The sequence below is a fragment of the Monodelphis domestica genome, chromosome 2, assembly GCF_027887165.1.
Source record: "Monodelphis domestica isolate mMonDom1 chromosome 2, mMonDom1.pri, whole genome shotgun sequence".
NCBI classification, from domain to species: domain Eukaryota; kingdom Metazoa; phylum Chordata; class Mammalia; order Didelphimorphia; family Didelphidae; genus Monodelphis; species Monodelphis domestica.
The window spans coordinates 243,677,124-243,749,212 of NC_077228.1; the positions used below are offsets into that span (position 1 = coordinate 243,677,124).

At 36.6% G+C, this 72,089-nt stretch overlaps 2 protein-coding genes across 2 annotated transcripts; one reads left to right on the forward strand and one right to left on the reverse strand.

Annotated features, from left to right (window-relative positions):
* Positions 1 to 34,137: 34,137 nt before the first annotated feature.
* LOC130457275 (uncharacterized) lies at positions 34,138 to 57,750 on the reverse strand. The gene is made up of 2 exons (XM_056817449.1): positions 53,813 to 57,750; positions 34,138 to 36,647 (listed from the first exon to the last, which is right to left on the reverse strand). Exon 2 carries the CDS (start codon positions 35,248 to 35,250, stop codon positions 34,327 to 34,329), a length of 924 nt encoding a protein of 307 aa, XP_056673427.1. The 5' UTR covers positions 35,251 to 36,647; positions 53,813 to 57,750; the 3' UTR covers positions 34,138 to 34,326.
* A 49-nt stretch (positions 57,751 to 57,799) lies between these two features.
* On the forward strand, positions 57,800 to 59,420 carry LOC100619637 (kelch-like protein 15). The gene has a single exon (XM_056817450.1). The coding sequence runs from the start codon at positions 58,104 to 58,106 to the stop codon at positions 58,848 to 58,850; it is 747 nt and encodes a 248-aa protein (XP_056673428.1). The 5' UTR covers positions 57,800 to 58,103; the 3' UTR covers positions 58,851 to 59,420.
* Positions 59,421 to 72,089: the final 12,669 nt, after the last annotated feature.

Consider the following 72,089-nt stretch of genomic DNA (forward strand, 5'->3'; position numbering starts at 1 on the left):
GCTCTTTGCTCATTACCTGTGCAGAAGCTGTCTATTGTAATTTCTTTCTTCTTTTTCTGTTGTTTGCTTGCATTTACCCCTTCTTTGCTCCCCGAATTTGTCTGTGCTCTTGCTCCTCTCATTTTTTTTTTTGGTTTTGGGGCTGTCAGTCTCCCCTCTTGGAGCTTTGTTCAATCTCTTGGTACAGTCTCTAGGGGAGGAATGTTAGCTTCCCTGTCCTCTGGAGGCTTTTGATTGGATTAAGTTCAATTGGGTTGGGCTGTATATGCTCTGAGGTCGAAGACTCCTGGAAGGCTGGGCCGCCCAGGCTCTCTCCAGTTCTCTCCAGCTGCTTCTCCACTGTCCATAAGGTTCCCCAGTCAACAAACATTCTTTTAAAGCCCTGTGGTCATAATTCCAAAATGTCTTACAGAGTGATTAGATAACTTCAGAACTCCACCGGCAATGCATTAGTATCCCAATTTTGCCACACCCCTCCAACATTTATTATTTTGGTTTGCTGTCAAGTTGGCCAATCTACTAGGTGTAAAGTGATACCACAGAATTGTTTTGATTTGCCTTTCTCTAATCAGGAGTATTTTCCAGTATTTTTTACACTTTACTCCCTGCCATGAGCTCTTCAGTTCAAGGGCACTGGCCTGAATGTTCCATGAATGGTTCTCTCTAATTCTCAGTTCATGATTATTTTCTCTGGTTATTCCCATGCCTGGAGTGTTGCCTCCCCCAATTCTGCCTACTGAAGCTCCAAATAAAATCCTATATTTTAGTGGAGACTCTTCCCACCCCCTCTTAATTCTAGTGCATTTATTCCATTAATTATTTCCTATTTATCCTACATAGAGCTTGCTTTGAACATATTTGTTTGCATGTTGTCTTCCAATAGGATTGTAATGAGGGCAATAACTGCTCTTTTGCCTTTTTTTGTATATCTAATATGTATTACTATGCCTGGGGCAAAGATGATGATTTATTGGAGTCTCCATTGAGCATTTCTCACCAATATTCTAGGTATAATTGAACTATGAAACTAATTAACTAGTACTTACTAGCTGTGTGACTATGGATAACTCTCTAGGTCTCATTTACCTTTAATGACAGTGCACTATATTAGAAATATTACTAAACTCAGAGGCAGAAGGTTTGGATTTGCATCCTGGCTCTGCCACTGACTAATTTTATGACAATGAAAAAATCATATCACTTCTCTGGATCTTAATTTCTTTAATTAGAAAATGGAGGAGAAAGGTGGATTATGTGATTTCTTATTTGCTACCAGCTCTAAAATTATGTATTTTAGGATTCTGACTTTTTGAACAAAGTAATAATAATAATAAAAATTTATTGATTACTCCTCTATGCTAAGCTTTATGAATAAATATTATAAGACTACATAATCCACTTTCTAATTTTGGTGCAATGCCACCATCTGATGAGGAGAAGGGGAAAATACTTATTTAATCATGAATTATTGATGGAGTATCAGGGATAGATGCTTGGAATAATGGATAGAGATTTCAGCCTTGGAACCAGAAAGATCTTGGTTCAAGTCCCACCTATGATATACCCTGGCAGTGTGATATTGGTAAGACATAAATTCTTGGACATTTGATTTTCTTCATATAAGAGATGGAAGTGAACAAGATAATAATAATAAACCAAAACCCTTACCTTCTATTTTCAAACTGACACTAAATTGCCACAGGCAAGGCCCAGCCTCACTCACAACTCCAGGGGTTCCTGACATTCAAAAAAATAACAAATGAAAGACAGCTATATATCTACGGCCATGGGAATGCTTTGCATCTGATAGCTACTCCGCCATCCCTAGGCTTGATATTTATTTTTATACCCATTTTCTTGGCACACAGATACATTACCTAACACACATGTCTAAATGGAAATAATTGGAAAAGTGATACATTAACTTTTAACAAATCACTCGATTAACAGTCTACATTCTTGTATTATGATGACTAATTCTTGACAGAACAAAGGCTTCACACAAGATAAATTATTTCATCATAGGTGGCTTAATTTTCTCACTAACCTGTGAGGAGTTTTGAGCTTACAAACAATCAAGGAAATTTACTTATTATTTTTAATAAAATAGAATAATCAGAATTTCTTAAAAGACAATTCAATAATCATATCATTGAGGTTGAGGGGTACTAGGAACACAGCTCAGATTTATATTAGACTGGTCATTTTTCAGGGTTTACTAGGGATTTTCTGAGTTACTGGTTTGTAAAATCGAGTCACTGAGGCATATTGAAGCTTAGTGTACCTTTAGTGTACTTTTACGTCTTATATGGACCTTTATAATTGATTTGTGTGCTGGCTTCATGAGAATAATTTTCTGTGAGTTGGAAAGTTCTGGGCTTGGCTTGTAGCTATGGTTTTTATGGGAATTATGTACCTAAGTAAAAGTTAAGCCATGGTAGTTTGAGGGTCTGATCTTTTGCTGATGTTTTGGGGGATTAGAGTACAGGTATTTTGCTCTTGCATTATTCCTTCTGAGACTAGGGGGAATGATAATCATGTCAATTCCATAGGTAAGGGACATTGATGAGAGAGATCATGCAAGAGGGACTGAGTGGGCAATCACATCTTGCCAAGGACCACTCTGTGGCCTCCTTTAGCTACCACACATGACTCTGTCAAGGCATTGTGGCCTGATGGCTCCCAGCACTAAATATTAGTTCAAATATGAAGACATAAGAATTGTAACAACTAGGTAATTAGAATTCAGTGATTTGCCCAGAGTCATACAGCTAGGGAGTATCTGACACCAAATTTGAACCTAGGTCCTCCAGACTCTAGACATGATTCTCTATCCTCTAGCTGCTAAAACTAGATACTTTTTAAGGTCTTCTTCCATTATAATAATCTGCAAGCTAATCCAATTCCTACATGTGACTTTAGGAATGTCAGTGATATGGTTTATCTAGATTTTACTTAGCTTTTAGCAAAGCACTTGGAAAAGTCTTTCATAGTATTCTTATAGATGGAGAGATATAGATGAGTTGACTATACAATTTAGAGAATTCATAACTGATTGAATGATCCTGAAAATAATAATTATTAATGTAATGATGTCATTTCAGTATAAGATCAATTGGAGAATGCCCTAAAGGCTTCAACCTTATAATAATTAATTTTAAAATTATTATTTAACAAAAAATTATCAAATTTTTAGTTGAAACAAAGCTGAGTTGGGTAGCTAACAATACATATAACAATCAAGATTCAAAAATATTTTGACAGGGTAGAACATTGGGTCAAATTTAATGAGAGTAAATGTAATACAAATGTAAATTTTAATTTTGTTTTTTAGAAAAATGAGAATTATAGGTACAAGATACAAGACATATGGCAGTTTGTCTGAAAATTATGCCATGTTTTACTGGACAGCAAGATCCATATGAATCCTCAATGTGATGCAGCAGGTTGAATGATAATTAAATCTTGAAATTAGAGATACTGCTTCCAGATGAAAGGAAGAGATTGTTTAACTGCTCTTTTTCTCAAGTCAGACCATATCCAGAGTATTGAGCTTAGTTTTGAGGGCTATGTTTTTAAAAGGATATTGATAAGCTTTGAAGAGATAACATAAGCAAAGTGATGCTTGAATGGTGGTTTGGCACAAAGCATATCCAGATGAAGGAGATCAGAATAGTGAAGAGACTGGAATTTATGACAAAAAAAGGATAACTTGAAGGAACTAGTGATGATTAACCAGAAGAAGAGAGAACTTCTCTTTGGAAGACATATCTTGGACTAACAATGGAAGTTACCAAGAGGCAAAATAGAATTAGCAAAGTCACATACATACAAAGCTTGGTCACAGCACATTATATAATCCAGTCTGGAATAGGCCATTTTTTTAAAGCAGGTACTAAGAAGCCATGCTTGTTTCTAGTGAACAATGGCAAAACCTGGATGCTCCCTACTTCAACCTACTCCACCTCCTCTTGTTTACAAAATGCACCTTGTTTTCAACTTGAAGGACTTTTGGATGTTCTTTGGATGATACTAGGAAAAATTTGCTAACATTTAGAGCCAGAAAAGTTTGCTTTGGGAGGTTGTGTTTTTTTTCTTCCTGTAGATTTTTCAGGAAAAGTTAGAAGACGAGTTGGATATCTTACAGAGGGAAGTCCTTTTTCAAATATAGATTAGACTAGATGACCTTGGAGGTTCATTTCAACTGTAAGTTCTTACTTTGTACATCTGGATTAATCATTCCTATTGTTTTCTGAACTGGAAATGACAAGCCATGTATTTCACTAACTGAAGCACATTGAATAGAAAATAAAACCACTCTCCCTGGAGCCATTTCTGACACTAATGTATGCATGTTTATCAATGCCTTCACATTCCACTAGACAGCTGTGTCTAGAAGGATGTTTCTAAAACTGTTTCCAAAGGGAGTGGCAGGAAGTTGTACTTGTGTTTCCAGATGGCTTTGTCTGGTAAACTACTTTGCAAAGACTGATCAATTGGGATTGAATGAGATTAGGTGTGAGGTTAGGGAAATTCAGTTCTAGAGCATTTGTGATTTTTTGCCATATGCCAGAGATGCAATTTTTGACAATTTCTGGATATGAGTCTTTCACATCTCAGATGGTATATGGACTATGAATTTAATCATTTAGTCAGCAAACATTTCCTGAGTATCTCTCTATTAACAGGGTGATGAACAAGGTGTAATGGGGGATACAAAGATAAATAAAACATGACTGAAAAACTATAATCATAGAATGAAGTTGGAAAGGACCTCATCAGCTTCATCTATGTTTACAAAAGGAATTACTCACAGTACCATACCTAACAAAGGGTCATTCAGTTTTTGCTTGAAGCCTTCTAAGGAGAAGTAACTTACCATCACTTAAAACAAGACATTACATTTTTGCAAAGCTCTAATTGTTAGAAAGTTCCCCCTGCATTGAGCCTAGTTCCTTTCTTACAACTTCTACCCTCATTCCATCCTCTGAAGCCACACAGAAAAAGTCTAGTGTCTTTCACATAATAGCTCTTAAAATACTAGACATCTATCATGACTCTTCATTGTCCTCTGATCACTTTCTTTAATTGATGCTCAAATAACATAGAGTAAAGGACCTTTATCATCCTGGTTATCCTTCTCTGTGTGAATTTTAGATTTACTCCACTCTGCTTAGCAACCAGGAATGTATACACCCCCACTTATAGAGTAAGTGTGGGGGAGCAAGGTCTATAACCTATTTGTGCTAGCAAGTGATGAATCAGAAACAACTGACTGACCCCCCTGGGCTGTCCAAAAGCCAAGTTTAAGCCACCATTGGTACATGTAAGACACAGGAAGTGACATAAAGAACTGCCTTTATATTTCATGTCACTTCCTGTGAGAGGGACTTGGTGATGGAATTTGACTATAGAGGAGCTTCAGGGTGAGACCACAGACTGCTTCCCTTAGACTGTCACATTGTGAAGTGCAAGGCTTACTCCCCTTTCCTTGGCTTCTGGAGTTACTAGCCTCTGGAGAGACCTCTTGGCTGAGGCCTCTGAACTCCTGCTGGGTTCAGACCAGGCTGGGCGGCTATCCTTCCCTTTTTCCCATCTTTCTATCTTCCTTAATATCTTCATTCTATTGTAAATAAACCACCATAAAATTCCATTCTGACTTGGGTATTTCATTGGGATTTAGAATTTTAAATCCCTGGCAACCAACTAAAATATATTCAGTCCAACCATAAGTTTTACCCCTAACAATCTGTCTAATCCATGAAGGTTGTGACGACTACCCTCAATGTCCCTGAAAATTTCTTTTCTCTTTCTCTCTTTACTACTTCCTCTTAAGCCTACAATTTAAAACAGCTGCTAGATCAGGTGAGTATAAAACATTTTTTTCTTTTCTCCTTAAATTGAATTGAACACAGCCATTTTTAACCTTAAGTGGCAGGACCCTGAGGTGTTAGCTGGGGAAGCTGTTTCCAAATCTCCCTTGCTATAGGGAACAAACAACTCAATTAGCTGACCCTCACTGACAATACTAGCTCCACCAGAGTAAAGGTAGTGAGTTTTTTTTTTAATTTAAGTGGGCTTTGCTCAAAGAAGGAAACACATGGTTCCGTGGTTTTAGCCTGAAGGGGAAGGAGAGGCCCCTCCCAAACTTAAAATAATTTTAGCCTCAGGCAAAAGGCTTTGTTTTCTGCCTGCCCTTCCACCTAGAAGGGTTAATTGGATTAAAGGCTTTTAAAAGGGACTATATCCTTACCTTTTATTTTCACACCCTGATTTTAACCCATAGCCAGTAGCACCATCTACTTACTAAAACCAGAATTATAAATAATTATATATGTACATATATACACATATACACATATAATAGATAAGTAAATAAAAATGAATGCTTCATTATATGATTTTTTTCTGGATTTTGAACAATTAGGAACCCCAAAGATTTCAGAATGTCTCCCATTCCTTATGTTCTTAGGTAATTTTATTTTTCTATTCCTAAATATTCCTAAATAAAAATTCCTAAATGCTACCATGTGAAAATTTAAAGCTGAAATGCAGGCAGACTTGCAAAGCCAATTGGATAATTTTAAATACTTGGTCAAATGGCAAATACTGACCCCACCCAAAACATGCCTGACTTTTACAAGCCTGTTCCTGAATCTCTAAATGAAGAAAATCCTTCCCACAAAATAGAGATGGAAGACTCCTCTCCTATAGCTCAGCTGCAGAACTGCTTCTCTCCTTGTCTGCAACTCTTGGATGACCTTACTTCCCAAGATCCTTCTCCTGAAATTCCAGCTTCTCTTGTTCCTTCTTCCAACCCCAAACCAGTTTCAGTTCCAAGAAAATCTTGTCCTTCTAACAAAACCATCTCTAGCCAAACTGTCTCACCCTTACCCAATTCAACTAGAGGCCTTTTTCCCCTAAGAGAAGTACCTGAAATAGGATGCAGTGGGGATGTTGTGACTCTAAGGCACCATATACTGTTTACTCCCCAAGATTTAAATGAATTCACACGAAATGTTCCCACATATGAACAAGATCCCTTTATGGTAATGGAAAAAACAGCAGACATTTTTTTTCAGTATAATCCTCCTTACAAAGACATTGAAAATCTACTCCAGGCTTTTTTAATGGAACATGAGAAAAATAAAATAATTTCTCATGTGAATAAAGTCTGGGGGCACAATGCAGCACATTGGCCATTGCAAAATCCCGAATGGGACTATAACAACTCTGAAGATCATCTACAGCTATATTGTTGTAGGGAGGCCATTTTAACTGCTATGAGAGAGTGCTCTGAAAGCACTGATAAATGGACGGAATTTGCTGTTTATGTTTAAAAAGGAAACAAAGAAAAAGAGGAAGAAACTAATGATTTCATGGAGACAATTAGGAAAGAATTGAAATATTTAAGAGATAAGATTGATAAACAGGAAAAAGGGCATGATACTCAACTAATGGCACTTGCCTCTCTCCAAGAATCTAACTATCAATCTGCCAATAACCTGCCAATTCTGTGAGAAGAAGGGCAACAAAATGATGGAGTGTAGAGATTTATTCAAGGCAATCAGAAATAACATGCAGTTTAATAACAACTACAGAAGTAATAACTATAGAAATGACTAAAACAATGATCATAGAAATCAGAACTTTAGGCATGAAAATTCTAGAAATAGAAATTGGGAAAATGATAACTCAAACCAACTGACTCCACAACAGTATATCTTAAGTGGAGTTCCTCCAAAAAAATACTCAAGGTGCTAATGCCCCTTGGGGGGAGCCCAAGGAACTTCCCAAATATTATGAAGGTGTCTGGGGGTGGGTGGGGCTGGGGCAGAGGAATCAGAGGATACAACCTTTGATTTTCCAGTCCCTGATCTCTTATTACCCATTGTCCCTATCCACTGTCCCCCCGAACTGATGAGCCCCATGTTAGCTTAAAGGTAGTGTGAATTTCAAAACTATTCCACCCTAATCAGACCATTCTTTAGAAGATCTGATTTAGCTATTTCCTCCTCAATAACAATAGTGATACTTGGAATAACAGAATCAGGTCTTGGAAACTACATTTCTCCTCCCTTCTGAGTTTAACAAGATTGGGAAGGTCTGCATTAAACTCAAGATTTAATTATCTGAGAAAATGGCCTTCAACAGACATGTGCAAAAAAAAAAACAAAACCACAGACCTCTGTGCTGTCCTAAGTCAAGCTTGAGCCACCATTCAAGGTAAAGAGCCGCCTCTGGAGTTCTCATGACTTCCTGTGAAGAGGGCTAGAGTTTAGTTCGATCCTGGAGCTTGAGCTTGGAGGAGTCCTGCAGATAGCTTTCCTTCAGACCAGTCAGGTGAGTGATAAGAACTGACCCCTTTCTCTGCCTTGGCTTTCCAAGGCCTTAATGCCCACTTTGGCTCAGCCTGAGCCAGAGTGGTTCTGAGATAAACTCCTTTCCTCCTCTCCCTCTTTCCTTCTCTCCCTCTCTCTCTCCCTCTAATATTTTCTTCCTACTGTTGTAATTAAATCACCATAAAAATTTGGCAGCTGCTTGGGGTATTTTATTATTTAGGATTTCCCTTGGTGACCATTTAAATTTAGATTTTGTCAGTCTCAACCATAATATTCACCCTTTGCAGTTGGTAACACCTATTATGATTGTCTTTTGGACACTGGGACTTCCAGGTCTGTATTAAAGAGTACACCTGATTTTTATTGCAATTCCATTGGCTCAGAAAATGTAATGGGGGTGTTGGGGATACTCCAAAGAGATAAAAAGCTTTCCCCTAGGATCGTGTCTATAGGACCCCTAGAAGTACAACATTCTTTCCTCTTGATGCCTGACTCCCCTTTAAATTTGCAGGGGAGAGACCTTTTATGCAAACTTAGAGCCATAATAACTTGGTCTCCAGATGGTTCCTTATCATTGGAAGAACCTGAGGAATCTTTAAATTACTCCCTGTACTTCTTTCAGAAAGCCAGGAAGTGAAAGAGCCTCCCACCTTTGCAATACCTGCACATATACCAGAGTCTCTTTGGGCCACATCTTCTGATGTAGGCTTACTTAAATTAGTTGTTTCTGTACAGATTAAAACTAAATCTAACCCTCCTCCTTTCATTCCTCAGTACCCTCTCTTAAAGGAGGCAATTGAGGACATTACCCTGGCAATAAACTCATTACTGGATCAGGGCATCATAAATCCCCGTAAATCTGAATACTTTACACCTATCCTGCCCATTAACAAACCAAAATTGGGGCCCAATGGCAAGCACCTCTATAGATTCGTACAGGATTTGAGAGCTGTGAACAGTCACATTATAAAGAGACACTACATAGTTTCCAACATAAATACAATTATTTCTTCTATTCCTAGCACAGTGACATACTTTACAGTAGTGGACTTGTATTCAGCCTTCTTTTCCAAACACAGACATGAGGATTCCATGCATATCTTTGCTTTCACTTGGAAGGGCTCTCAGTATACATGCGTTCATTTGCCCCAGGGGTTACATTATATGTAAAAGCAAATTTTTAACATTTCAAATATAAATTTTGATTTCCAAATTCTCTCCCTCATTTCTTCCCTTCCTCTGTCTCTGAGACATTAATTTCATATATCGCAATCTCATACAGATTTTACATGTGCAATCACGTGAAATATTTTTCCATATTAGTCATTTTGTGGATGAAAATTCAAATCTAAAAATGAAGGAAAAAAGTGAAATAGTGTATGTTTTTGTCTGCATTCAGACTCAGTTGTTTCTCTAGGGAGGATGGCATTTTTTATCATGTTACCTTTGGGAATGTGTTGGATCATATTTTCTGAGAATAGTCTTTCATAGTTATTTATCACATATCTTGCTTTAAAGAATTTATTTGATGCACAGAAAATTTTGTCCTAACATGTTATAATGACTTTGTTTTTTAGGTATATTTCTTCTATGCATCACAATTTTGGGTTTTGTTTTTTTACCCAATATGTCAATTTTTTTCATTTTATTCAAATTATTTATTCTACTCATATTTCATTTTGAGTGTAAGGTTTATATTTTTCTCCATCTGTCTCTCATGTTTTGCTTTTTTTCTGAATCAGAATTTCATTGATTTTCTTTTTCTTTGAAGACAATGTTTTGCATCTTCAGTTATTTTTGCTTAATCTGCTCAAAAGCAACCCTTTTTCTATGCATTCTTTTTCTTCACCTTCACTCCCTCCCATTTATTGCCAATTTTCCTAGTTCTGGAGTTTTACTTTTTAAATCTCAGATAATAGTTTATTAAAAGCCTCCTTCCTCTATTCCTCTTCATGTTTGTTTATCAGCTTTAAAATTTTTTCTATACCTTTTTTTTCTAAAAAATAAATAATTTTCTTCTCTTAATCTTCATTAATTCTCTTTTCTATCTCTCTTTTCTAGACTTTTTCTCTCTGATTCATAGACCTTAAATTTTATTTATTCTTTCTTGAGCCTCTGTATTCCTCAAAGCTTATGAATTGTGTATTTCTAGTTCCTTCTAAATAATTTCTTTTATTGTCTTGTAGATTGCCATTGCCTTCTTTTTTCTATCATGCTTTATTGGGTATTAGTCTCTGAAATAAAGAGAGGGGATGGAAATATTACCATTTTAGTGGAAATTTTCCTGTATCCCTAATTGTATGGTCCATTTCCACTTTCCCATTCTGTCAATAACATACTCCATGATAATTTTCTTTCCCTTTTCTGAAGAAATATCCTAAGTGTGCTCATTTTATCTTTCTAGATATCATTTGCTACCAGGAATTATATTTCATCTTTTCCTGTGGCATGATGCTGTTCATGCAGACTCATTACTCTCTCAGAGGTGGTGACCTATAAACATGAAATACTTGCTGATTACATCCATTATAATTTCCTCATATCTCTTTATAATACATATTTCTACCCCCATGGGAGACAATATCAATGGAATATTATTCCAATAATAAGTTGAAAATATTTTTTCCCCTTCCTGTTTCATTTCCTCTCTTTTTTACCCATTCTCTATTAGGCCCTATTCTTCCTGAAAGATTATCAGAGTTATTTTTCATTTATTGTTTACTCATTCAAATTAATATTTGATTAGGATTTATCATACATTGCCCTTTACCTTTTACCTCTCCTCTTCTCATTTTGTATACTCTTTCATTCTGTAATTTAATATAACACTCTTACATTCTGTAATTTAATATAACTCACACAAACAAGAATTGCCTATTTGTGGGGTATTGTGAGATTTATTTACTCCATGGGGTTTCAGTCCTGTTTCCTTGCCATCGTTTTCATTTTGCTAAGTCAAGACATTCATTAACCATATATTAACCATTGATTATGTTATAAAATTGTGCTAATTGCTGAGAATACAAAGAAAGGTATGACAGTCTCTACTTTCAATGGGAGATCTAATATAGGAGACAACATGTAAACAAACTATAATCCAAAAAAAGTGTATTCATGATAATTTAGGGAAAAAAAAACACTAGACTTCTTGCAGAAAATGATATTTTGGCTGGACTGGAAAACCAGGGAAGCTAGGAAGAAAAGAAGATGAGAGAGAGCATTTTCGGCAAGGAGGGCAACTCATGAATATGAATCAGAAGATGGAACTGTCTTATGAGAGAAACAGTAAGTAGGTCAATGTTATTTGTTGGGAGTGTATGGTATAAAAAGATTAGAGACCGGCTAGGTTATATAATGGCTTCAAACATTAAGCAGAGGATTTTACATTTGGTCCTAGAGGTGATAGTAAGCTACTGTCATTTATTAGGTGCAGGGGTGGGGAGGGTGATATAATCAGATATGCACTTGCCAGCTGATTGGAATGGGGAGAGACATATAGCTAGCGGGCAGCAGACTATTAGATTAGACCAGGAATGAATGGCCTGTACCGGAGAGGTAGCAGAATCAGAGAAGAGAAGGGGGCATATATGTGAAATGTAAAATCAACAGGCCTTGACAGAAAATTGGATATTGTTTGACAGAATGAGGATTTAAGAATAACATCAAGGTTTTAAGCCTATGCATGATGATACCCATGACAATAATAGGGGAATAAGGAAGATGGTAGGGTTTTAGTTGAAAGATTAATTCAGATTTCTACATTATGTTTAAGATGTCTATAGGACAAACAGATAGAGATGTCTAATAAGTAATTGGAGATGTGAGATTGGAGGACAGCAAAATAGACAGAGAGACACTGAAGATCAGTGAGCACGTAGGGATAATCAAGGGGAAAATACACTGGAGGAGGTGAGATGGAATGGGATAATTTGTATACTATTGGAAGTAAATTTATTAATGATCTTTGTTTTTATTTTATTAATTAATTAAATCACTCAAATTAAATAATTAATAATAACTATATGCAATAGCAAGTTACTAATTATTTAATTAAAACAATAATATAATATGCTAAATAATTAAATATTTAATTAATTGCAATCATTAAATTAGATTAATTAATTAAATTATTTTTATTTTACTTTTATAACCACAGATTTACTTTCTAGCTTTTTAAAAAATTGCTTTTCTTGACATCTATATTTTTAATCTTTCTTGTGTTTCTATTATCTCAAGTGTTTTCTAAGTAAATTATCTTTCTCATGCCTGCTTTTTATAAATGGAAATATTATGAATGATTCTTTTATTGAAATGTCTATCTTTCTCCATTGATGATTAGCCTTAGGTTTGCAGGACATATCATCAAAGGTTGAATCTTGAGTTCCTTTGCTTTTCAGAATATGTTATTTCATTCTCTTCTCTACTTAGATTGGTACAGGATAGCCTTGTGTTCATCAAATTTCTTTTCTTTTTATGCTTGAAGGTCTTTTGCTTTTTGAAAATTTTTTGTGTGATTTGAATAGTTAAATGTAAAAACTATGTATTTTGAGATTTGTTGCATATGGTTTCTGAAGGGAAATGTGGATATTTTTTGGTTTGTACTTTGTCATTTCTTGAGAAGTTCAAGGACATTTTCTTGTATTATTTCTCATATTATAGTGCTCAGGGTTTTTTTTTTTTTACTTTCCTGCTCTTCTGGGATACCTATGATCTTTAATATATATATATATATATATATATATATACACACATCCTATATTTTAAACTAATATACTTATTTTTAAAGTAGCAATCCATAAAAACAATTTAAACTGGCTAAGAAACAGAGTAGTAGATCAATGGAATAATTTAGGCACTCAATATGTAGTAATAAATGACAAACCAAGGACCCAAGCTTTTACAAGAAAAATTCCTATCTGACAATAATTGCTAGAAAACTGCATAGACAAACATCTCACGTTATATACCAATACAAAGCCAAAATGGATACATGATTTAGAAATAAAGGGTTAACCCAGTGGAGTTACTTGTCAGCTCCAGGAGGGGGAAGGGCAGAGGGGTGGGAAAGAACATGAATCATGTAACCATGGAAAAATATTCTAAATAAATAAACTTTAAAAAATAAGACAACAAAAGAAAAAGAAATAAAGGGTAAAACAATAAACAAATTAGAAGGGTATAGAATAGTTTACCTGTCAGATCTATAGGTAAGGAAAAAATTTATGTTCAAAGACATTAGAGAATATTACAAAATGTAAAATACATAACTTTGAATACATTAAATTTAAAAGGTTTTGCACAAACAAAATTAAATAATCAAGAAGTGAAATAAATGGGAATTCTACCTATCAGACTGGCTAATATGACAAAAAAGAAAAATTATAAATGTTGGAGGAGATGTGGAAAAGCTGAGAATACATTGTTGGTGAACTATTCTGAAGAACAATTTGGAATCATTACCGAAGGGCCATAAAATGTGCATATCCTTTGACCCAATAAAACCACAACTAGCTCTGTATCACAAAGAAATCAAAGATAGGGGAAAAGTCCCTATTTGTGCAAAAATATTAGTAGCCCTTTTTGTAGTAGCAAAGAAGTGGAAACTGAAGGAATGTCCATTTATTGGGAAGGGCAAAATAACTTGTGACATAAATGAATGTAATGGAATACTATTATACCATAAGAAATAATGAACAATATATCACAAAAGAATTTGGGATGACTTATATGAAATGATGCAAAGTGAAGTGAGCAGAACCAGGAAAACACTGACAAAGTAAAAGCAATGACATACAATGATCAGTCATGAATGATATAACTATTGTCAGTAACTTAACTATAGTCAGCAATCCAGGACAACTCCAAAGGACTCATGATGCTATAGAAGGAACTGACATAGTTAAGATGCAGATTGAAAGATACCATTTTTAGCTTTATTTCCTCCATTAATGTTTCTCTATTGTAATAAATATGTGTCTTGTTTTACAATATGATGAACATAGAAATGTTAAGGGGTAGGGGTAGGAGCAAGAAAGAGAACATAGATATCAAAATGTCAGAAAAAAATATTGAAAATTGTACAGACATGCAATCTAGAGAAAAAATGTAAAAGCTTATAAAAGTTTTAAAAAGAATGAATATGCTTTGCTCATATGGGTAACTCACATTATTTTGTTTTGACTCCCTGTTGGTTCTTTCACTCCTGTGTTCATTTTAAGATTGGTTGGAGAGAGTTCTCACAGTGATTTTGCATTCTTTGCTATTCTCCACCATCTTGGCTCCACCAATATGCATTCTTTTTGTAGTATTCTTTTTTGCTTCTCTCCTTCCATATGAGTCTTTATCTTTTGTTGTGGTCCTAGGACAAATTTCTATTCTTATTGCATTATGGTTTGTAAAGAATGTATTGATTATTTCTTACTTTTCATATTTGCTTGTAATATATTTGGGCCCTAGTACATCATTAACTTTTTATAAAATATGTCATAAAAAGAAATACATATTTTCTTTTACTGTTCCATTTAGAAGATGCCATAAATATTTAGCTCTAATTTCTCTAGAAATTTGTTGTTTCATATTTTTCTTTTTGCTTACCTTTTTATTAGTTTGCCAAAACATAAAGGGATATCAAACTCTCTAGTCACTACTGTATTGTTGTTTACATTTTCCTGAAGCTCAGATAATGTTTTCTTTATGAATCTGAACGTAAGATATATAGACAACATGTTCACTTATTATTGATATTAGTTTGTGGTTTATGGCTCCTTTCAGCATAATATAGTTTTTTTGATTGAATCTTTTAAAAAATGTTTCTTTTTGCTTTGAAACATGATGGCATCTCTTGCTTTTTTGATTCATTTAGTAAAATTTTTTTCCATTTCCTCAATTTTATTTTTTGCATGTCTGTTTTCCAAATGTATTTCTGTTAAGTAATATATCAGAGGGTTTTGTTTTCTTTTCTCACCTGTCATTTTTCCCCATTTTATTGGATTATTTAATCCATTCACATTAAAAATGATGAACTAGGTTTATATTTTCACCCATTTATTTCTAAAATTGAGGTTTTTCTCCCACTAGTTCAATTCCCTTTATCCCCATTATCCTCTTCTCTTTTACTCTTTCCATTTAGGATTTTCTGTATTAGTTCCTTTTCCTGATTGTATATAGTTATATATTTCTATGCCCTCGTTTGTCCTCTCAGTTAGTCAGGTAAATTTCATCTTCTTTTCTTCCCCTTCAGCTAGTCCCATCTATTTTTTAAAGTTTGTAAGAGAGAAGTTACAAAAGGAAAGAAAAAAAATCAGATCCAGCAATGCAAAGGAACAGCTCAAGTGGGGGAAGGGCAAGGAAGACTCAAGATTCCAGGAAGGAACAGATGAGCTGGGAGAATTAAAAAAAAAAAAACTGCCAACTTACTTCTGGTCAGCTCTCTCCTGGAGTGGACTGTCTGAGAGGAGGACCTCTGAGATGGAAGATCCCTCTGGACACTGACTACCTTCCAGTGAACCCCTAAATTGCTCTGGTTCTAGCTGAAGACAAAAGGAGACTGGAACTTCACAGAAAGCCATCTACAGAGATCTCTCTTTTCCCAAATTATCCTGAACTTCAACTCACAGCCAGATTAGTTTGGAAGGAAAGACAAACCCAACAAAACCATTGACCAAAAGGAGGGTCAGGCAGACAACCTGAACCCATCAGGATTTTTTGGGGGGAGGTTAGTTGTTAATCTGTAGAGATTTCTATCTCCCACTGTCCTCACCCAACACTCTCACTCTCCCTGTCCCGTGTGTTCTCAAGAATAAAATGTTATCATTTAGATCAGGTCTGCCTGCTTGCTGATATCAAAGAAGGAGTCTGAAGAGTTGGGGCAAATCATACTTTTCCCCAAAAGGGAGAATTAGTTCAAGACCAGGACTGAGGAGTAAACTAAGTCTCAAAGGGAAAAGTGACAGTAGGGATATTGGGAAGATCCAGAGGCAGGAAATTTACCTGCCTCTCAACAGCGGCTAAGATCAAGAAGGGAGGCAGGAGGTCATTTCTCTAAGAATTTCTCCTCCAGTTCTTAATCTCTATCTCCCAAACCCAATCTCTGAGAAGACATATACTGTCCCTCTGAAAGACAAATAGTACTATCTTGCCCAAGGGGAAGAGATGGGAGGATCAATCTTTTCCCTCTATCCATTTCTTCAGTTCTCTTACCCTCTCTCTCCAGTTCCTCAGTATGAGTGTGTGACCTCCTTCCCGTCATATATTACATATATTCATTTTTTGCACACCTTTCATATAAGAATTTCTTTCACTCTTTATTATCCATTTTCTTTCTGTTATTCTAGACTTACATTCTCTAATTCACCACATCTATAATCATCTGACATTTCTGTTTTCTCTGTATTCTGTATATAATCAAAGTATCTAAACTATTCATTATTTTAGGTTCTGTCCTCCAGGAACTTTTTGCTTACTTTATGAAATATCCACTTCCCATTGTGCCTTATTCTCAGAACAAAGAGAATTTTTGTTAAGTGTCAAGAGAGGACAGAAGCCCATGCTAAGGCACTATCCCAATCCCCACTGTTCTATACACTTTCTTATTGACCTTTTATTTTCTCTCCATGTTCTTGGAAGTCTCCTGCCTTAGTCTGTGCTTTCATATTCTGCCAGGTACCAGTTGCTCCAAGGGGCTCTAACTTCTTCCTAACAGAAGACTTTTCAGTTAACAGTACCCTAAGCTTCATTCATAGGAGCATTTATCAGTACAATATCCCTTCACCTTCAAAGAAACTCTCCTTCCTTTCTTCCCTTTTCAGTCTTTAATTCCTCCTCTATATCACCCACTTCCTTATAGACTTTAATTACTCAGAGATCAAAGACTACCTTCTCTTATTACTAGTCCTTGATCTGACCGTAGTGCATCACTCATAACTTTTTATCCCCTACTGTCCCCCTTCCTTTCATATTTTCCCATATTGTAACATAATCCCACCAAAGAAGCATTAACCTGTTGTAGACAGTATGTCCCCATCCATTTCTTCACTGGTGCCTCATCCAGATTACTTGCCTTCAGCACTCTCTCCTTGTGTGCATTTAGAAAGATTTCTTTTCTTTCAGTGTTTTAAATATTTTTATTGTTATCAATTTCATTAAATATTTCCTGGTGATGCTTTTAAATATTCATCTTTAAAAATATTTTGAGTTCCAAATTCTCTCCCTCCTGCAAGACTCTCCAATCCACTGAGAAGACAAGAAATATGATACTAATGTGTAGTTATGCAAAATAAATTTCTATATTAACCATGATGCAAAAAGAAAAAGAAAAACAGAGAAAATGGAGAAAAATATTTCTACCTTGTGAAAGCGAGGGGAGTTTGCGGATGTGAAGGGATGAATTGTGTTGGGCCAGTGTCAGAAGATTATCTTTGATTTGGGAAGACCAACAAAACCCAGTCAGGCAGACCCTGGTCTGAGACTATATACACAGACCACTCAGTGAAATGGCAAAGTAGGCTTATTTAAAGAGAATAGGGTAAAAGGGTAAAGGATAACCCTAAAGCTAAATTTCTAACTATTACCCCAAAAGATCTAAAGTCTCCTTAAGTTGACTCCTCAGAGTAGTTTCTCTACACTAATCCTCACCATTCTGACATAAAGAGAAACCCCAGTCCCTGCTCTACCTAAATCTACACTAACCCCCTTAGGTGGTATTAGAGGTAGTGGTCAAATGGCAGTTAGGCACGTCCCAAGGAAAGGTCCTGGATCCAAAAAAGCCCCAGACCTGATCTTATAGTCAGATAGGCAGATGTTCAGGATCAACAAGAGACAGCAAATAACAGCAAGGCAGCATGTAGGATGGGAAATCAAGATGGGAATCAAGATATGATCAGGATAGGATCAGACACTAAGAATAAGCAGCCACATTCCCAGATATCTCCAGAGAGAGAGAGACCACAAGACCCAACTATATCTTAGTAACAATTTAACCCTTCCTGCAGAATTCCAGATTCATTACTCTGCTGTCTCATGCCTCTGCTCTTTGCAAAACATAACTCATCTTTTCCTTATAACAATACAAGGAGTTCAGTAGAACTCTCTCTGGAACTGGATAGAATTTTTCATTATGATGAACTTTCAGGGCCAACATAGTGGAATAAAAGCCAAAAAACTTGAACTACTATGAGAATCTTTTCCAAGCAATCTTAAAATAATGCCTCAAGGACTTCCGGTCAAGATGGCAGCTTAGAGAAAGCTAAAGTTCAGATCTCTGGAAACCCTTCCCGACTGATCTCAAACTATAATCTTCTAAGGCGCCGAAATTCAAAACGATCAACAGAACAGACCCTGGGAATCCTCCTCCTGGACCTGGACCTGGATCAAAAGGTACGGCCCCCCTCAAAAGCCAGAACCCGAGATCACTCAGACATAAGGGGTAGGAGCTCAGAGTCCAAGGCTGAGAGTCCAACATGTAATGCCCAGTGGATTTACTCATTGGCTTTGGGGGGTGCGGGGGAGGAAAAGAAAATGATCTATGTCTTTAATGAATAATGCTTGGAAATGATCAAATAAAATATAAAAAAAAATAATGCCTCAAAATGAACTCTGGAGTGAAAGAACCAATAAGGAGATTCATTGAAACACATTTTTTTTTCAGAGAACTTGAAAGGTAAGCAGAAGAGGATTTGGTTCAATGAGATAATAGGGAAGCCCAACTTGCAGAAAGCTACACCAAGGGTTACCAGATCAAGGGAACAGAAAATCGTGCCACCTTACATTTATTATTCCAGGTTCTGAACCTGGGCCCTGAGATTCTGTCTAAGCCAACAGCAGTAAAAACCCTTAAAGTTTCAAGTTTCATCCCAAGTCTGCACTGAGGCCCCATGTATGAGCACAGGGCAGTCCACAATGTGCTTGGCTGGTAGGGACCAAGGGAGAGGCTCTTACCTCATTCCTGAGTCTAAAATGAGGCCCTAAGACCTAGCACAAGGCAGTCAGCAAGGCATCTGTCTAACACAAGTCCAAGAGGAGGCCCAGAGCCCTTGTTCAAACCTTCAGTAAAGACCTGAACCCCAGCACAAGGAAGTCCACAGCACACCCGGCCTGTGTAAAGCCAAGAGACCCAGAGACCCCACCTAAGATCAAAGTGAAGCCAGGACAAGGCAGTCCACAGTGTGCCTGACTTGATCAAGTTCAAAGTAACCAAAAACCCCTGCCTGGTCCTGAGGGTGAACTCTAAGCCCCAGCACAGTGTAGCTCAAACAGTTCTGAGCTCTGCAAGCCATTGGCAGTCTCAGGGCAATTCAATCAGCAATGGTAACTGGCTTTCAGAGCTCCAAGCTCATAAGCTATCATAACACTTTGGAAGAACTGAAAACTTGCAGAAACCCAGAAATAAAGCTAAGGTAGCTTTAACTAAGTTAAAACTGAAGTTTGAGAGTGCTTCTCTATCTTGAGAACAGAGCCCACCTTTAAAGTAAAAGTAAAGGTGAAGAAAAAGCCTGGGAAAATGAACAAACACACACACACACAAACCCAACAATCCAACACCTAACCTTAGAAAAATTTTATGGAGACAAAGAAGAGCAAGGCTCAGACACAGAAGGGGACAACAAAAGTAAAATTTCAAAGAAAAATATGAACTGGTTTAAAGCTCTGGAATAACTCAAAAGAATTTTAAAAAATCAATTGAGAGGCAGAGGAAAAATGGGGAAGGGAAATGAAAGCAGTAAAGGAAGAAAATAATAGCATAATTATGCTATTTTTATGCCAAAAGAAAAAGGATATTCAAAATTTTACAGAAGGAAATCATTCTTTAAAAATTATAATTGGGCAACTAGAAGCTAATGACTTCATAAGACATCAAGAAGCAATAAAGCAAAACAAAAAAAGAGGAAAACATGAAATATCTCATTGAAAAAACAACTCACCTGGAAAACAGATCCAGGAGAAACAATTTAAGAATTATTGGTCCACTTGAATCCATGTTAAAAACAAAAACAAAAAAATGTCTCAACATCATATTAAAAGAAATTATCAAAGAAAACTTCATTGACATTTTTTTAAATTTTGACATTTTTTTATTTGACCAATTTCAAACATTATTCCTTGGTTACAAAAATCATTTTCTATTCCCCCTTTCCTTCCCCCCATCCCTCCCATAGCCAACACATAATTCCACTGGGTATTGCATGTGTCCTTGATCAGAACCCATTTCCATGTTGTTGGTTTTTGCACTAGGATGTTCATTTAGAGTTTGTTTCCCCAATCGTATCCTCTTCAACCCATGCCATTAAGCAGTTGTTTTTCTTTGGTGTTTTTACACCCACAGTTTTTCCTCTGAATGTGGATAGTGATTTTTTCCCCTATATCCCTCCAGGTTGTTCAGGCTCACTGCATTATCACTAATGGAGGGGTCCATTACATTCGATTGTACCACAGTGTATCAGTCTCTGTGTACATTGTTCTCCTGGTTCTGCTCCTCTCGATCTGCATCACATCCTGGAGGTTGTTCAGGTTCCCATGGAATTTCTCCAGTTTATTATTCCTTTGAGCACAATAGTATCCCATCACCAACATATGCCACAATTTGTTTAGCCATTCCCCAATTGAAGGGCATCCCCTCATTTTCCAATTTTTTGCCACCACAAAGAGCGCAGCTATGAATATTCTTGTACATGTCTTTTCCCTTATTATCTCTTTGGGCTACAAACCCAGCAGTGCTATGGCTGGATCAAAGGGCAGACAGTCTTTTATCGCCCCTTGGGCATAGTTTCAAATTGCCTTCCAGAATGATTGGAACAATTCACAACTCCACCAGCAATGAATTAATGTCCCAACTTTGTCACATCCCCTCCAGCATTCATTACTTTCTATAGCTGTCAGGTTAACCAATCTGCTAGGTCTGAGGTGATACTTCAGAGTTGGTTTCATTTGTATCAATGTGATTATCAGAGATTTAGAACACTTTTTCATGTGATTATTAATAGTTTTGATTTCTTTAACTGAAAACTGTCTATTCATGTCCCTTGCCCATTTATCTATTGGAGAATGGCTTCATTTTTTTGTACAACTGGTTTAGCTCTTTATAAATTTGAATAATTAGACCTTTGTTAGAGGTTTTTGTTGTGAAGATTATTTCCCACTTGGTTGCTTCCCTTCTGATTCTGGCAAATTTGTTTTGTTTGTACAAAACCTTTTTAATTTGATGTAGTCAAGATTCTTTATTTTATATTTTGTGACTTTCTAAGTCTTCCTTGATTTTAAAATCTTTCCCTTCCCAAAGGTCTGACATGCATACTATTCTGTGTTCACCTAATTTACTTATAGTTTCCTTCTTTATGTCCAAGTCATTCACCAATTCTGAGTTTATCTTGGTGTAGGGTGTGAGGTGATGATCCAAGAACTAATCTCTCCCACACTGTCTTCCAATTTTTTTCCGAGAAGTTTTTGTTGAATAATGGATTTTTGTACCAAAAGCCGGGATCTTTGGGCTTGTCATAGACTTTTGCTGAGGTCACGTACTCCAAGTCTATTCCACTGATCCCCTTTTTGTCTCTTGGGAAGTACCAAATTGTTTTGATGACCACTGCTTTATAGTCTACTTTGAGATCTGGTACTTCAAGGCTACCTTCCTTTGTATATTTTTTTTCATTATATCCCTGGATATCCTTGATCTTTTGTTCTTCCAAATGAACTTTGTTAATTTTTTTTTATAATTCAGAAAAAAAGATTTTTGGAAATTCGATGGGTATGGTACTAAATAAATAGATAAGTTTGGGTAGGATGGTCATGTTTATTATGTTAGCTAGTCCTACCTATGAGCAGTTAAGGTTTTTCCAGTTGCTCAAGTCTAGTTTTAGTTGTGTGGAAAGTGTTTTGTAGTTGTGTTCATATAGTTCCTGTGTTTCTCTCGGCAGATAGATTCCTAAGTATTTTATATTGTCTAAGGTGATTTTGGGAATTTCTCTTTCTAATTCCTGCTGCTGAGATGTGTTAGAGATATGTAGAAATGCTGACAGCATATGTGGGTTTATTTTGAATCCTGCAACTTTGCTAAAGTTGCTCATTATTTTGACTAGCTTTATAGTTGATTCTCTAGGATTCTTTAAATTGACCATAATATCCTCAAAGAGTGACAGCTTGTTCTCCTCATTGCCTATTTATTTCCTTCTATTTCTTTTTCTTCTATAATTGCTACTGGTAGTGTTTCTAGTACGATGTTGAATAATAAAGGTGATAATGGGCATCCTTGTTTCACTCCTGATCTTATTGGGAATGCATCTAGTTTATCTCCATTACAGATGATGTTGGCTGATGGTTTTAGATAGATACTGTTTATTGTTTTTAGGAAAGACCCTTCTATTCCTATTCTTTCCAGTGTTTTCAATAGGAATGGGTGTTGCATTTTGTCAAACGCTTTTTCTGCGTCTATTGAGATAATCATGTGACTTTTGTCAGTTTGTTCGTTGATATGGTCAATTATGTCGATGGTTTTCCTGATATTGAACCAGCCTGCCATAACTGGTATAAATCCAACCTGATCATAGTGAATACCCCTCATGATCACATGCTGGAGTCTTTTTGCAAGTATCCTATTTAAGATTTTTGCATCTATGTTCATTAAGGAGATTGGTCTATAGTTTTCTTTCTCTGTTTTTGACCTGCCTGACTTTGGAATCAGCACAATATTTGTGCCATAAAAGGATTTTGGTAGAACCCCCTCTTTGCTTATTATGTCAAATTGTTTGTATAGTATTGGGCTTAGCTGTTCTTTGAATGTTTGATAGAATTCACTTGTGAATCCATGAGGTCCTGGGGATTTTTTCTTTGGGAGTTCTTTGATGGCCTGTTCAATTTCTTTTTCTATTATGGGATTATTTAAGAATTCTATTTCTTCTTCTGTTAATCTAGGCAATTTATATTTTTGTTAATATTATCCATATCACCTAGATTGGAATATTTATTGCCATATAATTGGGCAAAACAGTTTTTAATGATTGCCTTAATTTCCTCTTCATTGGAGGTGAGGTACCCGTTTCAGTCTATGATACTGTTAATTTGGTTTTCTTCTTTCCTTTTTTTTAATTACATTGACCAGTACTTTGTCTATTTTGTTTGTTTTTTCAAAACACCAGTTTCTAGTCTTATTTATTAGTTACATAGTTCTATCACTTTTGATTTTATTAATTTCTCCCTTAATTTTTAGGATCTCTAATTTGGTTTTCTTCTGGGGGTTTTCAATTTGTTCACTTTCAAGGTTTTTGATTTTCATATCCAATTTATTGATCTCTGCCTCCTTAATTTGTTAATACATGAACTCAAGGATATAAATTTCCCCCTGAGTAGTGCTTTGGCTACATCCCATAAAGTTTTAAAGGATGTCTCATCATTGTCATTTTCTTCAATGAAATTATTAATTGTTTCTATGATTTGTTCTCTAACCAATTTTGGAGAATCATATTATTTAATTTCCAATTAATTTTTGATTTGGCTCTCCATGTACCTTTACTGATCATTATTTTTATTGCCTTATGATCTGAGAAGGATGCATTTATTATTTCTCCTTTTCTGCATTTGTTTGCCATGTTTTTATGACCTAGTATATGGTCAATCTCTGTGAATGTACCATGTGCTGCTGAAAATAAGGTGTATTCCTTTTTGTCTCTATTTTTCTCCATATATATATTAACTCTAATTTTTCTAAGATTTTATTCACCTCTTTTACCTCTATCTTATTTATTTTTTAATTTGACTTATCTAAATTTGATAGTGGTAGGTTCAAGTCTCCCACTAGTATAGTTTTACTATCTATTTCCTCCTTCAATTCTACTAGGTTCTCCATTTGAAATTTGGGTGCTGTACCATTTGGTGCATACATGTTGATTAGTGATATTTCCTCATTGTCTATACTGCCTTTTATCAGGATATATTTACCTTCCCTATCCCTTTTAATCAGGTCTTTTTTTTTGGCTTTGTCAGATATCATGATTGCAACTCCTGCCTTCTTTCCATCAGTTGAGGTCCAATAGATCTTGCTCCAACTTTTAATTCTAACGTTTGGAGTATCAACCCACCTCAGATGTATTTCTTGTAAACAACATATTGTAGAATTTTGGATTCTAATCTCTTCTATTCATCTACATTTTATGGGTGAGTTTATCCCATTCACGTTCAAAGTTATGATTGTCACTTGTGAATTCCATAGCATTTTGATATCCTCTCCTAGTTCTGTCCTTTCTTCTTTTGATATAGCCTTTTAAACCAGTGGTTTACTTTTAATCAATTCCCCTAATCCCCTCCTTTGATACACTTCCCTTTCTGTTTCCTCCCTTATTGTTCCTTTCTTGCTTATTTTAAGGGTCTATTAATTCCCTCCCCCTTCTCCTTCCCTCCCTTTTTGTACTACCTCCCCCTGACCACCCTTAGTTTCCCCTTCTCCCTTACCCTGTAGGATAAGATAGACTTCAAGATCCCAATGGATCTAGATGCTCTTCCCTCTCAGAGCTGATTTCACTGAGAGTGAGGTTTAAGTATTACCTATTAGCACTCTCTCTCCTTCTTATAAGAGTATTCTTCCCCTCACCTTCCCATGTGTATCTTTGTGTGAAAAATATTATTCTATTTATTTTATTTCTTCAAGTATCTCTTGGTACTATCATCGATTCCACCCACCCTTTTCCTTTTTTTTTTGCATATCATCTTTTAGCCCTTAATGCCCCAATCTTTTCCTATGAGTGATTATCCTAACTACTATAATAATGAAAACAATCTTTAAGAGTTAAAAATAAAATTTTCCCCATATATTCTTATATATAATTTGATCTAATTGTATCCCTTAAAGAAGAGAGTTTGAATTAAAAAAAATTCTTTTCTCCTTTTCCCTCTCCTTCATATTTACCTTTTCATCTTTGTGTTTTTTTTATATCAAGCTTTCCACTTAGTTCTGATCTTTTCCTTACAAATACTTGGAAACCTTCTATTTTGTTGAATGCCCATACTTTACCCTGGAAGTATATCGTCAGTTTTGATGGATAGGTGATCCTTGGTTGAAGACCCAATTCTCTTGCCTTTATGAATATTGTATTCTAGGTCTTGCTGTCGTTTAGTGTGGAAGCTGCCAGATCTTGTGTGATCTTGATTGGTGCTCTTTGGTATCTGAATTGTCTCTTTTTGGCTTCTTGAAGACGTTTCTCCTTAGTTTGAAAGCTTTGGAATTTGGCAATTACATTCCTGGGAGTCATCTTTTGGGGATTTAGTGTAGAGAGTGTTCTATGCACTCTTTCAATGTCTATTTTGCCCCCTTGTTCAAGAACATCAGGGAAGTTGTCTTGGATGATTCCTTGTATTATGATGTCAAGATTTCTTTTTATTTCTGGCTTTTCAGGTAGACCAATGTTTCTCAAATTGCCTCTTCTTCCTCTATTTTCCTGATCTGTCACCTTGTCAGTGAGATATTTTATGTTTTCTTCTAATTTGTCAGTCTTTTGACTTTGCTTTATTAATTCTTGCTGTTTTGCAAGGTCATTTTCTTCCAGTTGCTTAATTCTGGTCTTTAAAGCCTGGTTTTCCTTTTCAGTTTGGTCTATCCTGCTTTTCCTGGCTTCCAGGTGTTTCTACAATTGTGAGTTCTTGTCCCTTAGACTGTTGTTTTCTCTTTGAATTATTTCCCACTTTTCTTGCCAGAAGGCTTCCATCTTTTTGATAAGATCCAATTTGAATTCTTCTAGAGCTTATGGACAATTTCCATTTTTTTGAAAAGTTTTGATTTTGTTTGAATATCTTCCTCTTTTTCCTCTGTAGCCTGGGTTTCCCCTCCATAAAAAATTTCCAGGGTCAATGCCTTCTTCCTGTTTTTCTTGGAGGGTGTTGTTGGCCCTTGGCACAATTAGCCATCCCTATTGTGATTTTTCCTTCCTTTTTTGGTCAGAAATCTGAGTGAGATGGGCAGATTCTCTGTTCATGGAGTTAAGGAGCAAGGTTTTTGCCTGAGGAAAACTCTTGAATCTCTGCAGCCTCCACTGTTCCTGAGAGCACCCATGGTCTGCATTCTCCAGTGCGCAGGGGTTTCCAGTGTAACTTCTCTCAGGGGTATGTCCCCAGCAGTCCTAGTCATCTCCCAAGGACCTAGAGGTACTCCTTGCTCACTCTAGAGGTGTCCTTCACTCACTTCCTGATTCTGGTGTGTGCTGGCTCTGACTCTGACTCCATAGGTACGGTGGGGGAGGGTAGATCAGCTCATGTTTGGGAGGGAGCTTTTTCACCCTCTCATAGTGTGGAAATGTTTAAATGCCACGTACCTTCAATGCTGAACCATACTGTTGAGTTCCTCCATTCTTCTAAAAATGATTTTTATGTTCTTTTGAGGTAGTCAATTTCATTGGGTGCTGGGGAGAGGAAGCGTCCCACGTCAGGAATGCCTCCATGCTTACTGGGAAGTCTTCATTGACATTTTTGAAGAATACAGAAAAATAGAAATTGAAAGAATCTACAGATTAGCTCCAGAAAAATATCCTTAAATGACAATAATCAGAAATATTATATATCTAATTCAAGAGCCCCCAAGGTATGGAGACAATATTGCAAACATTCAGAAAGAAACAGTTCAAACACCATGTTGTGATAGGATTACAGAGGACTTAACAGCCTCCACTTTAAAGAATTGGAAAACTTGGAATATGATATTGCAGAAGGCAAAAGTTAAAGGTTAACAACCCAGAATCTCTTACTCAGCAAATCTGAGTATATTTTTTTCAGGGGGAAAATGGTTATTTAATAAAATAGGAGATTTACAAACATTCATGATGAAAAGACCAGATGTAAAAAGAAATTGTTATGTCTAAACACAAGACCCAAGAGAAGCTGAAAAAAAAATAAATAAGAAAAAAGAGGGAAAATTTAAGGGATTCAGTAAGGTCAAGCTGTATACATTCCAAAATGGAAAGATACTATTTGTAATACTTTTTTTTCCCCCAGATTTAAACATTATTTCATTTGGTCATTTTCAAACATTATTCATTGGAAACAAAGATCATTTTCTTTTCCTTATCCCACTCCCACCAAACCTCCAATAGCTGACACACAATTCCACTGGGTATCACATGTCTCCTTAATCTGAACCCATTTCCATATTGTTGGTATTTGCATTAAAGTGTTCTTTTAGAGTCTCTCCTCAATCATATTCCCTCAACCCCTGTAGTCAAGCAGTTGCCTTTCCTCAGTGTTGTTACTCCCACAGTTTGTCCTTTGCTTGAGGATAGTGTTTTTTCTCATAGATCCTTGCAGATTGTTCAGGGACATTGCATTGCCACTAATGGAGAAGTCCATTACGTATAATTGTACCACTGTGTCTCAGTCTTGGTGTGCAATGTTCTCCTGGTTCTGCTCCTTTCACTCTGTATCACTTCCTGAAGGTCATTCCAGTCTCCATGGAATTGCTCCACTTTATTATTCCTTTTAGCACAATAGTATTCCATCACCAACATATGCCACAATTTCTTGAGCCATTCCCCAATTGAAGGGCAAACCCTCATTTTCCAGTTTTTTTTTTCCACCACAAAGAGTGTAGCTATGAATATTCTTGTGCAAGTCTTTTTCCTTATTATCTCTTTGGGGGTACAAACTCAGCAGTGCTATGGCTGGATGGAAGGGCAGACAGTCTTTTAGCGCCCTTTGGGCATAGTTCCAAATTGCCCTCCAGAATGGTTGGGTCAATTCACAACCCCACCAGCAATCAATTAGTGTCCCTACTTTGCCACATCCCCTCCAGCAATCATTACTTTCCATAGCTGTCATGTTAGCCAATCTGCTAGGTGGGAGGTGATACCTCAGAGTTGTTTTGATTTGCATCTCTCTGATTATAAGAGATATAGAATACTTTTTCATGTGCTTATTAATAGCTTTGATTTCTTTGGCTGAGAACTGTCTATTCATGTCCCTTGCCCATTTATCTATTGGAGAATGGCTTCATTTTTTTTGTACAACTGGTTTAGCTCTTTATAAATTTGAATAATTAGACCTTTGTCAGAGGTTTTTGTTATGAAGATTATTTCCCGATTGGTTGTTTCCCTTCTGATTATAGTTACATTGGTTTTGTTTGTACAAAACCTTTTTAATTTGATGTAGTCAAAATTATTTATTTTACATTTTGTGACTTTCTAAGTCTTGCTTGGTTTTAAAATCCTTCCCTTTCCAAAGGTCTGACATGTATACTATTCTGTGTTCACCTAATTTACTTATAGTTTCTTTCTTTATGTTCAAGTAATTCACCCATTCTGAGTTTTTCTTGGTGTAGGGTGTGAGGTATTGATCCAAACCTAACCTCTCCCACACCATCTTCTAGTCTTCTCAGCAGTTTTTATTAAATAGTGGGTTTTTGTCCCCAAAACTGGGGTCTTAGGGATTTTAATAGACTTTTGCTGAGGTCATTTACCCCAAGTCTATTCCACTGATACTCCTTTCTATCTCTTAGCCAGTACCAAATTGTTTCGATGACCACTGCTTTATAATATAGTTTGAGAGCTGAGACTACAAGGCCACGTTCCTTTGCATTTTTTTTTTATTATTTCTCTGGATATCCTGGATCTTTTGTTCTTCCAAATGAGCTTTGTTATGCTTTTTTCTAGTTCAGTAAAAAAGGTATTTGAAGTTCAATGGGTATGGCACTAAATAGGTAGATAAGTTTGGGTAGGAGCATCTTTTTTATTATATTGGCTCATCCTACCCATGAGAAGTTAATCATTTTCCAATTACTCAAATCTAATTTTAGTTGTGTGGAAAGTGTTTTGTAGTTATGTTCATATAGTTCCTGTGTTTGTCTCAGCAAATAGATTCCTAAGTATTTTATATTGTCTAAGGTGATTTTGAATGGAATTTCTCTAATTCCTGCTGCTGAGATGTGTTAGAGATATATAGAAATGCTGAAGACTTGTGTGGGTTTATTTTGTATCCTGCAACTTTGCTAAAATTGTGGATTATTTTGACTAGGTTTTTAGTTGATTCTCTCGATTTGTTAAGTAGATCATCATGTCATCTACAAAGAGTGATAGCTTGGTTGCCTCATTGGCAATTTTAATACCCTCTATTTCTTTTTCTTCTCTAATTGCTACTGGTAGTGTTTCTAGTACAATGTTGAATAATAAAGGTGATAAGGGGATTCCTTGTTTCAATCCTGATCATATTGAGAATGCATCTGGTTTATCTCTATTGCAGATGATGTTGGCTGATGGTTTTAGATACTCTTTATCATTTTTAGGAAAGGCCCTTTTTTTCCTTTTCTTTCTAGTGTTTTCAATAGGAATGGGTGTTGTATTTTGTTAAAGGCTTTTTCTGCATCTATCATGTGTAATCATGTGATTTTTGTTGGTTTGCTTGTTAATATGGTCAATTATGTGGATGGTTTTCCTGATACTGAACCATCCCTGCATTCTTGGTATAAATCCTACCTGATCAAAGTGAATAACCCTTGTGATGACTTGCTGAAGTTTTTTTCGCTAGTATCCTGTTTAAGAATTTTGCATCTAATTGTTTATTAAGGATATTGGTCTGTAGTTTTCATTCTGTTTTTGGCCTGCCTGGCTTTGGGATCAGTGCCATATTTGTGTTGTAGAATGAATTGTTGTAGAATGAATGTAGAACTGCCTCTTTGCTTATTATGTTAAATAGTTCATATAGTATTGGGATTATCTGTTCTTTGAATGTTTGATAGAATTCACTTGTGAATCCATGAGGCCCTGGGGATTTTTTCTTTGGGAGTTCTTTGATGGCCCGTTCAATTTCTTTTTGTGATATGGGATTGTTTAAGAATTCTATTTCTTCTTCTGTTAATCCTGGCAATTTATATTTTTGTTAATATTCATCCATATCACTTACATTGGCATATTTATTGCCATATAATTGGGCAAAACAGTTTTTAATGATTGCCTTAATTTCCTCTTCATTGGAGGTTAGTTCTCCCTTTCCATCCCTAATACTGTTGATTTGATTTTTCTTTCCTCTTTTTTATTAGATTGACCAGTATTTCATCTATTTTGTTTGTTTTTTCAAAATACCAGCTTCCAGTCTAATGTATTAGGTCAATAGTTTTTACAATTTTATTAATTTCTCCCTTAATTTTTAGGATCTCTAATTTGGTTTTCTTCTGGGAATTTTTAATTTGTTGGCTTTCAAGTTTTTTTATTTGCATGTCCAATTCATTGTTTTCTGTCCTCCGTAATTTGTTAATATATGAACTCAAGAATATAAATTTTACCCTGAGTACTGTTTTGGCTATATCCCATAGAGTTTGAAAGAATATGCCATCATTGTCATTTTATTCAATGAAATTATTGCTTCTATGATTTGTTCTCTGACTAATCAATTTTGAAGAATCATATTATTTAATTTCCAATTAGTTTTTGATTTAGCTCTCCTTGTACTCTTACTGATCATTATTTTTATTACCTTATGATCTGAAAAGGTTGCATTTATTATTTCTGCTTTTCTGTAGTTGTATGCCATGTCTTTATGACTTAGGATATGGTCAGTCTTAGTGCTGCTGAAAAGAAGGTATATTCCTTTTTGTCTCTATTTATTTTTCTCCATATATCTACTAATTCTAATTTTTCCAAGATTTCATTCATGTCTTTTACCTCTTTCTTATTTTTTGCTTTGATTTATCTAAATTTCATAGTGGTACGTTCAGGTCTCCCACTATTATGGTTTTACTATCTATTTTCTCCTTCAATTCTACTAGGTTCTCCATTAGACATTTGGGTACTATACCATTTGGTGCACACATGTTGATTAGTGATATTTCCTCATTATCTATACTCCCTTTTATCAGGATATATTTACCTTCCCTATCCCTTTTAATCAGGTCTATTTTTACTTTGGCTTTGTCAGATATCATGATTGCAACTTCTGCCTTCTTTCTGTCAGTTGAGACTAAATAGGTCTTGCTCCACCCTTTAATTCTGTCTTTGTGAGTATCTACTCACCTCATGTGTGTCTTTTGTAGACAACATATGGTAGGATTCTGGATTCTAATCCACTCTCCTATTTGTCTACATTTTATGGGTCAGTTCATCCCATTCATGTTCAATGTTATGATTGTCACTTGTGAATTCTCTAGCATTTTGATATCCTCTCCTAGTTCTGACCTTTCTTCTTGTGCTATGTTCTTTTAGTCCAGTAGTTTACTTTTAGTCAGGCCCCCTATTCCCTTCCCTTGATATGCTTCCCTTTCTTCCCCCTCCCTTTTTTCCCTTTCTTGTTGTTTAGGGTCTATTATGTACCCTCCTCCCTCTCCTTCTCTCCCATTTTTATTTTTTGAGTTCTCTCCTCCCTACCCCCTTAGTTTTCCCTTCTTCCTTACCCTATAGGATAAGATAGATTTTAAGATCCCAATGTGTCTAGATGTTCTTCCCTCTCAGAATTGATTTCACTGAGAGTAATATTCAAGTATCACCTATTAGCACTCTCTTCCTCTCCCTCTTATAAGAGTATTCTTCCCTTCCCCTTCTGATGTGTGTCTTTGTGTGACAAGATTATTCTATTTATTTTATTTCTTAAAGTATCTCTTAGTACCGTCGATCCCCCCTTACCTTTTTTTCTCCCTTATCATTTTGTATCCTTTAATGCCCCAATCTTTTCTTATGAATGATTCTTCTATTTACTATAATAATGAAAAATTTTTGAGAGTTACAAATAACATTTTCCCCATATATTAATACACACACACACACACACACACACACACACACACACACACACACACACATATATATATATATATATATATACATATATATATATATATATATATATATAGATCTAATTGTAGCCCTTAAGGAAGAGAATTTGAATAAAAAAACAAAAAAGAGAAAAAAAGAAGCATTTTTCTCCTTTTCCCTTTCTCACGTTCTCTTGATCTTTGTGTTTGGATGCCAAACTTTCCACTTAGTTCTGGTCTTTTCCTTACAAGTACTTGGAAATCTTCTATTTTTGTCGAATGCCCATACTTTTCCCTGGAAGTATATAGTCAGTTTTGATGGATAGGTGATTATTGGTTGAAGACCCAGTTCTCTTGCCTTTCTGAATATCATGTTCCAGGCCTTGCAGTCCTTCAGTGTGGAAGCTGCTAGGTTTTGTGTGATCCTGATTGGTGCTCCTTTGTATCTGAATTTTTTCTTTTTGGCTTTTTGCAGGATTCTCTACTTAGCTTGAAAGCTCTGGAATTTGGCAATTACCTTTCTGGGAGTTGGGGTTTTTTTTGGGGGGGTTATTGTTGCAGGTGTTCTATTAACTCTTTCAATGTTGATTTTGCCCTCTTGTTCAAGAATTTCAGGCCAGTTTTTATTGGATGATCTCTTGTAGTATGGTGTCAAGGTTCCTGTTTATTTCTGGCTTTTCAGGTAGACCAGTGATTCTTAAATTGTCTCTCCTTCCTCTGTTTTCCTGATTTGTCATCTTGTCAGTGAGATATTTTATGCTTTCTTCTATTGTATCAGTCTTTTGGCTTTGCTTTATTAATTCTTGCTGTTTTTCAAGATCATTGGTTTCCAGTTGCTCAATTCTGGGCCTTAAGGCCTAGTTTTCTGCTTTAATCTTTTGGCATTCAGCTGTAATTTTTTGGTTCTCAAGTATAATTTGTTGATTTTTTTTGAACCATTTCCCACTTCTCTTTCCAGAGGGCTTCCATTTTTCTGCTGATAAGCTCCATTTGTCCAGGGCTTATGGACAATTTTTTTTTTAATTTTAATTTTTGGTTTTGCCTTTGTTTGAGTTTTGTTCAGTATTTCCTCTGAATCCTGGGTTTTTCCTCCATAAAAATTTTCAAGGTTGACAGATTTCTTTCTTGATTTCCTGGAGGGATTTTGAGGCTCCTGAGCAGTTAGCCATTTTTTTTCTGGATGTTTTCAGTTCTCTCTTTAGTCAGAAATCAGAGTCTGCTGGGCAGGGTTTTTTGTGTATGGAGTTAATGAACAGGCTCTCAATTCTCTGCAATCCTTTGAGGCTTTTGTGCCTCCCTCCAGGGGGCGCTCAGTGTCTGTGCTCTTTTGCCTGCCTTGTGTTCTGGTTTAGCTGCTTTCAAGGGTGGTCCCCTGCAGTCCTAGTCAATTCCCGAGGACCCCAAATGCTCCCTGTTCATTCCAGAGGCACTCCTGGCTCACTCCCTGGCTCCAGTGGGCACGCTGGCTCTGAGCACCTGAGGTCTGCGCTCTCTCACATGTTGGGGTTTTTTGCCTAGCTGCCTCTGGGGGTTCCCTGCTGTGCTAGTCAGCTCCCAAGGTCGCAGATGTGCCCTCTCCTCACTTCAGAGGTGCCCCTTGCTCGTTCATCTTGGCATGTGCTGGCCCTGGCTCTGGCCCTGTAAGTGGGGATGGGGTGTGTGGATCCACTTGCATTTGGGTGGAATCCCTTTCACCCTCTTAGAGGCTAGTAAAGCCCCAATCCCATGCACCTTCACTGCTGTGCCCTGCTTTACAGCGCCTCCACTCCTCTGATAAAGATTCTTAAGGACTTTGGGGGTGATCCTTGTTGGTGTATGTTGGGGAGAGTGAGTAAGCCATGTTTAGTTGCCCACCATGCTTACATGGAAGTTGGTATTTGTAATTCTTAAATTTTTTAAAATCAGTATTACAGCAGTTCAAAGGAGTATATACAGACAGAGGGTGTGCAAATAAGTTGATTAAGATGACATGATATACAAAAAAAGTCAAGATGTGAAAAAGAGGATTTCACAGAGAAACAATGGAAGGGAGAGATGGAATGGGGTAAATTATTTCACCTAAAGAGGTGAGAGGAGGAAGGTAGGGTTTTGGTTGAAAGATTAGTTTTTATTTGGATATATGTTTAAGATGTTTTTAGTACAAACAGATGGAGATGTTTAATACACAATCAGAGAAGTGAGATTGGAAGACACCTAAATTAAGCTATTACAGTGAAGGGGAAGATAAGAGTGGTGATGTATAGTAATCTCTCGGTGATCGAGAATGACAATTTTCTTTGTGCAGTTTCATCTACGGTGTACCCTCATGTGGCTTTGGAGTCCAAAGGCTGAGGCACAGAGTTTGTGGCACATGGGGCATGGGACACCAGCTGTTACGGGAGGTGCGGTTGTGGCCTGGTGTTGGCGTTCATGCACAGAAGCAAGATGTCGATGTCGCTCATCTTCAAAGGTGATGGCGGCATGGTGAATGTGGGTTTGCCAGCTGCTTCTGTCAGAGGCAGCGAGTTCTAGTTGCTTTGGTGTAATGCCAGCCCACTTCAAGTTTGACTTTAGCTGATCCTTGAATCTTTTCTTTGGTCGGCCTTGTTTCCTGAGTCCAGCTGACAGTTCACCATAGAACACCTGTCTTGGTATTCGCTGTGGGTCCATGCAGATGACATGTCCAGACCATCGTAGCTGGGTTTTGAGGACCATGACTTCGATGCTGGTGGAGTTGGCTCTGTCGAGGACTTCCTGGTTAGTGATTCGGTCCTGCCATCGGATCCTCATGATTGACTGGAGGGAGTGTTGGTGGAATTGCTCCAGCTGTTTCATGTGCTTCCGGTACAGTGTCCATGTTTCACAACCATACAGGAGCGAGCTGAGGACCACTGCGTTATACACTTTGAGCTTCGTCGCAGTGCTTACACCTCTGTGTTGGAGGACTTTGGAGCGCAGCCACCCGAGTGCCTGGCTGGCATTTTGGATTCTGGCATTAATCTTGTGGTCTAGGGACCCGTCGTTGGCGATGGTGCTGCCCAGGTACTTGAAGGTGTTGACGTTAGAAAGCTGCATGCTGTCGATTGTAATGCACGGCTGGTTAGTTGACCTCCGTGGTGCAGGTTGGAACAGCACCTCTGTTTTGCTAAGGCTAATGGTCAGGCCAAACAGTTTTGTTGCAGTAGAGAACCTGTCCACAATGGTTTGGAGATGATTTTCTTGGTGGGCCATGAGAGCACAGTCATCTGCAAAGAGAGCTTCCAGGATGAATCTCTCTGTTGTCTTTGTTTTTGCAGTCAGGCGGCGAAGGTCAAATAGTGAGCCATCCAGTCAGTATTTGATGTAGACGCCCAGGTCTAGATCCATCACAGCATGTCGTAATACTTGGGTGAAAAATAGGTTGAATAGTACTGGAGCGAGGACACAGCCTTGTTTCACGCCATTGGAGATGTTGAAGTGATCGGAAGTCTCTCCACCAGATAGGACTTCCCCTGTCATGTCGACATGAAAGAGCTGGATCAGTTTGACAAATTTTGCTGGGCAAGCGAGCTTGCTAAGGATCACCCACAATGCGTCCCTGTTCACTGTGTCGAAAGCCTTTGTCAGGTCTATGAAGACAATGTAGAGATTCAGGTTCTGCTCAAGGCATTTTTCCTGCATTTGCCTCACCGTGAAGACCATGTCGATGGTGCTGCGATCTGGTCTGAAGCCACATTGTGATTCAGGCAGGTTCTGCTCTGGAACAGATGACAAGAGTCTATTGAGTATAACACGGGCAAGGATCTTTCCGGCAGTGGAGAGTAGTGAGATGCCTCTGTAGTTGTCACAGGCTGCTTGTGAGCCTTTGTTCTTGTATAGGGCTACAATGGAGGCATCTCTGAGTTCTGGGGGCATGTCTTCCTCTTCCCATACGCTGGTCAGCACTATGTGGAATGCCTAGAGCACCTTTCCATTTAAGGCCTTGTACACCTCGGTTGGGATCCCGTCTTTACCGGGTGCCTTGCCTGCACTCATTTGTTTAATGGATTTTTGGAATTCTTCTATTGAAGGAGGGACATCAAGTTGTTCAATTGAGTGGTTTTGGGGCATCTGGTCAAGGGCACTTTGGTCGACTGAAGAGGGTCAGTTGAGAAGCTGACTGAAGTGTTCTTTCCACCTATTGCTGATGCCTTTTGTATCTTTTATGAGAGTGTCACAATCACAGGATAGCAAGGGAGTGGTGGTAGGTTTTGATGGTCCATAGACAGTCTTGAGGGCACTGAAAAATTGTTTGTAGTTTTTCATATCAGCAAACCGCTGGATTTCTTCTGCCTTTTTTTCCCACCATTGGTCTTGCAACTTCCTGATCTCACGCTGTGCCGTGGCTTGGAGAGACTTGAATCTGTCCTTTTTAGGAGCAGAGTTTGGGTTATTTTGCCACTCCATAAAGGCTTTGTTCTTCTTGCTCAATAGGTCTTCAATAGCCGTGTTGTTCTCGTCGAACCAGTCCTGGTGGTTGTGTTGTTTTGGGCCTAGGACTGCCTTTGATATTTCCTTGACTGCGTCTCTGAACTGGTTCCATTTCTCGGTTGAACTTCCAGTGAGTGGTCCCTTGGCAGACAGCTTGTTGTCCTGGCAGGACTGGAATGCTTGCAAATAAGATGGATCTCTAAGATGACTCACGTTGTAAAATGCTGGGAAATATCTAAACCTTATTCTCATTGTAGTTTTCTCAGCAAGAGAAAAACAACCATACTCATTTGTGTATAGAATCATTTCTTACACTTCAGAGAAGTAGGAGGGAATAAGATGAGAATGAGAAGAAGTAAGAGGAAGGAGAAATATGGGGTAGTAAAATGCCTGTGAGGAGGGACAGAATGAAAGGAGAAAGAGCAGGATCAAAGAAGGAAAATAAGATGGAGGGAAATACACAGTTGTTAATCAACTGTGAATGTGAATAGAATGATTTCACCCATAAAATTGAAGTGGATAGCAGAATGGATTTAAAAAAACCCAACAGAATCTTTCAATATGTTATTTAGAATAAATACATTTGAGGCAGGGAGACAGATACAGAGTGAATGTAAAGGGATGGAGCAGAATTTATCGTGTGTCATCCAAAGTATAAAAAGTAAGAGTAGCAATTATAATCTCAGACAAAACTAATGCAAAAATAGAAGTAATTATTTAGCCATACCACTGCTGGGTTTATACCCCAAAGAGATAATAAGGAAAAATATTTGTACAAAATATTTATTGCTGTGCTAATTGTTGTGGCAAAAAATTGGAAAATGAGAGGGTGTCCATTAATTGGGAAATAGCTGAACAAATTGTGGTATCTGATGGTGATGGAATACTATTGTGCTGAAAGGAATAATGAACTGGAGGATTTCTATGTGAACTGGAAGGACCTCCAGGAATAATGAGGAACAAAAGGAGTAGAACCAGGAGAACATTGTACACAGAGACATTGTGGCACAATCAAATATTTTTTTCTTTTCTTCTTTTCTACTTTTCTACTAGCAGCAATATGATGACCCTGGACAATCTAGAGGAAATTATGAGAAAGAATGCTATCCACATCCAGAGAAAGAACTGTGAAAGCAGAAATGCTGAAGAAAACAACTGTTTGATCACATGGGTCGATGGGGATATGATTAGGGTTTTGATGTTAAAAGATCACTCTATTGCAAATATGGAAATAGGTTTTGAATAATGATACATGTGTAACCAGTAGAAGTGCTCCAGGAGGGAGTAGGAAAGAGGGATGGGAAAAATCATGAATCATGTAACCATGGAAAAATATCTTAAATAAAAAAAAAATTTAAATAGATCTAATTAAATGAAATAAAGAAGGAAATTACATATTGCTAAAAGGTAAATAGACAATGAAGTGATATCAATACTAAACATATGTACTAAATATATAGCCTCCAAATTTTTAAGAAATTAAGTGAGCTTTAGGAAGAAATAGACAATAAAACTATACTAGTTGGGGACTTCAACCTCCCCCTTTCAGATCTAAACAAGTCAAACCAAAAAATGAACAAGAAAGAAGTAAAGGAAATGAATGAACTTTTAAAAAAATGTTAGAATTAATAGAGCTCTGGAGAAAACTGAATGGGAATAGATAGGAATATGCCTTCTTTTCAGCAATATATGGATTCTACCAAAAATTGACTATGTATTGGGGCTGTGATGGAAAACTTATGGTACACATGCAAAAAAGAGAACACAGAGCCTTCTCTGTGGGCACACCTGCATTCACCCACCAAAGTTCATTACTAGAAAGCCAAAGGAACTCAGAACCCCTCCCCCTCTCCATGTAACTGTGGACATTCCTTACTTCACCCATCCCTCTGTCCAGCAACCCAATGGGAGTGATTTCTCCCTCCCCTGCCTGGGGAAAGGTACTAGGGGGTGGAGTTCACATGCTATGTGAGGGTATCTAGTTTTTATTTCTGGCCTTCTAAGAAATGCTTATTTGGGCCTGAGATATTTAATAAATATTATCTAATAAAATATTATCTAATCCTCTATCTGAGGTTAGTAACAATAAAACTTTCACAGGGTCCTTAGGGAATGTCTTCAGTGAATGCCTGGGTCCTAGTAGCTAGCAACCTGAAGGCTTGGGGATCTGAAGGATGTGTCCAGGTGACTGTTTCTCCTGAATGGCAGACAGTGCATAAAAGGGAAGTTTAGTCCCTATAGCAGAAGTATAGAAACCAGGACTCCCCTGAACTAGAGCAGCAGATACAAACAGAAAAAATTAGTACAATAGAAATTGATATTAAACATTGGCATTTGGGTATCCCCACAGCCAACAAACTCCATCTTCAGGAATCTGATATGAAAATCTGCAAAAGATATTAATTAAATCCTATTTGAAGTGAATATCCTTTTTACTTCAAACATTACTTTAGTTCATGATATGAATGATAAATCCTTTGCAAGTAAACAGAATCAAATTTCACTTAAACACTTGTTCACATTTAAACACATGTTTACATTCTTGCACAAAGTACATGTAGATGAGGAATGACCAATTCCTTACCAAGGGTCACTACTCATGCACTCAGATCAGACTGATTTCTGATTCTGAGGTATTTCTCTAAACCAGCAAGGGAAACAAATCCAGATGAAGAGTCCAACCCAAGGCTCAGGGGCCCTACTGACCTCTAGGGGTCCCAGATAGGAGAGAGGGAGAGAGTCCAACACAGATTTTACCCAAGGAATTTTTCATCAATCCAAGAAGGGCTCAGTCCTTTCTGAGAAGCAGCATTCTCATGAATCCTGGGTAGAGAATTCGTTTTCTTCATGACTTCCTCAGTTATGTGGTTATGTCCTAAGCCTCAAAGTCAAAAGAGGATGAATTGTCCAGTTTAGAGGATAATAAGATATCTGAGACATAAAGTAGATGTTTATCAGAAGCAAGCTGGAATGTACCTATCTGTGCTCATCAAGAATTAAGGGAGAGGCCAGAGGACCTTAAAGTTATCTTTCTAGCTTTCAGGTAAAAAAATGAGTCTTTTAAATATTCTTCTGACTGGGACACAATCTGGGGTGTTGAGGTGTCTGGGGGGGGGGCTATACCCCCATATCAAACATATCATGAAGATTATACATTATGATTAAACAGATTTATATCAAGTTTGCAGGGGTGGTTTAATAGAAAGAAAACTATCATGTGATATGATTATATCAATAGATGTAGAAAAACTTTTAACAAAATAGGACCCTCCTATTAAAAAAACCTGAAAGCAAAAATATCAATAGATTTTCCTTAGATTAATAATGTGTAAAGTGAAATTCTAAGGCTAGTTTGAAATAAAAAAATTGTACTCTTTTTAGTCATTATTCAAAATTAGAGATCAAGGAAAACCATCTTTAAAATAGAATATATTTTATTGAGAGAGAGAAAAAAAAATAATGTGGAGCAATGTCTCATGTTATGGACCTGAGACAATGTTTCAAGATTTACAGAGAAACTCTTAAATTTTAGGACTTATTTTAAACATTCAGCCCTTCCTGAAGGGATTATCCTTCTAATTGACATTTTAAAGAAATGATCAAGGGTTGGAGACAGAAATTTTAATCCAGAAATAAAAGATAGGAATTGATTAGCTTTACAATGGATACAAAGGAAGGAGGAGTTCAGGACTGGATTACCTGGGAGAAACTGATATTTTACAATGGATACAAGAAGATGATTCCAGCTATGAGCTTGACTACCTGGGAGAGGCCTCTGACAAAATGGGAGAAACTCCCAGGACAAGGTCAGTCTGGGACTTCACCTAAGACAAGTTCCCATGGCACTGGAGCAAACTTATTAATATCTTAAAGTACAAACTTAAACACTTACTCTGATTATTATTGTTTCCCTCAGATCAAAAAGGGATTAGGCCTTCCTATTAAGGATGATGGTGGGGCAATCCTATCCTGCAATGGAGATACACTGACTCAAAATATTAGGGTTACAAGTCAAACTGTTACTCTAATAATTTTACATTGATTCCTCTTCACACAATAAGTATACAATTAATAGTCAGAAAAAATTATCTGTAATAGGGATAAGATACAAGTGTTCCCTATAAGATCAGGAGTGAAACAAGGATGTCTAGTATCACCAATATTATTCAATGTTGTACTAGAAATGCTAACATTTGCAATAAGAGAAGAAAAAGAAGTAGAAGAAATCAGAATGTAGACTGCAGAAATAAAACTTTTTTGCAAATGATATGTACTGAAAATAATAGATGCAGCTAAAAAAATTGATTGAAATTATTAATAATGTCAGCAAGGTAACAAGATATAAAAAACCTCATAAATCATCAGCATTTTTATTTATTACTAATAAAGTCTTGTAAAAAGAGATGGAGCTAACTCATTTAAATTAACCATACATAGAATAAAACACTTAGGAGTACATCATCCAAAAGAGATTCATAAATAGGGTGAAAAGAATTATAAATTATAAAAAACATTTTGTGAAAATGATACAAATAAAGTCAGAAGGTATTTCAATGTGAGGTCACTTCCTGGGTGTCTAGGAAGGACTAGGGCAACATAGTTTAAATGCATTTCAAGAGGGAGAGAATGTGTTGCCTTGAGAATCTGTTAAATAATTTTCCTTAATAATGGAAAGTCCATTTGGGAATGCTTGGGAGACTTGGAAGAGGTGGCAATAGAGAAGGGTGCACAGGAGGGGAATGGTTAAGTTATTTTACAGAATATCCAGCGGTTTGAAAGCCTGGAGGGTGGTAATATGTGGTTTGTACTTACAAGCTATAGGTGTAGCCATTTTCTTTTTTCTTTTTTTTTAAATTTTTTTATCTGATTCTGCTCAATCTCATACAACTTGTAGCTCTGGGATAGGAGAAAGATCAGCTCACTATCAGCTAAATTTAAAAATGGCTTTAAATTTTAAGATGAATTTGAGCTTTACCTCACAACCATCTCCTGTGACTTTGATCAAATCACTTGACTTTTTTGGACTTCCTTAGTTGTAAAAAATAGGAGATTGGATATGAAATTCAGTTTATAACTTGGAGTCTGTGATCTTATGATTCCATATGCAGAAGATGTTTTCCATATATTCTGTATGTTTTAGGAAGCTCAATCTAGGTGGATAGGAAAAAGGGGAAAAGACTAGAAGGGGACAGACCAGAAAGGATAACCCTTTCAACTAGTATTTCAAAGACTAATCAGTCTTTGAAATACTAGTTGACTAGGCCTGAATCAGTGAAACTGTAGCCATCAGGTCATTTTGCCTCTTTAGATAAACTTCCATTGTATTATATGATCTCTAATACCATTCTACTTTTATTCTAATTATTTTATTGCTACCTGCCCAAAAGTGAGGGATTAGACTGTATGATCATTAAAAGCCACATCCTTTCCTGGTATTTTGTGATTCTGTGTTAAATTATTCTTCTTTTAAAGCTCTTTCCCAGACAATTTGTTCTATTTGCTTCAAATATAATTTCTCACTTGTATTTTCAACCTGCCTAAAGAGATATTGAGTCTAAGATAATCAAATTGCACTTCTTAGTGTACTTAGACTCTTTTCTGTTTTCTTTCTTTGTTCTCTAACCTAGAGTCTCTTCAGCCATTAGTAGATTTCTTGACACTCTGTCTGTAGCCTTTGTTTTGTTTTTGCCTGCCAAATATGACACCTCTTAATAGAGACATCAGTAGCTCTCTCTCTGTGTTTCTGTCTTTCTGTTTCTGCCTCTGTCTTTCAATTTTTGCCCCCATGAAAGATGAGCAGATGCCTAAAAGGAATAATGAAAGTCAATGGAGACCCATAACCTGGAAAAGGGACTATTTTGGTTTATAAAGAAGAGTAATTGGTTCCTTAGAATACTCTGAGTAAAAGATCAGAATCAGAGCATCTTAAAGTGAAAGTGATATAAACAGTGCTTAGAAAATGCTTCTAATTAGAAAATTCTATAGTTTATAGCATGAGGAGGATATGGGGGAAAAAAGAATATAAAAAGGAAGTAGCATTATTGGAGAGCAAGAAGAAGAGATATTTATAGTAGTAATTAGTATATCAACACCACAATTTAACTTAATTTCCCCTCACTCACAGGCTATTAGCTGTTTATGAAACTGAATATTTGCTCAGAACCTTGTAAATATCATCTTGGTGATATACCTTTACTATCTCTCAAGAACCCACAGTCTAATTTATTGAAATGAATAAACTTTAGAGATTTTTGATCACCAATACTAAGAGATACTTAGAAAGGCAAGGAATCTGTAGATAGAGACAGTAAGAGTAACAAATTAATTGTCAAAATGAAAAAGTCTTTTCTTTCTATAAATAGTTACATACAAATGGAGTATATAGAACTGCACTACTATGGGTACCAAGTTAGCTAGCCCAGGTTCTAGTTATTTTATGGGTCATAATCACTTATTAACCATAGCTAATGAATCTCTACTGAGGTATTTTACTTTTACCAGCTAGCTCTAAAAGATTAATTCATATCAATTGTATTTAATCAAATGGTAACAGAAAGTAACAAAAGAAAATTAACTACATAAACATTTATCTTAAACTTCCACAAATATATTGAAGCTCTAGAGTGTAGCAGTCCACCCCTAGCTATGGGCAAGGGGAACAGTTGGTATGTACAGATTGTCTTAGAAGAGAGCATGCTCAGTCTTGAGCATGCTCAGTATTGCACATGGCTGGGAAAGCCTCTGACCCTTGACCCCAGCTTCCCCCAGGTTAGGTGGGAACACAGATTTCTTTGTGCTCACCTGGTTAAGAGAAACCACACCTATACCTTGTCATTAACCAATGATGATCATCCCTCTGTACTGTGTATATTTGCATATCAAAGAGATTAAATAGGCCTCAGCCAGCTCCGCCTTTCTCTCTTCTGCTCTTGCTCCCTTCCAGCTCGCACTGATGGCTGTCCTTGCTGGAGTCTTGGGCCAGGCTCCATCTTTAATCTTTCTCTATCATCTCTCTGACCTGTGTGGTATTGAATCTAGATCTCTGGACTGGTAAAAGCCTTCGGAGTGGTCCTTTGATCAAAGCTTGGCTGTGGCTTATGGATAATTAATAAAGACTCATTCCTGCCACCTCATATCTCTAATTTGACTCCGTCATCCCCCTCATGGTATGTAAAAATTCTATCCTTTCTCTATCTTCCTACCTTAAAGCTTCTCTCTCCCCTCTGAGGAAGCTTTATCTGGCGCCCAAAAACGTGACCAGGACTCACACCTGGCACTTTCTCGTGGCATTCAACCTTTGTTTCGCACAGCTGGTAGCCAGGACGTGTCCCTTGACACGAAGGTGAGAAGGCTTGGTCATGACGTGGGTCTGAGGGAGTTTGCCGGTTCTCTTGGCCAAGAACGGTAAGTCTTCCTCTGCTCGAGGTGGGTCATTCCTCTGAACCCTGCTCGACTCTTAATGTTGTTGCTTGACGGGGGAGGAAGGGAACTCTCAAGAGCTTAACTGCCTGAGACTAAGATTGGACAGATATCAGGATGAGGAAAACACATGGTCGGTCAGAGCATGATTCTCAAACTATCTCGGCGGGGGAGTGCTGTTCCCCTCCCCCACCGGGGCCCACTAGTACAATACTATGCCGTGGCCGCCTCTCCCCTACCTGGATCTCTGGAGGTTAAGAGAAAACCTGAGGAGCGGTCTGAGGGGGAGGGGGAGATCAAAAATCTCTCACCAGGGGCGATTGGTAACTTGGGAAATCTTGGTCTAAAACAGACAGTTGCTAGAGCATAGTGAATTTAGAAAGGAGCAATTGGGAAAAGAAAAAGGAGGAGTTAAGATTTCAATAGGAAAGTGCAAAGTCAAATTTACTGGCTCCTAAGACAAAAGCTCAGAAAGCCAGGCTGCTATTCATATGGAAGAGCAGGCAGTTTAGCAAAAGTGGGAAAGGCTAGCGAAAAAGAAGCAAGGTAGAAGCTGCTGCAGAATGCTAAGGAGTTCTTTCTTAAACACTGTTTATTTCAAAAGTTCTGCAGGGAGCAAGCTAATCTTCACAGGAAGATTCCTGAGCCTTTTAGGAAGTGGTCTGACTTGGATGCATTTGAAAGGCTTAGCAGGAAGTGGTTGCTTTGACTCAAAGCAGGGCACTTTGTGTATCAGAATCACTTGGGAACAGAGATAATTTCTAAAAACTTTTTCTAATAAAACCGCAGGTCTCAGCAAAATTAATGAATCAAGGTAATAATCCTGAATTAGGTTAAATTCAAAACAGCCTAGGTTGTAAAGATATATTGCCATTCTGTAACCAAAGGCAGAAGATTTTTTTTAAAAAAAAAAAGCAAGCCTCTACACTCATTTAGCATTTGAAAAAGGTCCTAGGAACTCTTTTGTTTGAGGTCTGGCCAGGTAAATGCAGGCTTTACCTGGGTGATTGCAAATGATCAGAAGCACAGTGAGGTGAGATCTGGGAATTTGAATCGTTTTAATTTGGGTTGGATATAGGTGAAATTATAAAGGAATGTCTGCTTATATTTCTTGATAGAGGAAGTTAAAAAAGAAAATTAAAAATCTTTCTCTGACTTTTGTTATATGCCGCAGAATATCAGGACTAGAAATGTTTTATCTGTAAAGAAATTTTGGTATAAATCACGAGGTAATTAAAGTGCAAACAGAAAATTTTCAAGGTTTAGGCTTAAATCTGAAGCTGCATGAATTTTTTCTCTCTCCCGGCCACATGGCTTGAGCCATGTGGAAGATAGCATCATAGCAACTGAGGTTCCAAGTTTATCACTAACGCTGTAATTGGCTAGTAGGAAGAAAAATTTAATACTAAGATATAATAAGCATAAATTGGAATATGATTTAAAGGAATTTCTAAGGCTTTCTAATTTTAACTATGGAGGAATTATTAACAATTTTCTAAGCAGGATATGAAAGCAATAATATTGAGCAGAGATTATGCAAACAGCCTGTATGCAGTTCAGAAACTTTTTAGTGGGCATATTAATATACCTATATCCAGAAAGCAAATGATTTATAACTAGAATAGCTTTTACTATGGAAAAATAAGACACATGCTCAGCAGAGTGAAAGCATGGTTAGAAGGATTCAATCTGTTTACCAGTGGTTAATTATTAAAGTTATCAAGTAATTTGTTAATTCAGTACAGTGATTTATTAATGATTTGAAAGAGGCAATACTATAATTTATTCAAATTACAGATATTGAAGCTGATCATGATATTGAAAAGAGACCTATGATAATAATGCAAATTCAAAGGTTACTGGCACAATCTGATTTATTTCTGCAGTGAAGATTTGCAGAATTAGCAGATGAAAGCAATAATTCTAGTCACAGTATCAAGATCTTTTCAGTTATGAAGTTACTTGCAGTAGTTCAGAAATAATAACTTCTGTGCAACTGTTTGGTAATTCTGTGCATACTTTTACAGCATAAGACAATTAATAACTGCACAATTTGAATTTTTTCAAAAAGCAAAAATTGTGTGCAGACAGACAAAGGTTTAAGATCCCAGCACACATGGGTCAAATCATAAGTGATTTATGGTATGATATCTTTATGATTATGGGTTTGAAAAAGCAAATACTTAAGCATCTATACATACTGTTTTGCAAAGTCAAAGGTAAAACTGCTGTTTTGAACAAACAGCTCCTAGCATTCTCTGCTCTAGCAGAGGGCCAAATCTATTCTACATCTATATCCTAAAAAAGCATGTGATATTGCTTATCAATGCAAACTGTTGTGGATTAATTTCACCCCTGAGAGATATCTACTACATATTCTGGAGCAAAGGATGCATTTCAGCATGCTCCTGGCACAAAGGTTGAACTATGAAAAGTGATGGGAGATACTTACTCTCCTGGTTTATGGGTTCAAGCTCATATGAAGAAGTGAGCAAAGTGATTACAGATTCTATAAATAACTGTACACTACTGTCTATTCCAAACAGCTTGGAATAATAGGGCTTTTAACAGCAATGCAAGGGCTAAATTTATGCTCATGGCTTACATGCAAGCTATGGTAAATGGAGATCAAAGGAATTTATGAGCCCCAAGGTTAAAAAACTGAAGGTATATATATTCTGTCACTTTCTAACTTTCTAAGACCCAATGAGGCTTTCATTTGGGGTCGAGATTTTCTGTTTATTTTCTCAGATATGTGAAGTCCATGGAAGATGACGAAGAGCATCTAATGGCAAGAAAATCTGCCCAGAAGAAGGACAGATGGCAGAGGTGTCTGGCACAGGACACCAGAACACAGCACATGCACTATAAAGGCAGTAACACGGCCTTATAGGCAGATTTAACACACTATCCACACAAATGTACTTGAATGAAACACAATTTACATGCAGAAGAGTATCATTAAGTCATAGACAGATATTCTGTTCTATGAATATATGGGTATTTGGTATAAGATCTAACTTTATTACATGCCTGAAAATTTTGAATGGTATTGGTACAATATGTAACTTACAATCATTTTATTGGAATTGTTCCATGTTAGCCAGATTTGATCAAAGACCAAAGGGAACAGTTGTGAATGTTATGACAGTATAATGAATGCTGTCCACTTGTAACACAAAAGGTTATTACTATCCAAAATGTAATTATGATTATTGTCTTAAAGGGTACATTATATTTGCAAACATCAATATGTCTTTATGAGAATCAGACTTATCTAGAAGTCAAGGTTGTTAAGCTGTGACAATTCCACTTTCATAAGAAAAAAGGGGTGGATATGGTATCACTAATCATCTATCTCTTCTACACCCCAAAAGGAATATAAGTTAAAGTTTTGCAATAATCAGTATTGAATGTAATGATAAAGATTACATGGTATGATATACCTGAATTGGGTTAAATATCATCAAGATATTAAGACTGTAAGGGACCCAAGGGGATGATAATGTTGGGTCGAGGTCTTGTTTGTATGTTCACAGATAACGAAAACATCTGGTCACTCATGTCATGCTTCATGCCAGCTGACACAGACCAGGAAGAGAAGCAGACGAACACTGTTGTCATCAGCTATCTCCATGCCAGCCACAATCCAGGCACACTGGAAGGACACTTCTTTTGGTGACTAATATCACTCCAGAACAATGACATTACACTTATTAGAGACATTTGCTATTAGACCACTGATGGACATCCATCATGTTGACATCATGATGACATCCATTGAGATGTGGTACCCAGAGCAACATCAAGTATGCTAACTCAGAAGGACTAAATCACACTTGTGTCTGTACCAGACACCAGATATATCCCACACTCCAAAGACTTTGCTATGGGATTGAGATGAATTAGCTACAATTGTTTAGCTACTGATGTATACCTTGTATTTTGTATATGATACTGTCAAAAGGAATGTATATTGTATGCATTGTGAATCTTCCACTTGTATTGTAAGAAATGCTACTATCACCGAGGGTATAGACATTGGTATGACTCTCCAAAGAGTAGGAGATAGACAACTTTCATTCATAGCATAGATCTGATACCTCTGACAACAAAAAGGAGGTGCTAAGCAGAAAATGCTGCACACACATGTCTAATGGACAGATGAAACTGATGTTACTCTCAAGAAAGGATGAGAGATCAGGCAAAATACACTATGAAATCTTTAATCAGGAATCTGAGTTATTGTAAGAGATCATTGACATCCAGACAAAGATTATGTTCCTGACAATACCTGGATGGACATTACGGGCTGACTAACATAGGTGTAGTTAAGTGTTAATACCATTGTTAACCATTACTCCTGATACTCTGTCTTTGTGGGTAAAATCTTAATAAGAAAAATTTCTTGCTCTCTCCCAACAGTCGCAGAATTCAGACGGCCGCTGAATTCGGGGTCTATTGGCTTCCCTTTCATATACTGGAAGACGTTCTGGTATATGGAAGTAAGACCTCAGGAGCAAACTGAGGACTCTAGGTTTGACAATTTCTGTGGACTCACAGTCATTGTCTCTCCTACGTGGAAAAAAATATTACAAAAATGCATGGAGCAAGGGCAAAGTATGATTTAAGTTTTACTTTTTGGAGTATGGATTGAAAACATGACAACAGGCACAGATAAGCTTGTAGAAAAAGCACATTGAATATTATACACTGACAACTAGGAATGAAAAAGCTGTGTCAAATTCTATAGGTACAAGAAACGGTAGAAATTGTTTCTACGTGAAAAACAACTTAAACTTCTATTTACCCTAACATTGGTTTGGTAGAATGAATTTTGCTAATATTAGTAATGTTATATGCTTGGTGATCATATTGATGGGTTTATTTATACAAGCAGAGATTTAAATAAGAATGACATAAGGAATATGCAGTCAGAACTTGAAATATTACTTCATTATCACCATCATGGTTATTTAAGCTACAATTGGGAATGTAAAGTATATGGGAATATTAGTATTTGTTAAAAATTGCACTGTGATTGTTGTATTGATGTTTTTGCAAGGCCTGTAATGGTGCAAAATTATGTTCATATACAAGGCAAATTTTGATCTATTTATATAAGGAATTAGAAATCATTTGGAATATAAGTTCTGATACTGCACATTGGCTCAGTTTCAAAGATACCACATAGACAGTGAGCCAAGAGAATTTTGTATTAATTTTGGGATCAGGTTCCCAGGATCATTTTCTTTTTTTTTTTTAATATATTTTATTTGATCATTTCCAAGCATTATTCATTAAAGACATAGAACATTTTCTTCCCACCCCCACCCCCCATAGCCGACGCGTAAATCCACTGGGCATGACATGTTTTCTTGATTTGAAACCATTGCTATGTTGATAATATTTGCATTAGAGTGTTCATTTAGAGTCTCTCCTCTGTCATGTCCCCTCAACGGCTGTATTCAGGCAGTTGCTTTTCCTAGGTGTTTCCACTCCCATAGTTTATCCTTTGCTTATCAATAGTGTTTTTTTTCTCCTAGATCCCTGCAAATTGTTCAGGGACATTACATTGCCACTAATGGAGCAGTCCATTACGTTCGATTATACCACAGTGTATTAGTCTCTGTGTACAATGTTCTCCTGGTTCTGCTCCTCTCGCTCTGCATCACTTCCTGGAGGTTCTTCCAGTCTCCATGGAATTCCTCCACTTTATTATTCCTTTTAGCACAATAGTATTCCATCACCAACATATACCACAATTTGCTCAGCCATTCCCCAATTGATGGGCATCCCCTCATTTTCCAGTTTTGGGCCACCACAAAGAGCTCAGCTATGAATATTTTTGTACAAGTCTTTTTGTCCATTATCTCTTTGGGGTACAGACCCAGCAGTGCTATGGCTGGGTCAAAGGGTAGATATTCTTTTGTCGCCCTTTGGGCATACTTCCAAATTGCCCTCCAGAATGGTTGGATCAGTTCACAACTCCACCAGCAATGAATTAATGTCCCTACTTTGCCACATCCCCTCCAGCATTCATTACTTTCCTTTGCTGTTATGTTAGCCAATCTGCTAGGTGTGAGGTGATACCTCAGAGTTGTTTTTATTTGCATCTCTCTGATTATAAGAGATTTAGAACAATTTTTCATGTGCTTATTAATAGTTTTGACTTCTTTATCTGAGAACTGCCTATCCATGTCCCTTGCCCATTTATCAATTGGAGAATGGCTTGATTTTTTGTACAATTGATTTAGCTCATTATAAATATGAGTAATTAAACCTTTGTCAGAGGTTTCTATGAAGATTTTTTCCCAATTTGTTGTTTCCCTTCTGATTTTAGTTACATTGGTTTTGTTTGTACAAAAGCTTTTTAGTTTGATGTAGTCAAAATTATTTTACATTTTGTGATTCTTTCTATGTCTTGCTTGGTTTTAAAGCCTTTCCCCTCCCAAAGGTCTGACATGTATACTATTCTGTGTTTACCCAATTTACTTATGGTTTCCTTCTTTATGTTTAAGTCACTCACGCATTTTGAATTTATCTTGGTGTAGGGTGTGAGGTGTTGAACTATTCCTAGTCTCTCCCACACTGTCTTCCAATTTTCCCAGCAGTTTTTATCGAATAGTGGATTTTTGTCCCAAAAGCTGGGATCTTTGGGTTTATCGTATACTGTCTTGCTGAGGTCGCTTTCCCCCAGTCTATTCCACTGATCTTCCTTTCTGTTTCTTAGCCAGTACCAAATTGTTTTGATGACTGCTGCTTTGTAATATAGTTTAAGGTCAGGGACTGCAAGGCCCCCATCATATGTGTTTTTTTTTTCATTATTTCCCTGGATATCCTTGATCCTTTGTCCTTCCAAATGAACTTTGTTATGTTTTTTTCTAATACAGTAAAAAAAAATTTTGGAAGTTCAATGGGTATGGCACTAAACAGATAGATCAGTTTGGGTAGGATGGTCATTTTTATTATATTGGCTTATCCTATCCATGAGCAGTTAATGTTTTTCCAATTGCTCAAGTCTAGTTTTAGTTGTGTGGAGAGTGTTTTGTAGTTGTGTTCATATAGTTCCTGTGTTTGTCTCGGGGGGTAGATTCCTAGGTATTTTATTTTGTCTAAGGTGATTTTGAATGGGATTTCTCTGTCTAGTTTTTGCTGCTGAGCTGTGTTGGAGGTATATAGAAAAGCTGATGATTTATGTGGGTTTATTTTGTATCCTGCAACTTTGCTAAAGTTGTTGATTATTTCAATTAGCTTTTTGGTTGAATCTCTAGGATTCTTTAAGTAGACCATCATGTCATCCACAAAGAGTGATAACTTGGTCTCCTCTTTGCCTATTTTGATGCCTTCAATTTCTTTTTCTTCTCTAATTGCTACTGCTAGTGTTTCTAGTACAATGTCAAATAGTAGAGGTGACAATGGGCATCCTTGTTTCACTCCTGATCTTATTGGGAATGCATCTAGTTTATCCCCATTGCAGATGATATTAGCTGATGGTTTTAGAGATATACTGTTCATTATTTTTAGGAATGACCCTTCTATTCCTATGCTTTCTAGTGTTTTTAATAGGAATGGGTGTTGTATTTTATCAAAGGCTTTTTCTGCATCTATTGAGATAATCATGTGGTTCTTGCTGGTTTGCTTGTTGATGTGGTCAATTATGTGGATGGTTTTCCTAATGTTGAACCAGCCCTGCATCCCTGGTATAAATCCTACTTGATCTTGGTGGATGATCCTTCTGATCACTTGCTGGAGTCTTTTTGCTAGTATCCTATTTAAGATTTTTGCATCTATATTCATTAGGGAGATTGGCCTATAGTTTTCTTTCTCTGTTTTTGACCTCCCTGGTTTTGGAATCAGTACCATGTTTGTGTCGTAAAAGGAGTTTGGTAGAACTCCCTCTTTGCTTATTATGTCAAATAGTTTATATAGTATTGGGATTAACTGTTCTCTGAATATTTGATAGAATTCACTGGTGAATCCATCAGGCCCTGGGGATTTTTTCTTAGAAAGTTCTTTGATGGCTTGTTGGATTTCATTTTCTGATATGGGATTATTTAAGAATTCCATTTCCTCTTCTGTTAGTCTAGGCAGTTTGTATTTTTGTATATATGCATCCATATCTCCTAAATTGGTGTATTTATTGCCATTTAATTGGGCAAAGTAATGTCTAATGATTGCCTTAATTTCCTCTTCATCGGAGGTGTTGTCTCCCTTTTCATCTTTAATGCTGTTAATTTGCTTTTCTTCCTTCCTTTTTTTAATTAGATTGACCAGTACTTTGTCTATTTTGTTTGTTTTTTCAAAGTACCAGCTTCTTGTCTTATTTATTAAATCAGTAGTTCTATCACTTTCGATTTTATTAATTTCTCCCTTAATTTTTATGATTTCTAGTATGGTTTTCTGCTAGGGGGTATTAATTTGATAGCTTTCGAGTTTTTTCATTTGCATTTCCAATTGATTGATCTCTGCTCTCCCTAGTTTGTTAATATAAGCATTCAGGGATATGAATTTACCTCTGATTACCGCTTTGGCTGCATCCCAAAAGGTTTGAAAGGATGTCTCGCCATTGTCATTTTCCTCGATGAAATTATTAATTGTTTCTATGATTTCTTCTTTAACTAAACGGTTTTGGAGTATCATATTGTTTAATTTCCAATTGGTTTTAGATTTGGTTTTCCATGTACTATTACTGATCATTATTTTTATTGCCTTGTGATCTGAGAAGGCTGCATTCATTATTTCTGCTTTTCTGCATTTGTGTGCTATGTTTCTGTGACCTAATTTATGGTCAATTTTTGTGAATGTGCCATGTGGTGCTGAGAAGAAGGTTTATTCCTTTTTATCCCTATTTATTTTTCTCCATATGTCTATTAATTCTAATTTTTCTAAGATTTCATTCACTTCTTTTACCTCTTTCTTATTTATTTTTTTATTTGATTTATCTAAATTTGATAATGGTTGGTTTAAGTCTCCCATTAATATGGTTTTACTGTCTATTTCTTCCTTCAATTCTCCTAGTTTCTCCATTAGAAATTTGGGTGCTATATTATTTGGTGCATACATGTTGATTAATGATATTTCTCCGGTGTCTAAAATACCTTTTAACAAAATATAATTACCTTCCCTATCCCTTTTGATCAGGTCTATTTTTGCTTTGGCTTTATCAGATATCATGATTACCACTCATTCCTTCTTTCTGTCAGTTGAGGCCCAGAAGGTCTTACTCCATCCTTTAATTCTGACTTGTGGGTGTCAACCCGCCTCATGTGTGTTTCTTGAAGACAACATATGGTAGGGTTTTGGATTCTAATCCATTCTGCTATTCATCTACGTTTTATGGGTGAGTTCATCCCATTCACGTTCAAAGTTATGATTGTCATTTGTGGACTCCCTGGCATTTTGATATCCTTCCCTAATTCTAACCTTTTCTTTTTTGGCTCTACCTTTTAGTCCAGTGATTTACTTTGATTCAGTCCCCCTTGTCCCCTCCCTTGATGCTTCCCTTTTTAGTCCCTCCCTTTTTCTTCCCTCCCCCTCCCCCCTCTCTTTCCCTCCCTTTTTGTTTTCCCTCTCCCCCTTCCCCGTGGTTTTCCCTTCTCCCTACCCTTGTTGGGTAAGACAGAATTCAAGATCCCAATGGATCTGGATATTTTTCCCTCTCAGAGTTGATTTCCCTGAGATTAAGGTTTAAGTAAAAAATCCTCTCTTCCTCTCCTTCTTATAGGAGTTTTCTTCCCCTCCCCTTCCCATGTGAATATTTGTGTGAGAATGATTATTCTATTTGGTCTTCCTTTACCCCCTATTTATACATTACATTTTCCCCACATGTTAGTATACATAGATTGATATAAATGTAGTCCTTATAGAAGAGAGTTTGAGTAAAAGAAGAAGATAACATTTTTCCCTTTTCCTTAATATTTACCTTTTCAGGTATTCCTTGCTCTTTGTTTTTCAGTATCAAACTTTCCACAGAGCTCTGGTCTTTTCTTTGCAAAAAGTTGGAAGTCTTCTATTTTGTTGAATGCCCATACTTTACCTTGGAAGTATATAGTCAGTTTTGCTGGGTAGCTGATTCTTGGTTGAAGACCCAGCTCTCTTGCCTTTCTGAAGATCATGTTCCATGCCTTACGATCATTCAGAGTAGAACTTGCAAGGTTTTGTGTGACCCTGATTGACATTCCTTTATATCTAAATTGTCTTTTTCTGGCTTCCTGTAGGATTTTTTCTTTTGTTTGAGAGCTTTGGAATTTGGCAGTTACATTCCTGGGAGTTGTCTTTTGGGGGTTTAGTGTAGAAGGTGTTCTGTGAGCTCTGTCAGTGGCTGTATTGCCCCCTTGTTCTAGAATCTCTGGGCAATTTTCTTTGATTATATCTTGTATCACCATATCGAGTTTGGTGTTTATTTCTGGCTTTTCTGGGAGTCCAATTATTCTTAAATTCTCTCTTCTCCCTCTATTTTCCAGATCTATCACCTTGTTGGTGAGATATTTTATGTTCTCTTCTAATTTCTTGGTCTTTTGGCTTTGCTTTATTAATTCTAGCTCTTTTACATGATCGTTTTCTTCCAGCTGCCTGATTCTGGCCTTTAAAGCCTGGTTTTCCTTTTCACTTTGGTCAAACTGGTTTTGTAGATGCGTGAATTTCTTTTGTATTATTTCCCACTTTTCCTCCCAGAAGGCTTCCATCTTTTTGGGTCATCTCTGATTCAAATTCTTCCTGGGTTTGTGGAGAGTTTCCATTTCCTTTGGAAGGTTTCGGAACATTTTCTTTTGTATCGTCTTCTATCTCCTCTGTATTTTGTATTTTGGCTCCATAGAATGTGTACAAAGTCCCCCCTTTCTTTTTATTTTTCTTGGGATTTTGGGGCTTCTGTGCTTCTGTGGAGTTTGCCATCTCTGAATGGGGTGGATTAGCTTTTCTTATCTCTGGTGTTCAGAGGCTTTAGTCCTGGGCAGATTGTCGGTTCTATGAGCTTTACCTGGGTTAAACTGAGTATGCCTTTAGGCAATGACTTTAACTGGAACTGGAATGGAAGGGTCGGACCAGGGGGCCACACTCTCCCCCGGTTCTCTCTGTTTCCCTGCTGCTAAGGTGCCCCCTCGACTGGGTCGGGTTGCTTTCTGGAAGTTGCCTTCAGAATAGCTGGCCGTGAGGCTGTTTTGTCGGCCCTGAGGGTTCCTGTTGTTTCAGAGGACCCTGCTCTCTGCGGGGGGATGGGCCACGGCTTCCTGGAGCTCTGAGGGCAGTGACTTTCCCTGGGAGTCGGATAGAAGGCCCTGAGGGTTGCTGTTGTTTCAGACTACCCTGCTCTCTGAGGGGGGTGGGGTTGCGGCTTCCCGGAGCCTTGGACTCTGTGCTCCTACACCTTATGCCTGAGTGATCTCGGGTTCTGGCTTTTGAGGGGGGCCGTACCTTTTGATCCAGGTCCAGGTCCAGGAGGAGGATTCCCAGGGTCTATGCTGTTGATCGTTTTGAATGTCGGTGCCTTAGGAGCTTATAGTTTGAGTTTGGTCGGGAGGGTTTTCCGGAGATCTGAACTTTAGCTTTCTCTAAGCCGCCATCTTGACTGGAAGTCCCCAGGATTATTTTCTAAGATCATTTGATAGGTGATGACATGATCCTCCAGAATTGTTCAGAGAGGATGTTTTTCTTTGAAGGGATCTCTCACAACACACAAACAAAAAGAAAAGGGAGAGGAATCTTATAGATATCAGTATGTTCATTTTAGAGAACACTTTTGATTCATTTTCAAGTATTCAACTTTGATTTTTTTGTTGCACAATTATTGCCAGAATTTTAAGTACTAGGAAAGTACTGTTGATGCTCTGATCCAAAACCACAGAGGTGCATGTATCTAACTCTTTCGGCCACAGGGGAATCTGAGACTGTGAGAATTATGACAGCATTTGTTAATTTTTAGATGACCATCCTGGAGAGTGATGTCTGATTGCATGTAAGGGGAATCATAATGAATCTTTCATTTTCATTATGGACCAGATAGCCATGGCCACGATTATACACTTTCCATATGAAATGGATGTTTGAGATTGGGAAATGCAGAGACATGGCGTACTGACACCCTCAGTCGCTTGATGTCCTGGCATCGGGCTACCAACAAGTTTCCTATGTGGCAGGCATCTGGCAGTGAGCATGAATAGATCCCTAAGATGCAGTATCAATATGAGAGAAAGGAAGGACTTATCCTTCATCTCCAGAGATAGCATTTTGCTAACTGTTGAAAAGGCTGACAACTTCTGATAGTCCAGACTGTGAATGGTGGCATGTTTGATTATTGCACCTGTTTTGTGAGCCATAGAATTCTACCTCATTAAACCAGGATCAGTAGTGTGGAAATTATTTTCTTAACATTTTTATATCTACTAAGACTGTTGCACTGATTGTGAAATGCAGACAGGCAGATAGAAAGATCAGTTTGGGATCTTTAAGATTGATCACTAAATCAATTTATGCTGATGTTCACTCTTGATTGGTATATCTAAGTTATACAATCTGGTTTGGGTTTTTCATCTCTGTATCAGAATATGATTATGCACCAGAGTGTTTGTATTTGTATTTGTTAATACTGTAATGTTGTTACATTTTGATATTGCACTATTGTTATGTCAAACAAAAAGGGGGAGATGTAGCAGTCCACCCCTAGCTATGGGCAAGGGGAACAGTTGGTATGTATAGATTGTCTTAAAAGCATGCTCAGTATTGCACATGGCTGGGAAAGCCTCTGACCCTTGACCCCAGCTTCCCCCAGGTTAGGAGGGAACACAGGTTTCTTTGTGCTCACCTGGTTAAGAGAAACCACACCTATACCTTGTCATTAACCAATGATGATCATCCCTATGTACTGTGTATATTTGCATATCAAAGAGATTAAATAGGCCTCAGCCAGCTCCGCCTTTCTCTCTTCTGCTCTTGCTCCCTTCCAGCTCGCACTGATGGCTGTCCTTGCTGGAGCCTTGGGCCAGGCTCCATCTTTAATCTTTCTCTATCATCTCTCTGACCTGTGTGGTATTGAATCTGGATCTCTGGACTGGTAAAAGCCTTCGGAGTGGTCCTTTGATCAAAGCTTGGCTGTGGCTTATGGATAATTAATAAAGACTCATTCCTGCCACCTCATATCTCTAATTTGACTCCGTCATCCCCCTCGTGGTATCTAAAACTTCTATCCTTTCTCTATCTTCCTACCTTAAAGCTTCTCTCTCCCTTCTGAGGAAGCTTTATAGAGGAAAAGTAGGAATTTAAAGAACACACACATGGGGCAGAACCACATGCAGAAGAAATATGGCCAAAACAACTGTGAAGAGATGTCCATTAAGATATATCTAAAAGAAAGAAAGATGCTGGTGCTGGCGCTGTGCTAGGGGGAAGGGATGGCGGGGGCTGCAGTCACCCCAGCAGATGGTGCACAGGCCCTCCCCCATGCTGACCTTTTCAAGGTCCCCTGTGTTATAGTGAAATCACTTTGAAGATTGATATAATATTAATTTATGGTCGCCAAGGAATTCACTTATGAAATTCCTAAATGAAACACTTAAGTCAGAATGGAGTTGTGGTGGATTAATTAAAATGGGAGTAAGAGAGAAAGAGAGAGTGGGGAAAGGAAAAAGTTTAACTCAACCTTCTGGCAGAGCCAGAGGTAGTTTAGGCCAGAAGGCCAAGGTAGAAAGGAGAATCAGTCCTTGACTCACATGACCAATCTGAAGGAAAGCTGTCTGCGGGCCTCCTCTCTGCTCAAATTCCTAGCACGAACTGGTGCCTAGCTTTGTCCCCAGGAAGTGAGCGAACTCCAGAGGTTGCTCTCTATGTCACTTCCTCTGCCTCACAAGTGACAATGGTGGCTCAAGCTTGGCTTAGGACAGCCCAGGTGGGCAGTTAGTTATTTCTGATTTGTCATTGACTATCACATGCCCGTGTAGTGTGGGTGTGCACAATTTTTGGTGCAAGACCAAGCAAGATAGAGATCTTAAAAATCACACCTGCTCCCGGACTGGAGGGAGGAGCCCCTCTAGAGGTGAGAGGAGCCAGAGGAGGAGCAGGAACAGGAGGATGAGGAGGGTTTATTCTTCATGGCCTGTGCAGCCCTTGGATTTCCCTCTTGATTGAATCCAGGGACACCAATTAATACCAATGGCAGAGGTGCTTTTCCTGATGCAGACACCAGTCCACTCTTAACTGGACCAAGACCATCAAGAGGATTCATGGCAGGGGACATGGAAGGGTTTAGTTCCTCCATCCATGACACCAGTATCTCTTCTGGGTTCAGAGTACTATATGAGGAGGGATTGCTTCTTGATGTCACACTTGTCATTGAAGATTACCAATTCCAGACACATAAAGCACTCCTTGCCACCCAGAGTGACTACTTCAGGATGATGTTCACAGCTGATATGAGGGAGAAAGATCAGGACAAAATTCATTTGAAAGGTCTGACTGCTATAGGCTTCAGCCATGTCCTACAATTCATGTACTACGGAACTATAGAACTGAGTATGAATAGTGTTCATGAAATCCTACAGGCTACAATATATGTTCAATTTATAGAAGTGCTGAAGTTCTGCTGCTCTTTTCTCTTAGCCAAAATCGGCTTAGGAAATTGTGCAGAAATTATGAGACTCTTAGATGATTTTGTTGTAAACATCAAGGGAATCAGGGAGAAGTTGAACTCCTTTCTGCTAGAGAACTCTGTGCCACTAATGTCAAGAGATGACTTCCTGTGCTATCTGAGCTTTAAAAAGTCTTATTTGGATAATGACTGTCTAAGCAGGTTCCCAGAAATAGAACTATACGAGGCTATTCAGTCTTGGCTGCAGCATGATAGAAGATGCTGGAGACATACCGATACCATCATTCAGAACATCAGTTTTTGTTTGATGACCCCATCCAGTGTTTTTGAGAAGGTTAAGACATCAGAATTTTATAGATACTCTTGGCAGCCACGACATTAAGTTGACCAAGTCCTGAATTACTTTCATAGTGTTCACCACCAGCCTTTGATGGAAATGAAATCCAGCCGCATCTGTCCTGTCAAACCCTAGACTGTAGTATTCAGAGGAATGATAGGACATAGCATGGTGGAGAAGAACTGGAGCTAGATGGTGAATTCCATGCTTCCTTCAAAGTGTTCAGGTATGATCCAAGACAAAATACTTGGTTGCGAATGACAGATATGTCTGTTCACGTTCAGAATTTTCAGTTGGTGTTATTGGTAGAGACATCTATGCTGTGGCTGGAAGAACAAGGGATGAGACATTGTATTCAACAGAATGTTATGACATCACTGAAGACAATGGGAATTTGTGGATCCTTATCCAGGGGACAGTGATTAGTCATAAGTTGTTTATCACTTGTGGAATTACCTCATCTTCCACTTTCCAACAAGTGTGTATTTGATCCTAGTAAAGAAGAATAGTAGAACACCAGACTAGAAGAACTCAAGTAGTTACTAATTGTTGGGAGAATAAGTGCAAAATGAATTATGTGAGATCATTTCACAAAATGATTTCTTACAATGGTAACCTTTATGTGTTTGCTGGTGTTTGTGTGATCTTACGGGCACCTTTTGAATCACAAGGATGCCCTTCCAGAGAAGTTTATGACCCAGACACTAATCAGTGGACTATCTTGGCATCAATGCCAATTGGTAGAAATGGTCATGGTGTAGTTGTATTGGACAAACAAATAATGGTTCTTGGAGGCCTTTGCCTCCAAGGTCATTACAGTGATTCTATTCTCACATTTGATCCTGAAGAAATTAAATAAAAAGAAGATGAGTACCTACATATACCCTGTAAACTAGATGGTTTACAATATGCAGCCTGCATTTTCCTGAACATGTATTAGAGTATGTTAGAAGTTACAGCTAAAAATGTACATCTCTCTCCTTACAAGAAAGAAAGCACAGAATAGAATTTAAGGCTCTTAAGTACTTGTTTGTGTTGTGGTAGTTACTAAATGCATAAAGAGAAACAGAATACATCTCACTAGATTTATTAGCAATGCCATTCTGGTTCTGGAATTGCAAAATTTTCTTTTCTCCTTGCATTTTTTACCTCTGTCAATGGCCTCATGAGCTTATGCAGTAAAGTCTTCTAGACAATAGCAGTTGCAATTATATGCCTCTGGAAGCAGTTGAATAGAATGATCCCCTTGTTTGGAAAATTGATTTTATACCTTTAAAAGCATTTTTAAGTGTCAGGGTAGGATTGGGTAGTCTTCTAGACGACTTATCTTCAAGTGTCATTCAAAGTGATTTCAGACTTTTCTTCTACCTGAAGTCTTCTAGATTGCTCATTATTTCAATGTTTCACTTTTGATTGTCATAAAAACAGCTTAAAACTAACATTTTGCATGGCTTTTGTATAGTAGTCTGCTGAAAATGCAAAAATATAAATTTTCTACTAAATTATCAACCTTTTATACTCAAAACACTATTTCCATGATGCCTTCTATTATCTGCATTGTGTTTTCAAGTGAAGAAAATATATGCATATATGAATACATAATAAAATCTTTATAAAGTGCATCTTTTTGTGTGGTTAGGATCTTATATTTTTAAATTGTTTAAGATGTGGTAACTAACATCTTTTCATGTATTAATATTTAAAATAAATTAAAGTAACTGGAGACCTCATTTGGTATCAAAGTATCCCATCTTTGGTACATACTGGTACATACATTCAGTATCATTTCAACTCTTTATATTAATGATACATATATAAACCCATGAAGATTAAAATTTTATATTTATCTTAAAAGTAAATATTAAGTTAAATCACATCAATGTTTTTCTTTCACTTTTGACTATGTTTCTCTTTTCAGTACATTTGAATGTCATTCTGTTTGTAGTGAGAACTGGAAATATATCTAAGCCCTAATTCTGCAGTGTGCAAGCACTTTTTAACACTCCAGAGGTGGTTATACTCTACTGTATGTAATTGAGATTCAGAAGTGGTATGATTTGTAGTTTGTGTTTGAATCTAATAATAATTTTCAGGTATCATCCAAGGGTATTGGATTATGAAAATGAGAAACATAAATCTGAAACAGGCCATGTTTACCATTTCATTAATAAGAGAGAAATAATAAAATGTCAGCAGCTATTATCTTTACCTTTGTGCCCTTTTCTTTTCCTTTAGAAGATTTTTGGTGATAACATATAAATATTTAAAACCTTACAAAATAAATCTTAACTTCCATTTCCTCTTCCTCTCTTCCCTCTACTCCCACTTTTGCCAAAATGGGGCCATATGCTTCTATTGTTAAGCACAAGTTAACAGCCCTTAAAGATTTACAACTTAATTTTAATTGCAGACATTAGGAAGAAACCGTTAACAGATTTATAATTATATCCTCAAACTTAAGAAATTTATCAGCTTATTATTTTTTTCCCAAATGTCCAGTGGCACTAGTGATCATGCCCTTGTCTTCTGTCTTTTGTACCATAGATCATGAAGAATCATAACCCCAAAGGTAAAAAAAAATGAAGAACAATTTTTAAAAATGCATTTGTTAAGAAGAGTGCTTTAGGACTAAATATACCTTTAATTATTTAAACTCAAATAAAATTGTTAGTTCAGAGTAACCAGGGAATTTGCTTCCTGTAGTATGCCAAATTCAAATTGCCGTCACTTTTCTTTATCTTCTAATTCACCTTTAATAGGCTGTGCTTATACTTGAAAGTGAAAGATGTAAAACATTTGTGCAATGCTATAGTGCTGTTAGACAAGTTTTGAATGCTGCCATCATTAAAAGTAATGTGGCCAGATGAAAGAGCTTCCAAAGAAGAAACTTTATAGTGACTTTTTCTGCATGCCCGATGTACATAATACTGCAAAGTAAAATCTGGTTTAAAAAATATCAAATTTGTTAATTTTTGTGAAAAAAAAGCATTAAAGTAAATGAATAGTTATATAAAAATAGAAAACTAACCTTTAATTTGAGAAAAGTAATTATTCTTAATCTGTTTAAAAGGCAAAATATTTCATTAAAGTTAACTTTTAATTCAAACAGCAAAGTCTATTATTGAGCAAGAGGTTAATCTGTTAATAATTCATCTCAGAGTAAAGCTTGCAAAGAAGTTTTAGTTTTAGGATATAATTTTCTTTTCATTTTTTAGGAAATAAAATGATCAATGCTTTTCCAAGGTCTTGTACACTAAATAAAAACAGTCAAAGGCCTGACTGACATCTTAATATTAATCCTTAACTAAAATTTTGTCTTTCTTTCCTTTTTAATAAGTTTTTGTGAGCAAGCTGTCTTGGAAAGGTATGTGGTTCCCCCCCCCCCTCAAAAACTAAAATTTTCTCCCTAGTTAAGCACAAAATGAGAAAAAAATTTCTTTTTATATCCTTGATATCTTTTCTTCATTTTTATGTCTTTATAAATGCTCCATCTTATTATAGACAAAGAAAACAAAGAAAGGTAAAAACATTTTGTTCTTGTGCCTATATTTGGGATTTTTCTAACTGCAAGTGTATTTTTGTTCTGCTTTTGCTATTAAATAGAGATCTCAGAAAGCAGTCAAGTTCATATGCTTAATATTTTATATTAAAGGTAATAAGGCCAAGGTTAAAGTTTAGAAAACAAACAGCTGTGAAATCCTAACTTGAACAATGGAATTCAGCCTCTCTAAAGTCCTTTCTAAACTGATGTTAATGGTAAACAGTTTTGAGCATTAAGAATCACTGATGTTTGCTTGGGTTCTGAATGTATAATGTCCAAGAGAGTTTTTAGCTATGAATATTTATAGTTCTAATGGAGGTTATTTTAAATCCATAACTAACTTATATTCCCTTATAAAATTGTGATTTAATTGTAGAGGTTTATTTTTGTTAAACTATAAGAATGATTTTCATAAGGTTTTTTCAACTTTATTTTACTATATGTTGCCCCCACCCATAACTTGTGCATTTTTGTTAATCTACATTATACCTATGCTCAAAACAGTGTTTTTTTAAAGTTCAAATGAGATTCAAAATTATAGTGTCACTGTTGTGATCTTTCTACATACTTAATGTAAATAAACTTTTAAAAACTTGACAAAATAGGTCATTTTTATTTGCTGTTCTTTATTAGATAATGTTTCCTTCCACTTCTTCAGCCTTCCTTTTCATGCAATATAAACTCTGATGCTAATTTACTTAAAGAAAAAATCTTGTAGTACAGCCTTTTCATAAAATGCAAAGTTCTCCCATTGAAGCTTTTGTTTTTAGACATGATTAAGAGAAATACTACTGGTTTTGGAAAACAGTTTAATTAATAGAATTTTTTTTTTCCTAAAACAATTTTCTATTCCTTTGTCATGCCCTGCACTTTACTGGAGTTAAGGTAATAAGTTGTGAAATATTGATTGGGCCTTCTTTAAACTTGTACCTTCTGAAACCTCATTCTAGAAAGCATGCTATCCTGATGTTAAAAGACACACTAATCTAGTATGTGAAGTTATTAATAAGAAACAGATGGAAAGGTTTGTCATAAATGAAATGAAGCTTTAGAATGTTTTATAATGAATTATTTGATACTAGAAATGTCAATATTCATTGGGCTCTTCATTTTTATATTATGTATATGTGGTGTTAGGTTTCATTTCACATACAAACATTTTAGTTTGTATAAGCTATCAAAATTATTTGGAGAACTTATAATTTGAAAGTCTCAACTAAAAATAAAAAAAATATATATAGGCCAAAATGTAAATTAGATATCATTGAGAAATATTTGTCAGACAGCAGTAAAAATTTATTGCTAATGGCAGCTTTCTTAGGTCATTTAGCCTAACTGTACATTTTAAATCTTGTTTGCACATATAACAATTTTTTGAGATTGTGAGTTTGATTGTATCTTTAGATTAAACTCGTTTTGAAGGGATCCCAAAAAACTAAAGAACTTCCCCTAAAACAAGAAAGTACTGAAATTTAGTTAAACAACCAATAGAATTAAATGTTAAATAAGAGTAGAGTGAAGTAATAGATAAACTCATGGAATTCCATCATCCTAACAATATTTTATTATAACTTAAATATTAATAATATAAGCTTATAATAACATTGAGAAAATTCCATTTTTTACTTTTTAGTTTTTCTTCCTATTGATACTCTTAAATTATTTTATATACCTTTGGGAATAACTATCATAGCCTGAGGAATTCTATTTATCTCATGATACCAGTATGCCAGTAAGAAACAGGTATTTTCTTTCTAAAAGAATATTTCCAATAAGGTAATTGGAGAAGTTATTTTCTACCTAGTATGGACCATGGCTCTTGGGTATACACTGTTTATAGAAATATTTTGAGCTTTTATGTATATTTTGGGCTAGAAGTCTTAACAGCAACTCCAGTGTTGTTATAAAATTCTTAGAATAATTTAAAGTTTGCCTTTTAAAACTGTTTTGAAAAGCCTTTACATTTTTATCAGGTAATTTTCCCAAACTGTGGATACAATCTGTTCAGACATGTATGTATATGTTATCCATTTTGTTTTTAAATTGGAGAAAATGTAAAAAGTATGTATAAAGAAAATTGTAAATAAAATATTTTAATCAAAAAAATATATATATATCTAAGGAGGAAAAGCTCAAACTTTCAATAATACAAAACAGCCAATGTCTTCTCCTGCTGTCATGATGTCATTTTCTGCTAGATGGGCTTCCTGCCAATCATTACTATCAGCTGTTCTCCTTTCCACATCCCTGCTCCTCTCTGGTGGGTGTCATGTCACTCCTTCGGGCAATATGTTAGTGTTAATCAACACTTTCAGCCAAGTTCACAATCACTGGGATGTGCTGTGCCTCATAAATATAATATTAAAAATAAAAACCCTATAAATGGGGGTGCAGCCAAAATGGTGACTTAGTAGCAGTGAAAGCTTAAACCTCCCTGACAATCCTTATAAACCAATCTTGAAAAGGTACCTAAAAATGACAGGAGTAAAAAACCAATAGCAGGACACAGTGAGGGGACTCTTCTGCTGAACACAACTTAAAAGGTAGGCAGAGAAAATTGGTTTTCATGGAAAAAGGGCAACTAGAAGCAAAAGTGCCCATGGAGAAATGCTGGCTAACCCCCCTTCTGCCCCCCACCTACTGCACCAGTTTCTGGGCCTCAGCATAGACCAATTTTGGGATTCTGGGACTCAACCTACAACAACAGAACACCTGACACCCCAGACCTACCTCTTGCTTTTCAAAACTGTGTTATGGTGAAGTCCTTAGCCCTAGAACCAAATAGCATGGAGTGCTTGGTTCTGCAAACCATCAGCAGAGGAGATAGAATAAGCAAGTAACTTTCAGAATCCCTAGTCCATAAGCAAATAAATAAATAAATAAATAAAGTCTGGGGAAATGAACAAACAGCAAAGGAATGCCTTAGCCATGGAAAATTTCTATGGAGGCAAAGAGCAGGGCACAGAGTCAATAGGGGACAATGAGAACAACCACATGCAAAACTTCAAAGAAAAATGAGAATTGGTCTTAGGTGCTGGAAGAACTAAAAAAGAAATTAAAAAATAAAATAAGCTAGATTGAAGAAAAATGGGGAAAAGAAATGAAAGTAATGAAAAAATATATGTTTGAAAAGCAAAACTGGTTAATTGGGAGGGGGGAGATAAACATCCAATAAAGAAAAGAATTTCTTGAAAAAACAGAATTGATTTTTGGTTCCAGATCCAAGATGGTAGAGAGAAACAAGGAAACTCTAAACCACCATAAGAATCCTTTCCAACCAATCTTAAAATGACACCACAAAATGAATACAGGAGTGAAAGAACCAACATTGCTGGTGGAGTTGTGAATTGATCCAACCATTCTGGAGGGCAATTTGGAACTATGCCCAAAGGGTGCTAAAAGACTGTCTGCCCTTTGATCCAGCCATAGTACTACTGAGTTTGTACCCCCAAAAGATAATAAGGCAAAAGACTTGTACAAGAATATTCATAGCCTCACTCTTTGTGGTGGCAAATAATTGGAAAATGAGGGGATGCCCTCCAATTGAGGGATGGCTGAACAAATTGTGGTATATGTTGGTGATGAAATACTATTGTGCTCAAAGGAATAATAAAGTAGAGGAATTCCATGTGAACTGGCACAACCTCCAGGAAATGATGCAGAGTGAAAAGAGCAGAACCAGGAAAACATTGTACACAGAGACTGAATCACTGTGGTACAATTGAATGAATTGGACCTCTTCGTTAGTGGCAATGCAGTGATCCTGAACAACTCTGAGGGATCTACAAGAAAGAACACTATCTACATTCAGAGGAAAAACTGTGGGAGTAGAAACACCAAAGAAAAATATCTACTTGAATACATGGGTCGATGGGGATATGATTGGGGATATAGACTCTAAATGATCATACTAGTGCAAACATCAACAATATGGAAATGGGTTCTGATCAAGGACACATGTAATACCCAGTGCAATTAAGCATTGGCTATGGGAAGGATAGGGGGAGGGATGGAAAGGAAAGAATGTGATTCTTATAACCCTTGTAACCAAAGAATAATGTTCTAAATTGATGAAATAAAATTAAAATTAAAAAAAAAGAATTATTGGACTCCCTAAAGGCCAAGCTTAAAAAAAAAAAAACAAACCCTTCGACATCATATTACAAGAAATCATCTAAGAGAGCTGCCCTGATACTCTTGAACAAGAGGGTAAAATAGAGATTTCAAGAATCCACATATCACCTTCTGCAATAAATCTCCAAATGACAACTCTCAGTAGTGTTATAGCCAAATTCAAGAACTTGCAGGGCAAGGAGAAAATACGTTAACAACCAGAAAGAAACAATTCAGAAATCATGGAGCCCCAGTTAGGGGCTCAGGATAACACAGATTCTACATTGAATGATCAGAAGTATTGTAATATGATATTCTGGAAGGTAATGGAAGTTACAAGTCAGGAATTACAAATGAGGAATGGAATTACAACCTACCATCAAAACTGACTATATTCTTTTCAGGGGAAAGTAACATCAATTAATAAAATAGATTTCCAAGCATCTTAAGAAAAGGCCAGAGTTAAACAGAAAATGTGATATCTAAATATATAATTTAAGAGAAGTATTAAAAGGTGAATAAGAAAAAGAAAAAAAATTTAAAGTCAAATTGCTTATATTGAAAGATGATATCTGTAACTCCTAAAAATTATCATTATCATAATTCTTAGAAGTATACATAGACAAAGGATATAGTACTAAGCTGTGTAGGTTGATATGCAAAAAAAAATCTAGGGATGAAAATTAGGATTGCACTAAAAGAAATGGGAAAAGAGAAATTGAAAGGGGTCAATTCATATCGCATAAAGAAGTGTTTGAGGAAAATATGAACATAATTACAAAACACTTGACACAAATAAAGTTAGATCTAAACAATTGGAGAAACATTAATTGCTCCTGTATAGACTGAACTAATGTAATACAAATGATAATCCTACCTTAATTAATTTATTTATTCAGTGCCATACCAATCAAACTACCAAAAACTATTTCATAGAATTAGAAAGACCAAGGACATTAAGGGAACTGATAAAAAAAAGTCAAGGATGCTGGCCTTGCAGTACCAGATCTCAAACTATACTATAAAGCAGTAATGATCAAAACAATCCTGCACTGGCTAAGAAATACAAGGGTGGATCAATGGAATACATTAGGGTTAAATGGCATCAGCAATCTAATGTTTGATAAACCCAAAGAACTCAGCTTTTGGGGCAAGAACTCACTATTTGACAATGGAAAACGGTATGCCAAAAATTAGGTTTAGATCAATATCTCACACTCTATACCAAGATACGGCCAACATGTGTGTATAACTTAAATATAAAAAATGATATTATTAGTCTACCTATCAGATTTATGGAGAAGGGAAGAATTTATGACAAACAAGAAAAAGAAAACATTAGAAGATATAAAATGAGTAATTTTTATTATATCATATGATTTTTTTCCTTAAGAAAACCAATGCAACCAAGTTTAGAAGGGAAACAACAAACTGGGAAAAAACTTTTTTTGTAACAAATTTCTCTGATAAAGGTCTCATTTCTCAAATACATAAAGAACTAAGTCAAATTTATAAGAATCCAAGTCATTCCCTAATTGATAAATGGTCAAAAGATATGAATAGGCAGTTTTGAGATAAAGAAGATAAAGCTATCAATAATCATATAAAAATGTTCAAAATCACTCTTGATTAGAGATCTGTAAATTAAAATAACTGTGAAGCACCACATCAAACCTATAAGATTGGACAATCTGACAGTAAAGGAAAATGATAAATGCTGGAGGAAACCCAGCAAAACTGGGACACTAAAGCATTGCTGGTGGAGTGATAAACTGATCTAATCATTCAGGAGGACAATTTGTAATTATGCCAAAGGGCTATAAAAGAATATATTTTTTGATTCAGTAATATCACTGCTATTTCTGTATCCCAAAGAGTTAAAAAAAATGGGAAAGGACCTGTTTGTCCGTTTGTACATATTTATAGCTGCTCCTTTTGTCTTGACAAGGAATTGAAAATGAAAGGAATGTCCCTTAATTGGGGAATAGCTGAACAAATTGTGATATATGGTAGTGATGGAATACTATTGAGCTAAAAGGAATGATAAACAGGATGATTTCAGAAAGAGCTAGAAAGACCAACATGAACTGATGCAGAATGAGATAAGCAGAACTAGGAAAACATTGTACACAGTAACAGTAATGTTGTGGAATGAACAAATATGATAGACTTTGCTACTAACAGCAGTACAATGATCCATAACAATTCAGAGAGACTCAAGAAAGAATGCTATCTGCTGGGGATATCTACATCATTAATATGGGACAGTTTAGAACTGTCAGGGGACAGCTTAGAGCTGTTGGAGAATAGCTACAGAGTCGCAAGAAAGCAAGATTGGAACATTATCAAAGAAAGGATAATGAACGTTTATTGTAAGCAGCACACCAGATTTAAAGCTCTTCTCGAGAGACACAATCTATCCTCCCCAATCCTCCCCAGAATGTCAACAGGGGAGCTAACCCATTCCCAGGATTTCTTGGAACTGTTTATGCAGCCTTGAACTGAGATTTCTATGTTTTGGCGTACTCAGCAGGAATGGTATGTTACAAACACCTGGGAAGAGGAACTCCATTCCATGAAGTCATGAAAGGTTCACTGCAATTCCCCCTTTTTTGTTTATGCCATCCAATTCCCTTTGGTACAGGGTCTGATTAATAGTTTTTTGCAATACAGCAAAACTAGTCATTAAAGTTTTTAGTAAACAAGGCAAGCATAAGCAGATAAACAAAATCACAAGTGCACCAACTACAAGAAGAGTAATATCATGAAATAAGGAGGAAAACAATTCCTTTTTTGTTTCAATCCAATTAAACAAAGAATCTGCAATATGCTGTGGTTCAAGGTTCTCCTGTAAGGATGAATCACTATTCTGAATTAATATACCCAAATAATTAATATCTTTGGTGATGTTTTCATGGTCCCATAATCCCTGTAATTGTAATTTTATTTTTTCCAATGTTTTTGTATCATTATTTACTCTTATGGGTAGTAAGCAAAATGTAGTGTACCTATAATCACTTTTCATGTGTGTTTTCAATGACAAATATTCTACTTCATTACTTAAATCAATCATATTTTTCTGTAACATCATAATACTTTTGTAAAACTCATATCATTTTCTTTTTGTCTTTCTAATGCTGAAGTTACATTAGTAGCCAATGCTTTCAAATAATTGACATCATGTTCAAGAGTATGTAAGTTAGAAACTGATTGTGCCAAAGATAAAGAATCTATTATAGTAGAAGCCAATGCAGAAACTAATGCTACTGTGCCCAATGCAATACAAGTAATACATCGTTTATGTCATGGTCTTATTTTTTCTTGTAATACATGAAGAATTTGATCCCCTGAACTGCCATACCATGAATTTTTATGTTCAGTGGCAAAAAGGGCCATGCGTGGTTGCTTGATGATTAAGACCGGCCCATTCACTCATGATCCTACACAATAACTGAAACCACAATTGCTACAAGTTACATTCCAATATCTAACACCTTTGTGTGTTATTTCAGTAATGTTCAAAGCTTCAGGATTATTTTTTTACTGTAGTTATAAAAGTATATCCCCCTGTTAGGCAAGCTTGAAGGTTTAATGTAACACTTCTATTTGCTGGTTTTTGGACTTTCCCATTATTAGGAACATTAACATAGTGAGACATATTTACTTTATCCAATGCCAGGGCTAACTTTCTATAATCAGTCAAAATCTATGTCAAATTAGCAGAATATAATCAATTAGCTCTGGGGGCCATCACCCACAAAGACAAGCTGTATCCTCCTATAAAACAATCATGAAATTTATAAGAATCCAGTTTCTTTCCAATACACCTTGTGTAGCTTTGCCAAGAGCCCCAAGTCATATTTTTCCTATGAATACATGATGCCCTTTTAGATCTAAATGATAACAAGGGCAGAAACATATTAACAGTGTCTCTGTTCATATTCCATCACACATGGACAAATAGGTCTTTCTTGTCTCCAAGTACTATCACAAGATTCCCCTAGCCAACCTAGATATTGCCATTGGCCATAACCTTCATATTTTACCCCCTTGTCTACATGATAAGGTCCTATTCAGAAGGAGTCTGACAGGTCAGGATGACCATAATCATGCGCTTGCAGAGATCTGAGGGGCAGGCATTCAGGATGGTCTCGTGCCAGGCACACTGGGGGTGCCTCAACCAGTCCAGTCCAATTGAAAGGCACAAACAAATTGTTGGCCTGATTGCTGTCCTTAGCTTATCTCTCAAAATGGTAAATGCCAGGAATATCAGAGTTAGTTTTTGTATATAAGATGATCTCTGGTAAAGCATGTCCCATGACGACATACTCTACCCAAGGTGATTGTTCCCCAAAAATCCATCTCTTTATTCCAGAAGCTTAAATTAAATTCTGGAATAGAAGTAAAAGAGTCAGTATTTTACGGAGACATTGTTGAGTCTCCTTGCGAGGCTTCCTGCATCCTCTCCTTGTCCTCTTTATGGTCAATTTCTCAAACTCGGCAGGAAGGGAGCCATCCTCTGTCTTTACCTGTAGAGACACAAACAAAACCTTGGCCTGGCAGGACCACTGGGTGAGGTCCTTGCCAGGATTGATTATCATCTTTCCACATGACAAATTGGACTCCAGGGGGTACTCCCTGGTACCTGGTACCTGGTACCTGAATTTTGTTCATAAGAAAATGCAGAGAAAATTTTTTCAGCTCTGGATATATTATTGGAAGTAAAGATCAAATTATTTATAGTATATACAGCTATTTCCAATCGTCAATGTGGGGTGCTGTCTCCCCCTTTTTGTTTTAAAAAATGTTTTTAGTATTTCATTACTGCGCTCCACAATAGTTTGTCCTTGTGGATTGTACAGGATCACTGTGAGGTGTTGAATACCCCAAGTTTGGCAAAAAAGAAAAAAAATTGTTTGGAAGTATAAGCAGGTCCATTATCTGTTTTAAATGTTCTGGGGGGACCAGCCATCTGAAAAGTCATTAAGCAGTGATTAATAGCATGAGAAGTTCTTTCTCCCATCAAGCAGGAAGCCCATAAAAATCCTGAATGACTATCCACAGTAACATGGATATATTTAAGTCATCCAAAGGACAGTTCATGGGTCACATCCATTTGCCAAATATCTGTACTATTTAAGCCTCTGGGATTAACAGCAATATGCATTGGGGGGTGGTTTGGAACACAATTAGGGCACTTTTAAACTATCCTTTGTGAGTTAGAACATTTTGCGTAAAGCAGTACAATTTTGGTGAAATCTATGATGTGATTCCTCAGCTAATTGCATATCAGTTAGATAACATTGAGCAATCAAAGCTTGATCTATGATATTATTTCCTCTAAAAATAGGTCCAGGTAGATTGGTATGACTGTGTACATGCACGACATATACTGGATGTGTCTTTTGTCGTATGACAGTTTGTAATTTACAGAATAACATTTGTACATTGCTTTGAGTAGATCTGATGACAGCTTGTTCTATACCTTGCAAAGACTGAAAAACATATTTAGAGTCCATTATAAGGTTGAAAGGCTCCTGAAATAACCAAAAAGCTAGTAAAACAGCTGTTAATTCATTTTGTTGGGTAGAAGAAAAAGGAGTGGTCAAAATGACAGGTGACCTACCTTC

Coding starts and splice junctions, on each gene's coding strand:
- LOC130457275 (XM_056817449.1), bottom strand. CDS start 35,250: ATGGCCCACCAAGAAAATCATCTCCAAACCATTGTGGACAGGTTCTCT.
- LOC100619637 (XM_056817450.1), top strand. CDS start 58,104: ATGGCAGGGGACATGGAAGGGTTTAGTTCCTCCATCCATGACACCAGT.